The sequence below is a fragment of the Ranitomeya variabilis genome, chromosome 3 (genome assembly GCF_051348905.1).
Source record: "Ranitomeya variabilis isolate aRanVar5 chromosome 3, aRanVar5.hap1, whole genome shotgun sequence".
NCBI classification, from domain to species: Eukaryota; Metazoa; Chordata; class Amphibia; order Anura; family Dendrobatidae; genus Ranitomeya; species Ranitomeya variabilis.
In genome coordinates, this window is record NC_135234.1 from 83,687,731 (window position 1) to 83,759,819 (window position 72,089).

The window sequence follows — 72,089 nt, forward strand, 5'->3', positions numbered from 1 at the left end:
CTCCACATGGTCCATGATCTCTTCACTTCCCGCAACCCTTCCTTTCTGGCCCTCACTGAGACCTGGCTGACGCCCCCTGACACGGCCTCCCCTGCTGCACTGAGTTACGGTGGCCTCCAATTTACTCACACTCCTCGCTCTGGCAACAGACATGGTGGAGGAGTGGGTATCCTTCTTTCTAAAAACTGTACCTTCAACCCTACCCAACCCCCATCCTCCCTTATCCTCCCTTCTTTCGAGGTTCACTCTGTCCGTATCTACGCTCCCTCCAATCTCCAAATGGCTGTCATATACCGACCACCGGGCTCAGCCACTGCCTTCATCGACCAATTCTCCACCTGGCTCCTTCACTTTCTCTCTGATGACATCCCCACCATCATCATGGGTGACTTTAATATCCCTACTGACACCCGCCAGCCAGCAGCCTCCAAGCTCCTGGCCCTTACTTCATCCCTTGGACTCGCTCAGTGGTCCTCCACAGCCACCCACACAGACGGACATACACTAGACCTCATCTTCACCCGCCTCTGTTCCTTATCTAACCTCACAACCTCTCCCTTCCCCCTATCTGACCACCATCTACTCACCTTCTCAGCCTTGTCCTCCTCACCCGCCCCCCATGTCCAGCCATTACCACATCCTCGCAGAAACCTCGCACATCTAGACATTCACAGACTCTCAGACTCTCTTCTACCTCTGTCCTCCATATCTTCACTCCACGACACGGACAGCGCCACCGCTTTTTATATCTCCACCCTCACATCAGCCATAGACTCAGTCGCCCCTCTCATGCATGGCACAGTGCGACGAACCAATAGGCAACCTTGGCATAACAATCTCACAAAAAAACTTCGACAAGCATCCAGGGTTGCGGAGCGGCGTTGGAAGAAAACACGCCTACCAGACGACTTCACTGCTTTCAAACAAGCTACATTTGACTTCAAATTAGCCCTCACCTCCACTAAACAGACCTATTTCACTAACCTTGTATCTTCACTATCCTACAACCCAAAACAACTATTCAGCACATTTACCTCCCTCCTCCGCCCACCACTGCCACCTCCAACTCCCCTCATCCCTTCCGAGGACTTTGCCACCTACTTCAAAAACAAGATCGACCAAACAAGGCAAACCCTAACTGTTCCACCACCCCAACCACTCCATATACCAGACCTCTGCCCTTCCCTAATAACCTCCCTCTCCAACATCACTGAAGGAGAGCTTACTCGCCTCTTTTCCAAATCGCACCTCACCACCTGTGCACTTGACCCCATCCCCTCCCACCTGCTCCCCAACCTCACTAACATGCTCATTCCAGCCCTAACCCATCTCTTCAACCTATCGCTATCTTCTGGTACCTTCCCCTCTGCCTTCAAACATGCCACCATCACACCCATCCTCAAAAAAACTAACCTTGACCCAACTGCTATGCCCAGCTACCGCCCCATATCACTGCTCCCATTTGCTTCGAAACTCCTTGAGCAGCATGTCCATGCTCAAATTTCCTGCCACCTCTCATCTAACTCTCTCCTTGACAACCTCCAATCTGGCTTCAGCCCCCACCACTCCACCGAAACTGCTCTGACCAAAATTACTAATGACTTAGTCACAGCCAAAGATAACAGACAATTCTCCATTCTCCTCCTTCTTGACCTGTCCTCTGCTTTCGACACAGTCGATCACTGCCTACTGCTACAGATTCTTTCTTCCCTTGGCATCAAGGACCTTGCCCTGTCCTGGATTGCCTCATACCTTTCCGACCGCACATTTAGTGTTTCCCACTCCCACACTACCTCCTCATCCCACCCTCTCTCTGTTGGAGTCCCTCAAGGCTCTGTCCTAGGGCCCCTACTTTTTTCCATCTATACCCTTGGCCTAGGACAACTCATAAAGTCCCATGGCTTCCAGTACCACCTGTATGCGGACGACACTCAGATCTACCTCTCTGGCCCAGATGTCATCTCTCTGCTGTCCAGAATCCCGAAGTGTCTGTCAGCCATATCCTCCTTCTTCACCTCTCGCTTGCTAAAACTCAATGTAGACAAAACCGAACTCATCATCTTTCCCCCATCTCACGTATCCCCCCTACCTGACCTATCTATTATGGTAAACAGCATCACGCTGTCTCCCGCACCTGAAATCCGCTGCCTCGGGGTAACTCGACTCTGCCCTGTCCTTCAAACCGCACGTCCAAACTCTTGCCACCTCCTGTCACCTCCAACTCAAAAATATTGCCAGAGTCCGTCCCTTCCTCAGCCCACAATCTACCAAAACTCTTGTGCATGCCCTCATCATCTCCCGCCTCGACTACTGCAACACCCTCCTTTGTGGCCTCCCCGCTAACTCTCTTGAACCACTCCAGTCTGTCCTCAACTTTGCTGCCCGGCTAATCCACCTCTCTCCTCGCTACTCCCCTGCTTCTCCCCTCTGCAAATTTCTCCACTGGCTCCCAATTCCCCAACGAATCCAGTTCAAACTACTAACACTGATCTACAAAGCCATCCACAACCTGTCCCCTCCCTATATCTCTGAACTAATCTCCCAATACCTTCCCTCACGTAATCTCCGATCCTCCCAAGAACTCCTACTCTCCTCCACACTTATTCGTTCCTCACACAACCGCCTCCAAGATTTCTCCCAAATATCCCCCATCCTCTGGAATTCCACCACCCTCGGATCCTTCAGACAGAACCTGAAAACCCATCTCTTCAAGAAAGCCTACAGCCTGCAATAACCATTCTGCCGCCTCACCACCGCCAGAGCTGCTGCACCTCTGACCTTCTGTCTCTTCCCCACTATCCCATAGAATGTAAGTCCGCAAGGACAGGGTCCTCTCCCCTCTGTACCAGTCTGTCACTGTAAACGTGCTTACTGTAAATGATATCTGTAACTCTGTTTGTAACCCCTTTCTCATGTACAGCACCATGGAATTAATGGTGCTATATAAATAAATAATAATAATAAAATTGTACGTTATGTATTGTGTATGGCACTGTAATGACGTGTTGTGCACAGTATATGAGGACAGTATTGTGGTATATAATAGTGTTATATTGTACGTTATGTATTGTATATGGCACTGTAGTGACGTGTTGTGCACAGCATGTGAGGACAGTATTGTGGTATATAATAGTGTTATATTGTATGTTATGTATTGTATATTGAACTGTTGGGACGTGTGCACAGTATACGGTGACAGTACTGTGGCATATAATATTGTTATATTGTACGTTATGTATTGTATATGGCACTGTAATGACGTGTTGTGCACAGTATATGAGGACAGTATTGTGGTATATAATAGTGTTATATTATACGTTATGTATTGTATCTGGCACTGTGGTGACGTGTTGTGCACAGTATACGGTGACAGTATTGTGGTATATAATAGTGTTATATTGTACGTTATGTATTGTGTATGGCACTGTAATGACGTGTTGTGCACAGTATATGAGGACAGTATTGTGGTATATAATAGTGTTATATTATACGTTATGTATTGTATATGGCACTGTGGTGACGTGTTGTGCACAGTATACGGTGACAGTATTGTGGTATATAATAGTGTTATATTGTATGTTATGTACTGTATATTGAACTGTTGGGACGTGTGCACAGTATACGGTGACAGTATTGTGGTATATAATAGTGTTATATTGTACGTTATGTATTGTATATGGCACTGTAGTGACGTGTTGTGCACAGTATACGGTGACAGTATTGTGGTATATAATAGTGTTATATTGTACGTTATGTATTGTATATGGCACTGTGGTGACGTGTTGTGCACAGTATACGGTGACAGTATTGTGGTATATAATAGTGTTATATTGTACGTTATGTATTGTGTATGGCACTGTAATGAAGTGTTGTGCACAGTATATGAGGACAGTATTGTGGTATATAATAGTGTTATATTATACGTTATGTATTGTATATGGCACTGTGGTGACGTGTTGTGCACAGTATACGGTGACAGTATTGTGGTATATAATAGTGTTATATTGTACATTATGTATTGTATATGGCACTGTAGTGACGTGTTGTGCACAGTATATGGTGACAGTATTGTGGTATATAATAGTGTTATATTGTACGTTATGTATTGTATATGGCACTGTGGTGACGTGTTGTGCACAGTATATGGTGACAGTATTGTGGTATATAATAGTGTTATATTATTATTATTATTATTATTATTTATTTATATAGCACCATTAATTCCATGGTGCTGTACATGAGAAAGGGGTTACATACAGGGTTATAGCTATCATTTACAGTAAACAGGTTTACAGTGACACACTGGTACAGAGGGGAGAGAACCCTGTCCTTGCGGACTTATATTCTATGGGATAGTGGGGAAGAGACAGAAGGTAGGGGTGAGGCGGCGGCGGCTCTGGCGGTGGTGAGGCGGCGGCTCGGTTATTGTAGGCTGTAGGCTTTCCTGAAGAGATGGGTTTTCAGGTTCCGTCTGAAGGATCCGAGGGTGGTGGATAATCGGACGTGTTGAGTCATGGAATTCCAGAGGATGGGGGATATTCGGGAGAAATCTTGGAGGCGATTGTGTGAGGAACGAATAAGTGCGGAGGAGAGTAGGAGGTCTTGAGATGAACGAAGATTACGTGGAGGAAGATATTGTGAGATTAGTTCAGAGATATAGGGAGGGGATAGGTTGTGGATGGCTTTGTAAATCAGTGTTAGTAGTTTGAACTGGATTCGTTGGGGGATTGGGAGCCAGTGGAGGGATTTGCAGAGGGGAGAAGCAGGGGAGTAGCGAGGAGAGAGGTGGATTAGGCAGGCAGCAGAGTTGAGGACAGACTGGAGTGGTGCAAGAGAGTTAGCGGGGAGGCCACAGAGGAGGGTGTTGCAGTAATCGAGGCGGGAGATGATGAGAGCATGTACAAGAGTTTTGGTAGATTGTGGGCTGAGGAAGGGACGGATTCTGGCAATATTTTTGAGTTGGAGGCGACAGGAGGTGGCAAGAGCTTGGACGTGAGGTTTATATTATACGTTGTATTGTATATGGCACTGTAATGACGTGTTGTGCACAGTATATGAGGACAGTATTGTGGTATATAATAGTGTTATATTGTACGTTATGTATTGTATATAGCACTGTAATGACGTGTTGTGCACAGTATACGGTGACAGTATTGTGGTATATAATAGTGTTATATTGTACGTTATGTATTGTGTATGGCACTGTAATGAAGTGTTGTGCACAGTATATGAGGACAGTATTGTGGTATATAATAGTGTTATATTATACGTTATGTATTGTATATGGCACTGTAATGACGTGTTGTGCACAGTATACGGTGACAGTATTGTGGCATATAATAGTGTTATATTGTACGTTATGTATTGTATATGGCACTGTGGTGACGTGTTGTGCACAGTATACGGTGACAGTATTGTATATAATAGTGTTATATTGTACGTTATGTATTGTGTATGGCACTGTAATGACGTGTTGTGCACAGTATATGAGGACAGTATTGTGGTATGTAATAGTGTTATATTATACGTTATGTATTGTATATGGCACTGTGGTGACGTGTTGTGCACAGTATACGGTGACAGTATTGTGGCATATAATAGTGTTATATTGTACGTTATGTATTGTATATGGCACTGTAATGACGTGTTGTGCACAGTATACGGTGACAGTATTGTGGTATATAATAGTGTTATATTGTACGTTATGTATTGTATATGGCACTGTAATGATGTGTTGTGCACAGTATACGGTGACAGTATTGTGGTATATAATAGTGTTATAGTGTACGTTATGTATTGTATATGGCACTGTAGTGACGTGTTGTGCACAGTATACGGTGACAGTATTGTGGTATATAATAGTGTTATAGTGTACGTTATGTATTGTATATGGCACTGTAGTGACGTGTTGTGCACAGTATATGGTGACAGTATTGTGGTATATAATAGTGTTATATTGTACGTTATGTATTGTATATGGCACTGTAATGACGTGTTGTGCACAGTATACGGTGACAGTATTGTGGTATATAATAGTGTTATATTGTACGTTATGTATTGTGTATGGCACTGTAATGAAGTGTTGTGCACAGTATATGAGGACAGTATTGTGGTATATAATAGTGTTATATTATACGTTATGTATTGTATATGGCACTATAATGACGTGTTGTGCACAGTATACGGTGACAGTATTGTGGCATATAATAGTGTTATATTGTACGTTATGTATTGTATATGGCACTGTGGTGACGTGTTGTGCACAGTATACGGTGACAGTATTGTATATAATAGTGTTATATTGTACGTTATGTATTGTGTATGGCACTGTAATGACGTGTTGTGCACAGTATATGGTGACAGTATTGTGGTATATAATAGTGTTATATTGTACATTATGTATTGTGTATGGCACTGTAATGACGTGTTGTGCACAGTATACGGTGACAGTATTGTGGTATATAATAGTGTTATATTGTAAGTTATGTATTGTATATGGCACTGTGGTGACGTGTTGTGCACAGCATATGGTGACAGTATTGTGGTATATAATAGTGTTATATTGTACGTTATGTATTGTATATGGCACTGTAGTGACGTGTTGTGCACAGTATACGGTGACAGTATTGTGGTATAATAGTGTTATATTGTACGTTATGTATTGTGTATGGCACTGTAATGACGTGTTGTGCACAGTATACGGTGACAGTATTGTGGTATAATAGTGTTATGGTGTACGTTATGTATTGTATATGGCACTGTAGTGACATGTTGTGCACAGTATATGAGGACAGTATTGTGGTATATAATAGTGTTATAGTGTACGTTATGTATTGTATATGGCACTGTAATGACGTGTTGTGCACAGTATACGGTGACAGTATTGTGGCATATAATAGTGTTATATTGTACGTTATGTATTGTGTATGGCACTGTAGTGACGTGTTGTGCACAGTATACGGTGACAGTATTGTGGTATAATAGTGTTATGGTGTACGTTATGTATTGTATATGGCACTGTAGTGACATGTTGTGCACAGTATATGAGGACAGTATTGTGGTATATAATAGTGTTATATTATACGTTATGTATTGTATATGGCACTGTAGTGACGTGTTGTGCACAGTATACGGTGACAGTATTGTGGCATATAATAGTGTTATATTGTACGTTATGTATTGTATATGGCACTGTAATGACGTGTTGTGCACAGTATACGGTGACAGTATTGTGGTATAATAGTGTTATATTGTACGTTATGTATTGTGTATGGCACTGTAATGACGTGTTGTGCACAGTATACGGTGACAGTATTGTGGTATAATAGTGTTATGGTGTACGTTATGTATTGTATATGGCACTGTAGTGACATGTTGTGCACAGTATATGAGGACAGTATTGTGGTATATAATAGTGTTATAGTGTACGTTATGTATTGTGTATGGCACTGTAGTGACGTGTTGTGCACAGTATACGGTGACAGTATTGTGGTATAATAGTGTTATGGTGTACGTTATGTATTGTATATGGCACTGTAGTGACATGTTGTGCACAGTATATGAGGACAGTATTGTGGTATATAATAGTGTTATAGTGTACGTTATGTATTGTGTATGGCACTGTAATGACGTGTTGTGCACAGTATACGGTGACAGTATTGTGGTATATAATAGTGTTATGGTGTACGTTATGTATTGTATATGGCACTGTAGTGACATGTTGTGCACAGTATATGAGGACAGTATTGTGGTATATAATAGTGTTATAGTGTACGTTATGTATTGTGTATGGCACTGTAGTGACGTGTTGTGCACAGTATATCGTGACAGTATTGTGGTATATAATAGTGTTATATTGTACGTTATGTATTGTGTATGGCACTGTAATGACGTGTTGTGCACAGTATATGAGGACAGTATTGTGGTATATAATAGTGTTATAGTGTACGTTATGTATTGTATATGGCACTGTAGTGACGTGTTGTGCACAGTATATGGTGACAGTATTGTGGTATATAATAGTGTTATATTGTACGTTATGTATTGTGTATGGCACTGTAATGACGTGTTGTGCACAGTATATGGTGACAGTATTGTGGTATATAATAGTGTTATATTGTACGTTATGTATTGTGTATGGCACTGTAATGACGTGTTGTGCACAGTATACGGTGACAGTATTGTGGTATATAATAGTGTTATATTGTAAGTTATGTATTGTATATGGCACTGTGGTGACGTGTTGTGCACAGCATATGGTGACAGTATTGTGGTATATAATAGTGTTATAGTGTACGTTATGTATTGTATATGGCACTGTAATGACGTGTTGTGCACAGCATATGGTGACAGTATTGTGGTATATAATAGTGTTATAGTGTACGTTATGTATTGTATATGGCACTGTAGTGACGTGTTGTGCACAGTATATGGTGACAGTATTGTGGTATATAATAGTGTTATATTGTACGTTATGTATTGTGTATGGCACTGTAATGACGTGTTGTGCACAGTATATGGTGACAGTATTGTGGTATATAATAGTGTTATATTGTACGTTATGTATTGTGTATGGCACTGTAATGACGTGTTGTGCACAGTATACGGTGACAGTATTGTGGTATATAATAGTGTTATATTGTAAGTTATGTATTGTATATGGCACTGTGGTGACGTGTTGTGCACAGCATATGGTGACAGTATTGTGGTATATAATAGTGTTATAGTGTACGTTATGTATTGTATATGGCACTGTAGTGACGTGTTGTGCACAGTATATGGTGACAGTATTGTGGTATATAATAGTGTTATATTGTACGTTATGTATTGTGTATGGCACTGTAATGACGTGTTGTGCACAGTATATGGTGACAGTATTGTGGTATATAATAGTGTTATATTGTACGTTATGTATTGTGTATGGCACTGTAATGACGTGTTGTGCACAGTATATGGTGACAGTATTGTGGTATATAATAGTGTTATATTGTACGTTATGTATTGTGTATGGCACTGTAATGACGTGTTGTGCACAGTATACGGTGACAGTATTGTGGTATATAATAGTGTTATATTGTACGTTATGTATTGTGTATGGCACTGTAATGACGTGTTGTGCACAGTATACGGTGACAGTATTGTGGTATATAATAGTGTTATATTGTACGTTATGTATTGTGTATGGCACTGTAGTGACATGTTGTGCAGAGTATATGAAGACAGTATTGTGGTATATAATAGTGTTATATTGTACGTTATGTATTGTATATGGCACTGTAATGACGTGTTGTGCACAGTATATGGTGACAGTATTGTGGTATATAATAGTGTTATATTGTACGTTATGTATTGTGTATGACACTGTAATGACGTGTTGTGCACAGTATACGGTGACAGTATTGTGGTATATAATAGTGTTATATTGTACGTTATGTATTGTATATAGCACTGTAATGACGTGTTGTGCACAGTATACGGTGACAGTATTGTGGTATATAATAGTGTTATATTGTACGTTATGTATTGTATATAGCACTGTAATGACGTGTTGTGCACAGCATATGGTGACAGTATTGTGGTATATAATAGTGTTATAGTGTATGTTATGTATTGTATATGGCACTGTAATGACGTGTTGTGCACAGTATATGGTGACAGTATTGTGGTATATAATAGTGTTATATTGTACGTTATGTATTGTGTATGGCACTGTAATGACGTGTTGTGCACAGCATATGGTGACAGTATTGTGGTATATAATAGTGTTATAGTGTACGTTATGTATTGTGTATATGGAACTGTATTGTGCTATATAATAATATCATGTAGAGTGTAGGATTATATGCATAGTCTATTACATAAACACATTGTGTCTTTTTATGATAATCTAGCACAAATCAGCTGAGAAAGAAAAGCGAGTGTGGTGTTGGTCCAGTGAGGGGAGTAGTCCTCGGCCTCCTGCCCTGTGGCGGCGGCTGTGTGGAAAGTGCTGTTGCACATAGTGGCCGCCATAGTGCTGACGTTGAAGCCCAGCCCTGTGAGGTTGCAGAAGCAGAGTGCAGGGAGGGGAGACCTGGGGGAGGCCGCACGCAGGGCCGGGGGAGGAGAACACGGGCACTTGGAGATGTCTGATTGCTGGAGAGAGACAGTCAATCGTTTCTAGAAAGTCCTCGAACCAACCGGCTGGGCCTGAGTGGAGGAGGCACCTCTGCACCCACGTCCAGAGAGGGGCTCTGTGCTCCGCAGCCAGCACAGGGGGAGCAGACACTTTCAATGGAGGAGCAGCCTGGCCCGCAGCAGCAGCAGCAGCAGCAGCACAACCACCACCACCATCTGCACTCCTCGCCCAGCTACTACTACTACACGGCCAGCCTGCAGCATGGAGCAGAGGGCAGCGCCAAGTACCAGCCAAAGCCGATAAAACATGAGCAGAAACACGCCCTACAGCAGCAGGAAACACACCCGAAGAAAACAGGTCTGCTCCTGGGGGGCTCACTACAGGGTGGGAGATGGGTGGGGGGCTGGGCAGGGAAGCATCGAAGTCTGGGGGTGCTGGCAGCGGCCCTGGCTTATATGTGCCAATGACTCGGCGATGCCATGGGTTATCCGGGCACACACGGTATACTAGGCTGTTGGCATTGGTCATTTTCATTGGAAATTGGTTGTGCACATTGCCCTCCCCCCACTCATAAGACTCAGCCCCCTGACCAGGTCACCAACGTTGTGCCACATAACGCATGCAACTGAATGGAGAGGTTGCTTGTGGCGAAGTATTGGGGTCGACAGGGTGGTCTTGTGCCTGTTCGCTGTTGTGTGTGATTGAAATGACTTCTATGGAGTGTGACTGTTGTGCTATAAAACTTACAGCCGATGTCCCCAACTTAGTGATGAATTTTTTGGTAAATATAGTCACTAAATTGCCTGTGCCGATCTGTGCCATCGCCCAGAGCAAAGGCTGGTGCCACATGCTTAGTCTTCTATCGGGTACATGATACATTGTTTCAATTACAAAGTGATTGTTTTGGTAAATCTAGAAACAATTGAGCCGATAGATCACACCCTGGTGTATTTATATAAGGGCAGACACGGGTGTGAGCGGATGCCTGGGCCCCGGACCCCACATGGGCTTCAATGGGTGTTACACTAGTGTTTCATAGATATTTATACTCACTTTAGGGTGTAGTGCCTCGAATAGCCCTTATGGCGGATCCCTAGTGCCTCGAATACCCCTTATGGCGGATCTCTAGTGCCTCGAATACCCCTTATGGCGGATCCCTAGTGCCTCGAATACCCCTTATGGCGGATCCCTAGTGCCTCGAATACCCCTTATGGCGGATCCCTAGTGCCTCGAATACCCCTTATGGCGGATCCCTAGTGCACAGACTAGCCCTTATGGCGGATCCCTAGTGCACAGACTAGCCCTTATGGCGGATCCCTAGTGCACAGACTAGCCCTTATGGCGGATCCCTAGTGCACAGACTAGCCCTTATGGCGGATCCCTAGTGCACAGACTAGCCCTTATGGCGGATCCCTAGTGCACAGACTAGCCCTTATGGCGGATCCCTAGTGCACAGACTAGCCCTTATGGCGGATCCCTAGTGCACAGACTAGCCCTTATGGCGGATCCCTAGTGCACAGACTAGCCCTTATGGCGGATCCCTAGTGCACAGACTAGCCCTTATGGCGGATCCCTAGTGCACAGACTAGCCCTTATGGCGGATCCCTAGTGCACAGACTAGCCCTTATGGCGGATCCCTAGTGCACAGACTAGCCCTTATGGCGGATCCCTAGTGCACAGACTAGCCCTTATGGCGGATCCCTAGTGCACAGACTAGCCCTTATGGCGGATCCCTAGTGCACAGACTAGCCCTTATGGCGGGTCCCTAGTGCACAGACTAGCCCTTATGGTGGGTCACTAGGACCTCTCCTTGCTCCTCATTCTGTTTATCCTCGCCATGTTATATTGTGCAGTGTTGGGGGGTTTTCTTTTAGGGGTTGTGTGTAGTTATGTAAGGCCGCTTGGGCCGGCTGCTTGCTGCAGGGGGTTAATTGAATTCTGGAAGCCGGCTCTGTGCCTCCCCCTCCAGTCAGCTGCTTCATGTGGCCTACTGTCCGCAGCCAGAGCCCAGCACTCGCCTAAATGCCTCTGTCGGGTGTACACAGATCTGGGGCGACAGCGGCCGGGTCACCGAGTCCGTGTTGACGTAGACGATGATAAAGTCGTGTGTTATTGGCCTTGTCGCTGTCATTGTTTCCTCTATACGGGTGGAAACAAGTTGTATCGGATGAATATTCTAGAAGATGTGGCTCCTGGGCCCTGGCGTCTACGTTATATAATGGGATTGTGTCTGCGAGAGATGTTCTGGCAGGACGGAGAATGTGCCGTGTGCTCTTCTATAAGCTTGGGTACATTTTAATCAATGTGAGTTGATGAAAAGGACAATTTTTAGTCATTTACAATTTCACAAAGAAAATATCGCTTTATCATAAAAGGAAGAACGAGTGCCAATGTGATCATCTTTATCAGTCGTGCGGGGAGGGACAACTCTCATCTGCTTTTCCGTAATATATTTTTCTGGAAGTCTCTGATCCATCTATTGCTTCTATCTGGGTGCGTTGGGCTAGGTAGACACATTGGTGCTACTTCTCAGGCTGAATTCACATGTTTGTATTTCAAGGTTCATATATGATCCACAGTGTTGGAACCAACGACTGTTCTCATGATCTGAACTAACATTTTCATACATGCTATAAAGGTATATTTGTTTTAATTATTTTACTCGCTTATATAGCGCCATTAATTCCACAGCGCTTTACAGACCTCATCAACTCTGTCCCCATTGGGGCTCACAATCTAAATTCCCTATCAGTATGTCTTTGGAGTCTGGGAGGAAACTCAATAAATACGGGGAGAACATACAAACTCCTTGTAGATGTTGTCCTTGGTGGGATTTGAACCCAGGACCCCAGCGAGTGCAGGTCTACAGTGCTAACCACTGAGCCACTGAGGTGCACAACATCCTTTTTCATGTGGCTCAGCTCCAAAACCCGCCTGAAAAAGCGCCAACTAAACAAAAGAATTAACATTAATTCCTATGTGAAAACAACTTGCTGTCTATACATTCAGTTTTTTTGAGCATCTTTTATCCACTTGGGGTCTCCAACATTTCCAACCAGTTAAAAGAAGTTACCTGATGGTTCTTCAGGTATTTTCCACTTAAAAGTTGCTTTATCTTTTCTAATACAAGTCAGTGGGATGGCTTGATAGCCACCTGAGTGTTTTGACAACATTTTTGCTTAAAAATGCGCCAGTGGTTTCTTCATTGTTGAATGCCAGTAAAAAAGATGTTCATAATCGCTGCCAAAAAGTGTTGAAAAAGTGCTCAGGAAACAATTTAAAACAAACCAAAACGCTCAAAAACAAGCATCAGGAAAAAAAGCCAACGTTTCCTGAGATGTTGGATGCACATACCCTATTTGGATCACATGACTCGTAGTCGCTCCAGACATTGTGGCTGCATATGGACGTCTGAGTTCATTCTTATTCTGTGTGAACAGGTTATTGGCAATACGTGGCTCCCCTTCTTTGCCTGTTAACAGTACTCCCCTGCCTACTTTTGATCTGCCCTATAGAGAGTGTAAGGCAGCTTTCACACAACAGGTTTTCGCTGTCAGGCTCAATCCGGCTAAATTTCAAAATCTGGATCCGGAGAATGTTGCCATCGGATCCATTTTTTTTCCCCATAGACTTGTATTAGTGCCGGATTGCGCCAGATGACATTGCGTTTCGTCCAGTTTTCGCCGGATCCGGCAAATCTGCTATTTCTGGAAAAAACATCCATAGCAACGTTTTTTGTTTGAATGGGAGCCGGAAGGTGCCAGATCCGGAAAATGATGGATTCCGGCGCTGGATTCCGTGTTTTTTGTTTTTTGTTTTTTTTTTTAAACTGAGCATGCTCCAAAAAATTTTTTTTTTATCCAATTATCTGGATATGCTAGTTGGATTCGTCGATAAAAAAACGGATCGGTTGCATCAGTTTTTCACAATCTGCGCCAGATCTGTTTTTTTCCAACATTTGCCGGATTGTGCCTGATGCAAAAAACCTGATGTGTGAAAGTAGCCTTAAAAACTCATGTCCACCACTTAGTGTGTACAATAGGCATGTGAGCATGGAGCAGTAACAAAAGGTGACCAGGTCTGATGACTCGCCTTTTCTTTTATACTATGCGGATGGCCGTGTGCATGTGTCACTTGGGAAACGGATGGCGCCAGGAAGCACCATGATCACGGCACAAGTCTGTGCAATTTTCTGCTTCTGCTCTCCTGCAAGCTTGAGTAGGTATAGGCTTATAACCAATGAAGGGACACAGTGTGCAGCGTTGTGCTCCTTCTCCCTACTCAGCTGATTATTGGACTCCCACTGATCCAACATTGTCATTGCATATTTTAAAGCACCACTCCAGCTTTTTTTTTTTTTTTTATTGCAGCAGTGGAGTGGTGCAACTAGTGCAAGCTCCCTGCCCCTAGTATTATACTTACCAGACGTCACCTTCATCTTTTACCGGCGCCATTCCGGTTTTCTGGAGATTGCTCCAGTGTTTGCTCGATCCGGAAGTCACAACCCACTGTAAGATTGAGAGCCAGAACGGGGCGCTAATAGACTTACATTGACAGCTTGTGACCGTTAACTTTAACTTCCAATCAGTCACAAGATGGCGGATCGGGACCAGAGCGGCACTGATAACAGATCACGACGGCAGCTGGTGAGTATAATGCTAAGGTCAGGGAATTTCCTTTAGTTACACCACTCCAGTGCTGCAATAAATAAAACCATGCTGGAGTGGTGCTTTAAAGGGAACCAGTCACCTGAATTTGGCGGGACCGGTTTTCGGTCATATGGGTGGGGTTTTCGGGTGTTTGATTCACCCTTTCCTTACCCGCTGGCTGCATGCTGGGCGCAATATTGGATTGAAGTTCATGCTCTGTCCTCCGTAGTACACGCCTGCGCAAGGCAACCTTGCCTTGCGCACGCGCAGTATGCTTTGCCCAACTGCGGGCAAAGCCGAAAAGCTTTAGTGCGCATGCGCCGGCGTACTATGTCCCGGAAGTATTTAGCTGTGTTCCGGGACATAGTGCGCTGGCGCATGCGGTTCAAACACCCGAAAACCCCACCCATATGACCGAAAACCGGTCCCGACAAATTCAGGTGACCGGTTCCCTTTAAGTCCTGGAATATTTTGTCCAGGATTAGAAGAGCATGGCTGTGTTCTATCATAAATTGCGCCATTCCTGACCATGGGGTTGCATCTGGCATTACAACTCAGGCCCCATTGAAATGAATAAAGCTGAGCTGCAATATCATACACATCCAATGGGGGTCATAGTTTTCTAAAGAAACCGCCATGTTTTACTAATGTTAGGTATCCCCTTTAAGATGAAGATGTAGTAGTTCAGGTCTGTGACTCACTACTACCAACTTTCTAAATCACTGACAAACCATTTAGTTGATTTGAAAAGTCATGGCCGGAGGATCTGACTGACATTTCCGTCTTTACGATCCGGCGTAGGGGGGCGTCAATGTTGGCTAGTGACGGTTCTTTTGATCGATGCCTGTTGTAAATGTCACCATGAGCAGCACTTGCATTTCCTGATCGTGCAGCTTATGATCACTTTGGCAGCACAATTAATGAAAGTAATCCATAGTTTTATTTTCCCCATGTATTCACAACTATCAAGATTGCAGATTTGTTCACTGTTGTTTTCCATCACTCGTATAATGCCGACTTGTTCTGTAGCGCTGTACGGTTTATCATTCTCTTCTTATACAGCGTTACCAATGGGGCTTCAAATTAAATCCTGCTCTTTCATTTGTATTAATGAAAAGCCAGTTCTTATACAAAACAAATGTCGTTCTCAACCCTAAATAGCGATTCCTTTGCTGGTACTGTGAAACGCAGCTGAAAAAGCGCAACATGTGAACATAGCCTAAAAGGAATTAAAATACTGCCAGGTTTAGGCATAAGCATTTTTCTGTTGTAAATGTTACATATTGCTAAAGCAACCATTGCCTTTTATTTGTGAGGAAGAAAACTTTTTTGTTAAATAGAAACAGTTAAAAATTTCACCCACGGTGCATGGGGCACAGTACCCAACAGAATCTTATTTAAAAAAAAAAAAAATCACCCATAGAGTATGGGGTAGAGAACTCCCATAGAAGCAGCTTACAAATTTCACCCACAGAGCATTGGACAGAATGCCCCCCACAGAATATTAAGTTTCACCCACGGAGCATGTTTTCACATATCCCCCACAACTAAAAAAATGTTTAACTCCAGTTGTGTACATTACAAATGCCGCCTATGAAAGCTGGTAGTGTGATCTTGGATGGAGCTGAAGGTCCTCCGTGAGGCTTGCTAATGGCAGTCCAGTTAAAAATGTCACCCACAGAGCATGAGGCAGAGCACCTCTACAGAAGAAGCTTAAAAATTTCCCCCACAGAGCCAGACTTTATCTTCATACAGTAGCATTATGGAGAGGCTGCAGATAAGGTTTGTAGGTGGTTCTGTATATAGCTGGCAGTCCGACGCGAGTCTTGCTACCACCAGTCCCCCTGTCCTGGGACTCCTCCCCAATGTTGTTGCCTTAGGGCCCGGGGGGCCTGAAGTGTTTCCCTTGAAAAAAAATATTGTTCAAAGAAGGCATCCATATCTGTATACTTCAGCTTGGGATAATGGAATTGTACTCCGTTTCTATTTTCTTGTTTGATCGATCCGGGGCCATGATTAAGAGGGGAACCACTTCACCAGAAAGTGAAGGAACTGGAGGCACTCTCAGCCGTCCAATATCAAACCACCCACAGGCGGAGTTGCAGAGTACACACGGGTAACGGAGAATCGAGGTGCTATTCTGGAGAGGCAACCTGATAAAACAATAAAACAGGTACCACATCTAAGGAAGGCAGCAGTCAAGCAAATTAGCCACGTCTCAACTGAGTCGGCAGTTGATTTAGGGAGACAGAATAGCCCTCCATAACAATTTAGAGGCTCTGTAATTTGAATGAGTAGATAAGTCCTTTAATGAGCATTAGGGCGCAAAGAAGAGTAAAATTTTTTTAGGCACGCTACTCGTATAGACACGGCTGCAGAATGCACAGAGGCTTTTGGGCACCGTACCCCCATAGAAGGTACTAACAAATTTCACCCATAGAGCGTGTTTCCACATATCCCCTGCAAAAGCTGAAAAAAATTCATACCCAGACAATAGGAGGCATAGTACCCCGCAGGTAGGGTTGCAGACAACACACAGCATCTAAGGCCATGTTCACACTTTGCAGTTTTTACTGCGGATCCGCGGCGATTTTGATGCTGCGGGTCCGCAGCAGTTTCCATAGCGTTTACATTAACATGTAAACCCTATGGAAACCGCAAACCGCAGTGCACATGCTGCGGGAAAAACCGCGCAGAAACGCAGCGGTTTAAAACCCGCAGCATGTCACTTCTTTGTGCAGAATCGCAGCGATTCTGCACCCATAGAAATGCATTGAACCGCTTACTTCCCGCATGGGGCTGTGCCCACGTTGCGGGAAGTAAGTGGTTAATGTGCGGGTGGTACCCGGGGTGGAGAGGAGACTCTCCTCCAGGCCCTGGGAACCATAAATAGTGTAAAAAAAAAAAAAAGAATTAAAATAAAAAATGTTATACTCACCTCTCAGCGCTGCCCGCGGCCGTCCGGTCTTCGGTTTGCTGTGCGAGCAGGACCTGTGGTGACGTCGCGGTCACATGACCGTGATGACGCCGCGGTCACATGACCGTGACGTCACGAAGGTCCTTCTCGGCACAGCATCTTTGGAACCGGACCGCCGGGTGCAGCGCTGAGGAGATCGGGACGTCAGAGGGTGAGTATATAACCAATTTTTATTATTTTTATCATTACTATTGATGCTGCATATGCAGCATCAATAGTACAGGAGTAATCCTGCAGCGGAAACCGCGGAACAAACCGCGATAAATCTGCAGGGTTATAACCGCAGCGGTTTTGCCCTGCAGATATATCAATTCCGCTGCGGGATAAACCTGCAGAGCACACCGCAAAGTGTGAACATGGCCTTAAAGGCAAAGATATGGGTTAAACAATACACACTTTTGGTTACACACAGTACTCTCACAGACAAGGGTGCAGAGTACACAGTGTTTTTGTAAAACCTAAGGGTAAGTTCACACAGGACTTTTTTGCGTATTTTTGCTGCTTTTTTTATGCTAATTTTCAGCTGCTTATAGGTGCGTTTTTTGGTGCGTTTTTTTTTTCTCTTTTTCCAGGCTAATGTCCTTGGATTTTCAGCAGCAAAAACGCAGCAAATAATGATACCTGCGTTTTTGCTGTGTTTTTTTTCAACACCCATTCAAGACAATGGGTGAAAAAACGCAGCAAAAACGCTGAAAGTGACATGCTCTGTCAAAAAAACGCAGCAAAGCACAAAATACTGATCAAACAAAAAACCAATGTGTGTGCATGAGATTTCTGAAATCTCATAGGCTTTGCCGGTACTGTAAAAAGCAGCTGAAAATTAGCATAAAAAAAGCAGCAAAAAAGTCCTGTGTGAACTTACCCTAAGGCCATGTGCACACGTTGCGGATTTCTTGCAGAAATTTCCTGAAGAAAACCGGAAATTTTCTGCAAGAAATCCGCATTTTTTTTTTGCGTTTTTTTTCCGTTTTTTTCGCGTTTTTTTAGCATTCTGCAAGCGTAATTAGCTTGCAGAATGCTAAAGTTTTCCAAGCGATCTGTAGCATCGCTTGGAAAACTGACTGACAAGTTGGTCACACTTGTCAAACATACTGTTTGACAAGTGTGACCAACTTTTTACTATAGATGCAGCTTATGCAGCATCTATAGTAAAAGAGAGAATGTTTAAAAATAATAAAAAAAATAAAAAAAATGCTTATACTCACCCAGACATCTCCTCACCGGCGTCCGTTCGTCTTCCTATAGCTGGTCTGTGCGCACAGGGCCTTCCGTGACGTCACGTGAGCGGTCACATGACCGCTCACGACCAATCACAGGACAGTGACGTCATCGGCAAGGTCCTTCGCCGCACACCAGCTACAGGAACCGAACGGCAGCGTGCAGCGGTGAGGCGGGAACACTGCGCGGGACATCGAGGGTGAGTATAGGACTATTTTTTATTTTATTTCTTATTTTTTGACCACTTATATGGTGCCCAGTGCGTGGAGGAGAGTCTCCTCTCCTCCACCCTGGGTACCAACCGCACATAATCTGCTTACTTCCCGCATGGTGTGCACAGCCCCGTGCGGGAAGTAAGCAGATCAATGGACTCCTAGGTGTGCGGAATCCCTGCAATTCCGCATTTTTAATGAACATGTTGCTTTTTTTTCCGCTATGCGATTTTTTTCGCGGAAAAAATCGCAACATTTGCACAAAAAATGCGGAATACCTTGTAAATAATAGGAGGCATATGTTAGCGTTTTTTTCGCGTTTTTATCACGTTTTTATAGCGGAAAAAACGCGAAAAAACGCTAAAAATCCTGAACGTGTGCACATGGCCTTATACTGTCCCTCATTACAGCTATGTCCTGTCTCTATGCTAAGCAGAGCAGAAATAAAAAAAAAAAAAAAGAATCTTGAACCAGGTGGAACAGGAGCAAGTGGAGGAGGAGGTGGGAGAAAGGACAGCATGGTGGCTTAGTGGTTAGCACTGCAATGTTACAGTGCTGGGGTCCTGGTTTCAAATCCAACCAAGGACAATATCTGCAAGGAGTTTGTAGCTTCTCCCAGTGATTGCGTGGGTTTCCTCCCACACGCCAAAGATATACTGATAGGTAAATTAGATTGTGAGCCCCAATGGGGATAGTGATGATAATGTCTATAAAGCGCTGTGGAATTAATGGCGCTATGTAACTGAGTAAAGTAAATAGAGAGTCAAGGGAGGAGTAATCCGGCACTTTTTTTTTTTATTATTTTTTATTAATGGAAATGACTTAAAACAACCTAGAATTTACAAAACTAAAACTAGCAAGCTATAACCAGGAGGCGTAGGTACGAGTGGATGAAGACGTGGACGTCGTGCTATAGGTGTAAGCAGAGGAGGTGGCCAACACCGTTGTTTGGGTTATTTTTTTCTGGAGGAGGCGCCCAAATGAAACGAATGGCAAATAGTTATGCTATTTGGCTAATTTGTAAGAGGGTGAGGTGGAAGCTGGATGACCACGGTTCTCAGGTGCCAACTGTGCACTTTCTGCAGTGACCCAGCCAGTCTAACAGCTTTTCAACATCTTGTGGAGTCGGAGTCTGTGTCAACTTTGGTGGAGTCGGTATAAAATGGAACGACTCCAACTCCTAAAATATCTAATAAATTGGGTATAGTAGTTCAATGCAGGATGTACTGTAATTTTTTTCTAAGAATTTGGGAAAGTTATGAGATGTCTGTTCTATTCCTGATCTCAGGTTTTAGTTGAGATGAATCTTTGCTGCACCTTATGTGTACATGCTCAGTAGTGACCAGTGCTGGGGAGTCAGGGAAGTTGTGGTTTGGCTTACCAACTCCATCCACAGCCTGCTTGTGACCTCACCATTCATGCAGCAGTATTCGGGCCTGCGAAAGGACACATAACGTCCTGTCATCTACATGCACCAGAAGAAGGTGTTGTATTTGGGAATGTAGCAGGTACAGAATGACCAAGTCCTCTCCCTGCATCAGCTACACTACCATCAGCAGCTACAACAGCACCATCATTGCCACGTCCCCGATTTGGAAGTGGTTTTTCTAAACACTACTCACAAACAGATGGCTGAAGACTAGATTTATTTATTTGCAATACTACTGGAAAACACACAGCGGTCCTGAAAAATTATTTTTTGGGGCCTATAAATGGCAACAAGATTGCTGATGTCAATTGTTTATCTCCCAGACTATTAAAAACCACACAGCGACTTAAAGACACAGTACTCCCACAGGCAGGGGGTGCAGAGTACAAACCACAGCTTAAAGGAACAGTAGTCCCACAGATTTGGACTGAAGAATACACATAGCGGGTTTTTGCACAGTACTCCCACAGATTTAGATGCAGAGTACACCCCCACGGCTTTTAGCACAGTACTCCTGCAGATATGGGTTGCAGAGTACACAACACAGCTTTTAGCACAGTACTCCCACAGATATGGATGCAGAGTACACACAATGCCTTTTAGCACAGTACTCCCACAGATATGGGTGCAGAGTTCACACCACGGCTTATAGCACAGTACCCCTGCAGATATGGATGCAGAGTACACACAATGGCTGTTAGCACAGTACTCCCACAGATACGGGTGCAGCGTACACACTACGGCTTTCAGCACAGTACTCCCACAGACATGGATTGCAAAGTGCGCAATCCGAGTCTGTGCCTCACTCCAACTGTGTCCTATCCCTACACTGAGAGCATTTTAGCGGCAACATTTGTGATCCGGCCTTTATACAGGCTGGGTCATTCTCTGCGCTTACCTTACCAATCACATTCATGCCAATATTTTGCATGTCTGTGATGGCTTCTGAAGTGCCCATGGTCTAAACGTTTGTTGATTAGCTGCGCTGCAGTCTTTCAACAAGTCTTATTAGACTGGCGAAACCGAACGTACAGTAAAAAAACAGTGTTCGGTGACTGACATTAGGTGTCCGGTACGAACCTTGAACTTTAACGTCCGGATTCGCTCATTCTTAATTACCAGTATTTTTGGCGTGAATACCTCTGTGGCTTTTTGAATTGCAACCTATTCATCAGATGCTTTGCACCCTTTTAAGTTGTATTTTGGGGTGTGAAATCCTGCTAACAGATTCCCTTTAATAACAGAAGATGGGGATATAATGTATATGCATGTCTCCATTTATTTGAGATGGGAAAGTGACATGTTGAAAAACTTTTGAGATGTTAGGCTGCATCAATGCACTCTTAAGAGAGCCAGGCTAAGAAAGAGTGAAAAAACCTCTGCAACAAGAGCCTGGCGTCGGCACGTAACCCCTAGACCTGAGTCATGTCCTCCATAGATATATGCCCCCACCTGTCAACGGAATAGGAGTCTGATGCTCGCTCCAGCAGATCGGCCATATTCGTATAGACAGAGAAATGGCAGCACATGGCAGGATTTTGCACACTCAAGTCTTTTTATAGTTAGTGACAGCTGCCAACTTGTTTGGCTGTTCTTGTAAATGCCAAAATGCCATATACTTGAATGGTGAGATCCAACTCTCCATTCATTCTTTTTCCCAGATGTATTTGTCTTAATGACAGAGACCAGGGCAACACATTATTCAAAATTGGGGGGTCTTCAGGGTGGAGCGATGGATAACACAAATAGATGTGCTTAAATGCTTTGCCAAGAAAAAGGTGCAATGAGCGCCTGTACTTGGTATGAACAATCATTCTGTGCTGACAAATGTGCAGAATATTCAGATGATTGAAATCTCCTAAACAATTATTAGTAAATCCTCAGTATAAGGTTAGAGGCACACAAGTAGAGTAGGGCTCTCCAATTTATCTGGTTCTCCATAACAATGGCTTATACACAGAATTATGCATATACCTTTTTAGGAAATGCCTGAGTGGTTCATCAGTGTTAATCTTTTGATTCACAGTAGAATCCCATTAATCTGAAACGCTAGAAACAGGAGTCATAGTAAATTTATGGGACTTGCAGAAATATTGTTTTACCAGTTTATGGAAATATTCCCTTTCAAAGTATGTAGTCCAGGCACCTGGAATGATTGTTAATATTCGATGGCACAATATGTCTGTATTAATGTATAGGACTTCTATTTACCAAGCATACACTTACAGCCGGTGAATTAAGTATTGTACACGTCACCAATTTTCTAAGTAAATGTATTTCTAAAGGTGCTATTGACATGAAATCCTCACCTGATGTCGGTAACAACCCATCCCATCCACACAGGCAAATCATAAATCCAAAAATTAAGTTGTGTAATAATGAGAAATAGCATACGGAAAATGTATTGAACATGAAGAAAAAGGTGTAAAAAGCCAGGGAAAGTCAGGACACTAGCTAAATCCATCAGTAATTAGAAAGCAATCCTGCCACTTAATGAAAAATATCAGCTGGTTCACCTGATGGCCTATAAAAAGGTGTCTCATTACCAAGGTGCCACAGAAGAAAGAAACCTCTTATGATGAGTAAAATCAGTGACGTCTCAAGACCTCCACAACCTTATTGAAGCAAAACATACCGTATTTATGGCATTATTAGACAGCCAAAAAACATGCGGGGACTGCCTGTGAGCAACCGATGCACACCTGTGAGCAACCGATGCAAGCTTGAGTAGTGAGCACTTAAGCTCAACACTAGTGGATAGAGATATATATATATATATATATTTTTTTTAAACTTTTGACAAAACCCCAACCCTAACCTCGAAGAAAGAGGGGAAGAAAATAAGACTCATGAAATAAAATAAAAAATCTGTGTAAGGGGATGATTTACTAACTAACGGCTTTAATCACTTAGGGTCTATCACAGTGATCAAAAGGAACCAATAGGAAAAATCCGTACTATTCATTTAATAATGGTGATCGGGAACCAAAAAATCTTGCCCTGATCGTGTTATCCAGGGTCTCTGCTATCCCTGGTAGCCGAGACTCTGGAGATTTCTGGGCTCTGGGGGTGCAATACCCTTGTTCCTGAAGCTGTTTTAAAACGGCGATGAGGAAATAGAAGCCCCTTAGTGGCCTCCGCTTTTAATGCGTATCCGCGGTTGTTAAGGGGTGAACGTTTGCTCAACAACATTTAGTAATAATAATACTGGGAGAATATAGTCTGGTCGGATGAGAGCAAAACTGAACTCTTTGGATGCCATAATACCATGTTTTTAGGCCAAAAGACACTGCATATCAACCCCAAAAACCCCCACACAAACTGAAGTTTTGAGGTGGAGCACTGTGGTGTGGAGGTGGAGCACTGTGGTGTGGAGGTGATTTTCAGCATACGGCACTGACAATCTTCATATAAATGAAGGAAGTATGAATGGAGAAATGTTCAGATATTGATGACTTATCAATAGGATTGGTGGGAGTCTGTCACCTGACAATTACTGATCATCGAGCTTGGTTGGACAAGGTGTCATCTGAGCATGCTCGAGTGCTTATCGAGCATTTTGGCGTGCTAGCGAAATATGCTTGAGTCTCCGCGGCTGCATGTCTCGTGGCTCCTCGGCAGCATTAATACATGCAGCCATTGCCTAACAAACAGGACATCCCTGCATGTGTTGCATCTGTCAAAGCCCCGAGACATACAGCCGCGGGAACTCGAGCATGTTTTTAGGCTGGTTTCACATTTGCATTGGTCAGAGCTGTGGAGGGCTACGTACTTCTTCCGTGTAGCCTCGCCCACTGCCACAGCTCTTCCATTCAGCTCCGCCTACGTCTGCATGCGTCCTGCGTGCCTATCTTTAACATTGCCATGCGGATGCGTTTGCATGCATCGTTTTGACGCTGCGCCAAACTGCGTCGAATGCAACATGTTGCATTTTGTTGCGGTCGGCGCAACGTCAAATCGACGCAGATGCATCCGCATGGCCTGTGTACCCAATGTTAACCCCTTCCCGACCTTTGACTATGTGGCGTCATGGAATGATCGCGTCCCTGCAGATCGGGTGAAAGGGTTAACTCCAATTTCACCCGATCTGCAGGGACAGGGGGAGTGGTACTTCAGCCCAGGAGGGGTGGCTTCAACCCCTCCCCCCCCCCCCCCCCCCCCCCCCCGTGGCTACGATCGCTCTGATTGGCAGTTTCACTTTCAACAGCCAATCAGAGCGATTTGTAATATTTCACCTAAAAAACTGGTGAAATATTACAATCCAGCCATGGCCGATGCTGCAATATCATCGGCCATGGCTGGAAAACCTAATCTGTCCCCCCCCACACCCACCGATCTCCTCCCCAGTCCTCCGTTATGTGGTCCGCCCCCCTAAGTCGTCCTGTCCGCTCCCCCGTCCTCCTGCCCGCTCCCCCCGTGCTCCGATGCCACCCCCCGTCCTCCGATCCACCCCCCATGCTCAGATCCCCCCCTCATACTTACCGAGCCTCCGGGCGTCCGTCCGTCTTCTCCATGGGCGCCGCCATCTTCCAAAATGGCGGGCGCAGTGCGCCCGCCGAATCTGCCGCGGATTGGCCGCGGATCCGCAGCGGATGGGCCGCGGATCGGCCAATGCGGATCCGCAGCAGTTTTCCATCAGGTTTACAGTACCATGTACACCTATGGAAAACCAAATCCGCTGTGCCCATGGTGCGGAAAATACTGTGCGGAAACGCTGTGTTGTATTTTCCACAGCATGTCAATTTTGTGCGGATTCTGCAGCGTTTTACACCTGTTCCTCAATAGGAATCCGCAGGTGAAATCCACACAAAAAAACACTGGAAATCCGCTGTAAATCCGCAGGTAAAACGCAGTGCCTTTTACCTGCAGATTTTTCAAAAATGGTGTGGAAAAATCTCACACGAATCCGCAACGTGGGCACATAGCCTTAGGGTTAGGGTTGGAATTAGATTTAGGGTTGGAATTAGGGCTAGGGTTGGAAATAGGGTTAAGATTAGGCTTGTGGTTAGGGTTACGGATAGGGTTAGGGGTGTGTTGGGGTTACAGTTGTGGTTAGGGTTGGGATTAGGGTAAGGGTTGGGATTAGGATTAGGGTTACGGGTGTGTTGGGGTTAGGGTTGTGGTTAGGGGTGTGTTGGGGTTAGGGTTGTGATTAAGTTTATGGCTACAGTTGGGATTAGGGATAGGGGTGTGTTGGGGTTAGTGTTGAAGTTAGAATTGAGGGGTTTCCACTGTTTAGGCACATCAGGGGTCTCCAAACGCAACATGGCGCCACCATTGATTCCAGCTAATCTTGCGTTCAAAAAGTCAAATGGTGCTCCCTCCCTTCCAAGCCCCGACGTGCGCCCAAACAGTGGTTTACCCCCACATATGGGGTACAAGCGTACTCAGGACAAACTGGGCAACAACTATTGGGGTCCAATTTCTCCTGTTACCCTTGCGAAAATAAAAAATGACTTGCTAAAACATAATTTTTGAGGAAAGAACAATTATTTTTTATTTTCACGGCTCTGCGTTATAAACTTCTGTGAAGCACTTGGGGTTTGAAAGTGCTCACCACACGTCTAGATAAGTTCCTTGGGGGGTCTAGTTTCCAAAATGGGGTCACTTGTGGGGTGTTTCTACTGTTTAGGCACATCAGGGGCTCTGCAAATGCAACGTGACGCCCGCAGACCTTTCCATCAAAGTCTGCATTTCAAATGTCACTACTTCCCTTCCGAGCCCTGACGTGCGCCCAAACAGTGGTTTACCCAAACATATGGGGTATCAGCGTACTCACAACAAACTGGGCAACAAATTTTGGGGTCCAATTTCTCCTGTTACCCTTGGGAAAATTAAAAAATTGTGGGCTAAAAAAATCATTTTTGAGAAAAGAAAAATTATTTTTTATTTTCATGGCTCTGCGTTATAAACTTCTGTGAAGCACTTGGGGGTTCAAAGTGCTCACCGCACATCTAGATTAGTTCCATGGGAGGTCTAGTTTCCAAAATGGGGTCAATTGTGCGGGAGCTCCAATGTTTAGGCACACAGGGGCTCTCCAAACGCTACATGGTGTCCCCTAATGATTGAAGCTAATTTTCCATTCAAAAAGCCAAATGGCGTGCCTTCCCTTCCGAGCCCTGCCGTGCGCCCAAACAGTGATTTACCCCCACATATGGGGTATCATCGTACTCCGGACAAACTGGACAACAACATTTGGGGTCCAATTTCTCCTATTACCCTTGGGAAAATAAAAAATTCCGGGCTAAAAATCATTTTTGAGGAAAGAAAAATAATTTTTTATTTTCATGGCTCTGCGTTATAAACTTCTGTGAAGCACCTGGGGGTTTTAAGTGCTCACTATGCATCTAGATAAGTTCCTTGGGGGGTCTAGTTTCCAAAATGGGGTCACTTGTAGGGGAGCTCCAATGTTTAGGCACACAGGGGCTCTCCAAACGCGACATGGTGTCCGCTAACGATTGGAGCTAATTTTCCATTCAAAAAGTCAAATGGCGCGCCTTCCCTTCCGAGCCTTGCCGTGCACCCAAACAGTGGTTTACCCCCACATATGAGGTATCGGTGTACTCAGGAGAAATTGCACAACAAATTTTAGGATCCATTTTATCCTGTTGCCCATGTGAAAATGAAAAAATTGAGGCTAAAAGAAATTTTGTGTGAAAAAAAAGTACTTTTTAATTTTTACGGATCAATTTGTGAAGCACATGGGGGTTTTAAGTGCTCACTATTCTTCTAGATAAGTTCCTTGGGGAGTCTAGTTTCCAAAATGGGGTCACTTGTGGGGGAGCTCCAATGTTTAGGCACACGGGGCTCTCCAAATGCGACATGGTGTCCGCTAAAGATTGGAGCCAATTTTTCATTCAAAAAGTCAAATGGCGTTCCTTCCCTTCCGAGCCCTGCCGTGCGCCCAAACAGTGGTTTACCCACACATATGAGGTATCAGCATACTCAGGACAAATTGCACAACAACGTTCGTGGTCCAGTTTCTCCTTTTACCCTTGGGAAAATAACAAAATTGTTGCTAAAAGATAATTTTTTCGACTAAAAAGTTAAATGTTAATTTTTTCCTTCCATGTTGCATCTGCTGCTGTGAAACACCTGAAGGGTTAATAAACTTCTTGAATGTGGTTTTGAGCACCTTGAGGGGTTCAGTTTTTAGAATGGTGTCACTTTTGGGTATTTTCTGCCATAGAACCCTCGAACTGACTTCAAATGTGAGGTGGTCCCTAAAAAAAATGGTTTTGTAAATTTTGTTGTAAAAATGAGAAATCACTGGTCAAATTTTAACCCTTATAACTTCCTAGCAAAAAAAAAATTTGTTTCCAAAATTGTGCTGATGTAAAGTAGACATGTGGGAAATGTTATTTATTAACTATTTTGTGTCACATAACTCTCGGGTTTAACAGAATAAAAATTCAAAATGTGAAAATTGAGAAATTTTCAAAATTTTCGCCAAATTTCCGTTTTTTTCACAAATAAACTCAGAAATTATCGACCTAAATTTACCACTAACATGAAGCCCAATATGTCACGAAAAAACAATCTCAGAATCGCTATGATCCGTTGAAGCGTTCCTGAGTTATTACCTCATAAAGGGACACTGGTCAGAATTGCAAAAAACGGCCAGGTCATTAAGGTCAAAATAGGCTGGGTCATGAAGGGGTTAAAGATAAGTACGCAGGACGCATGCAGACATAGGCGGGGCTGTATGGAAGAGGTGCGCAGTGTCTTATGATTTATTCATACTACGGGGCTGGGATTCCGTAGTATGAATAAATCATAAGACACTGCGGGGCTGGGATTCACAGGCAGGGCGTACGTATGCACAGAGGACAGACGGCCAGCGCTCACTGCGCCTGCCCAAGGCAGGAGAAAAGAGCGCAGGCGCCGCATCATTTCAAAACAGCGCTGAGGAGGCGGCGCCAAGAAGATGTGAGTGACAGCTGTGTGGCGTCTAAAGCAGGGGGGAAAGGCCTGCCTCCTTGTCTGAAGTCAAGGTATTTTGGACAAATTATAAAACTGATTATTTCGGCAGTTACAGCACCAATAACTAAAAGAGCCACCTTGTCAGACTGCAGCATTACTGCTGCACAAGGTGGCTCTTTTAGTTAAAAACGCCTGGGGAAGTGGGGGTGACAGGTTCCCTTTAAGACACGAGCGAACCTTATCCAATCACGCTCGATCATCACTACTGACAATCCCAGTGACCAGCTTTCATATAGCAGTGTGTATCCGGACCTAAGCAGAGTGCAGACCTTAAACCTCACAGCTCCATACACTGTGATGGTCATTCTCTGGTACTGCAGCTCTGCTCCTATTGAAGTCAATAGGAGGTGAGCCTTAGTATTTGACAATGGCCACTGCAGGGTACAGAGCTGTGCTGTTCTGGCTTCATACACTGTTGACATCCAACCACTTCCACTGCAGTTGATCGGTGATAGACCCCAAAGGACCTCATATTGATGACCTATTTTAAGGATTGGTCATCGATATCTAAGTATTGGATAAACTCTGTAAATGTAGGTTCCCATTTTCGTATAAAAAATCATAAGAGCTTCAGCCAGAAAACTACCAATATTTTTCTCATTTGTCATCTGTGTGCAATTCGTTTTTATAGCAGTAGCTATTAAAGGGGATGTCCACTACTCTGACAACCCCCTCTAAATCACAATGTTTCCCCTTGTAAAATAACAGCTATTCTCCCCTCCAGTGCTGGCATTGGGCGAGCTGTGTCGGCACTGGCTCTTATTGTGTAACCTAATCAGCAGCCACGTCAGGACAAATAACCTACATCCAGGGGAAATCACTGCCCAGTGGAGTAACTTTGTGGTCCATTTTTTTTTCCAGACAGTACTCAGACTGAAAATACAGTCTTGTAGATGAGCCCTGAGGATTGGCATTTACTGAAAGGCACATTGCCTTTGGCCATGAGGCTGCAGAAACCTTTCTATATTGTTTTGTCTGCAATGGAGAACAGTCAAGCTAAGCCACTGCCCTTTTATCTAAACGTGCCCTTTTTCAGTTTGTCATTTTATTCCGATCCTTATTTATTTTACAATGTTCTGTCTGTTTACCATACAAACTCCATTCTCCACTCCTAGGCTGGAACTGATTTTCTTGACTTTCAAATGCAAAACATTCTTATTGTTTTTGCAAGTGGGAAACCGCTTATTCTCCACCTGTCAGACTGCTCCATTCCTGCAGCTATCTCATAGGGGCTGTTCAATGATAACTGATCTTTAAAGATATTTAAAAGGAACCTGACCTCACCAAAAACGGCTATTAACCTGCAGATATAAGGTTAATCTGCAGGTAAATGGTGATAATATCCTGTGTACCCGGCTGACTTTGAAGTGCGACTACACAGAGAAAATAAAGTTTCAATCACTGTGCAATCTGTGAGTAACGGCTCCATACGAGTCCCGCGGTTTATGCAGGTGACTGATTTTAGTGTCCTAGGAGTGTGGCTCGCTCTGCAAACATGCTCAAGAGTTTGGTCCAAATCCCCCCCCCCCCCCAGAAATAATATCCGCTAAAAAAGAACCGTACTTGAAAAAAAAAAAAAAAAGACAAATGATGAACCTGCGCCTGTCTATTGCAACGGCACATTCAGACAGGCAGATCCAGGCTGTGAAAGGGAACCTGTCACCCTCCTCAGGCGTTTGTAGCTAAAAGAGCCACCTTGTACAGCAGTAACGCTGCATTCTGACAAGGCGGCTCTTTTAGTTATGACGCCTGCACACGCTGAAATAAACGTTTATAAAATGCGCCCCTTATACCCTGAAATTGCCAGGGAGGCGGGTCTTTCCTTCCTTATCAGATCCAGCACAGCCGTCATTCCGGGCCTGTGTGCGCCAGGCGCCGCCTCCTCTACTGCATTATCCCCGGCGCCTGCACTGTAAGTACAAAGGGCAGCGCAACTGCGCACGCCCGAAAAAAAAAAAAAACTTAATGTGCAGGCGCCGGGGACAATAATGCTGCAAGAGGAGGCGGCGCGTAGAGGCCCGGAGTGACGGCTGTGCTGCGTCTGATTAGGAAGGAAAGACCCGCCCCGGGACGATTTCACGGTATGAGGGGCACATTTTATAAACTTTTATTTCAGCGTGTGCAGGGAGCATAACTAAAAGAGCCACCTTGTCAGAATGCAGCATTTGTGCTGCCCAAGGTGGCTCTTTTAGTTACAAACGCCTGAGGGGGGTGACAGGTTCCCTTTAAATGACCAATAAATGCCATGTACAAGTCAATTGGAGCTGGTTTACTGACCACAGGCTGACAAAGTGATGGGGTCAGAATGATCACTAGTCCGATCGTCCTGTTTGAAAATGACTGGCTCATCTAAAGGGGCCATACATTTACACACTTTTTTCCACCAGATTCTCTTAGTCTATGCTTCCCAGTATAGAGAGCGAGCGGTTCCCTAGTTGGAAGTCGCCCGAACTTCTTTTAAGGGTTTCTGAATCCTGAAGTGGATAAAAGTGACATGAGCCGGCTCATGTGCAGAATCCGAACGTTGATTTGACATTATTTATGTTCACTGTATGGGGCACCCACGTATCTTCAGCACTGGGGTCCCCAGTGCTGTCACTGCATTAAGGCAGTAAATGTAGAGGTGGCGGCTGCCTCCAGGTCTATAGGTGTGACGTGTCCAAGCTTGGAGACGTCGGAGCTTGGTGATCTTTGCTTCGAGTGACATGTCTGGCTTGATTTGTTCTTCTTGCCATCCATGGTAATGATAACATCCTTCTCCAGATCCACATTTCGAAGGCGATGATTCTCCTTCTCCCGTAACTAGAGCATCTAGGCATGTTAAAGTCCAACGGGCCAGAGCCTTTCCCCCCCCCCCCGAGTCTACCACAGGTTTTACATTCTCCAGGTTATAAAACCTCAGCAGAAATGTCCACGTTATGTGTGACTAGGGGCTGTAAAACCTGATTGTTGAACACTGGAGCTGGCGTGGAGCGACTCGGACCGGTCACCATCCGTGGCTCTTAATTAGTCGGCATTAATGACACAGTGCCGGGCCACCTAATGCATAGTCGCCTCAGATTCTTGTGGCTTTCGGTCATTCTGGTAGAATCAGCATCAATGGGAACCTGTGGTCATTTTACATATGCGGCTGGGCTTGTCCCTTAATAAAACTGATGTAGTGGTAGGGATCTGAGCATAAGTTATGAGAAATCAGCTGTAGAAGCCATATGGAAATCAGGCAGCGGTGCATTCAGGGCGTGGCCGTACACATGGGCTGCTTCTAGACACGCCTCTAATGCACCTCAGCCTGATTTGCATAATACTGCCACACTAGAGTTTCCATCACTTGACACCCCGGATCCCTATAAATAAGGCCCCATAGTTATTAGGGGAGGAGCCGTGCTTCTGCTCACAGACGTGTACCAGGCTTCTCTAATGTCGCTTTGTGGCGCTCGGCAGGCTCAGTGTCGTGTGCACCATGCCCGGGCTCCGGCGCCATTGCTGGCAGCGCTCGGCTAATGCTGACTACTCGTTTTTTTCGCTCACAGTTCAGACTAGAACCAACGTCACACGTATGGCGCCGGGCGGTGTCACGTCTCCGCCTCTGATTGGTGGACTGGGAGTGAGAAAGGGCGGGGCTGCGCATGTGTTCTTCTCTGCGATGTGACGCAGACACTCGGCGGACTCCTCTCGCGTTGATTACTATAATGTAGGCATGCGCAGTACTTATTCGGAAGTCTCGCGTGAACTGTAAGTTCTTACGAAGCGAGACTTTCCGGCACGGTGCTGAATGGTGAGTGGGAGCAGAAGCCGGGACAGTGCATCCGCCGGCCGGTTCTGGAGCTGCGGGAAGGAAGAATGGGGGCGCTGCTGCTTCTGGCGGCCACAAGTCGGGAGCGCCCGGTTCTGTAGTGAGAACGAGTCCGGATACAGGTCTGACGCTACGAGAGCCACTGCCCTCCTCCTGCCGCCCGCCCTGCTGCATCTCGGACTCGGGACCCTGCAGTCAAGGTGACCGACGGCAACTGCCCCCCGGACAAGGTAGTGACGGCGGGGGGCGCACAGGCAGAGCACGGGGTCTCCTCAGTCACTGCGAGAGCTCGGGAGCGGGCACTAATGTGTGTGTACACTGCAGGGGGTGTGCGGGCTGTAATATGTGTGTGTACACTGCAGGGGGTGTGCGGGCTGTAATATGTGTGTGTACACTGCAGGGGGTGTGCGGGCTGTAATATGTGTGTGTACACTGCAGGGGGTGTGCGGGCTGTAATATGTGTGTGTACACTGCAGGGGGTGTGCGGGCTGTAATATGTGTGTGTACACTGCAGGGGGTGTGCGGGCTGTAATATGTGTGTGTACACTGCAGGGGGTGTGCGGGCTGTAATATGTGTGTACACTGCAGGGGGTGTGCGGGCTGTAATATGTGTGTGTACACTGCAGGGGGTATGCGGGCTGTAATATGTGTGTACACACTGCAGGGGGTGTGCGGGCTGTAATATGTGTGTGTACACTGCAGGGGGTGTGCGGGCTGTAATATGTGTGTGTACACTGCAGGGGGTGTGCGGGCTGTAATATGTGTGTGTACACTGCAGGGGGTGTGCGGGCTGTAATATGTGTGTGTACACTGCAGGGGGTGTGCGGGCTGTAATATGTGTGTACACTGCAGGGGGTGTGCGGGCTGTAATATGTGTGTACACTGCAGGGGGTGTGCGGGCTGTAATATGTGTGTGTACACTGCAGGGGGTGTGCGGGCTGTAATATGTGTGTGTACACTGCAGGGGGTGTGCGGGCTGTAATATGTGTGTGTACACTGCAGGGGGTGTGCGGGCTGTAATATGTGTGTGTACACTGCAGGGGGTGTGCAGGCTGTAATGTGTGTGTGTGTGTGTGTGTGTGTGTGTATGTGTGTGTACACTGCAGGGGGTGTGCGGGCTGTAATGTGTGTGTGTGTGTACACACTGCAGGGGGTGTGCGGGCTGTAATGTGTGTGTGTGTATGTGTACACTGCAGGGGGTGTGCGGGCTGTAATGTATGTGTGTGTACACTGCAGAGGGTGTGCGGGCTGTAATTGTGTGTGTGCGTGTGTTTATACACTACAAGGGGTGTGTGTGTACACTGCAGGGGTGTGCGGGCTGTAGTGTGTGTGTGTGTACACTGCAGAGGGTGTGCGGGCTGTAGTGTGTGTACACTGCAGAGGGTGTGCGGGCTGTAGTGTGTGTACACTGCAGGGGGTGTGCGGGCTGTAATTGTGTGTGTGTGTACACTGCAGAGGGTGTGCGGGCTGTAGTGTGTGTGTGTGTGTACACTGCAGTGGGTGTGCGGGCTGTAATGTGTGTGTACACTGCAGGGGGTGTGCGGGCTGTAATGTGTGTGTACACTGCAGGGGGTGTGCGGGCTGTAATGTGTGTGTACACTGCAGGGGGTGTGCGGGCTGTAATTGTGTGTGTGTGTACACTGCAGAGGGTGTGCGGGCTGTAGTGTGTGTGTGTGTGTGTACACTGCAGTGGGTGTGCGGGCTGTAATGTGTGTGTACACTGCAGGGGGTGTGTGGGCTGTAATATGTGTGTGTACACTGCAGGGGGTGTGCGGGCTGTAGTGTGTGTGTGTGTGTGTGTGTACACTGCAGGGGGTGTGCGGGCTGTAATATGTGTGTGTACACTGCAGGGGGTGTGCGGGCTGTAATATGTGTGTGTACACTGCAGGGGGTGTGCGGGCTGTAATATGTGTGTGTACACTGCAGGGGGTGTGCGGGCTGTAATATGTGTGTGTACACTGCAGGGGGTGTGCGGGCTGTAATATGTGTGTACACTGCAGGGGGTGTGCGGGCTGTAATATGTGTGTGTACACTGCAGGGGGTATGCGGGCTGTAATATGTGTGTACACACTGCAGGGGGTGTGCGGGCTGTAATATGTGTGTGTACACTGCAGGGGGTGTGCGGGCTGTAATATGTGTGTGTACACTGCAGGGGGTGTGCGGGCTGTAATATGTGTGTGTACACTGCAGGGGGTGTGCGGGCTGTAATATGTGTGTGTACACTGCAGGGGGTGTGCGGGCTGTAATATGTGTGTACACTGCAGGGGGTGTGCGGGCTGTAATATGTGTGTGTACACTGCAGGGGGTGTGCGGGCTGTAATATGTGTGTGTACACTGCAGGGGGTATGCGGGCTGTAATGTGTGTGTATGTGTTTATACACTACAGGGGGTGTGCGGGCTGTAACGTGTGTGTGTGTGTGTGTGTATATACACTGCAGGGGGGTGTGCGGACTGTAATGTGTTTGTGTGTATACACTGCAGGGGGTGTGCGGGCTGTAATGTGTGTGTATACACTGCAGAGGGTGTGCGGGCTGTAATGTATGTGTGTGTACACTGCAGAGGGTGTGCGGGCTGTAATTGTGTGTGTGTGCGTGTGTTTATACACTACAAGGGGTGTGCGGACTGTAATGTGTTTGTGTGTATACACTGCAGGGGGTGTGCGGGCTATAATATGTGTGTGGGCTGTAATATGTGTGTGTACACTGCAGGGGGTGTGCGGGCTGTAGTGTGTGTGTGTGTGTGTGTGTGTGTTTATACACTACAGGGGGTGTGCGGGCTGTAATGTGTTTGTGTGTATACACTGCAGGGGGTGTGCGGGCTGTAATGTATGTGTGTGTACACTGCAGAGGGTGTGCGGGCTGTAATGTATGTGTGTGTACACTGCAGAGGGTGTGCGGGCTGTAATTGTGTGTGCGGGCTGTAATTGTGTGTGTGGGCTGTAATTGTGTGTGTGTGTGCGCGCGTGTGTTTATACACTACAAGGGGTGTGCGGACTGTAATGTGTTTGTGTGTATACACTGCAGGGGGTGTGCGGGCTGTAGTGTGTGTGTGTGTGTACACTGCAGAGGGTGTGCGGGCTGTAATGTATGTGTGTGTACACTGCAGAGGGTGTGCGGGCTGTAGTGTGTGTACACTGCAGAGGGTGTGTGGGCTGTGAGTCTGTAATATGTCTATTAGTGTACACAGCAAAGGTATGTGTAAATATATAATGTCTTAACCCCTTGGTGACAGAGACAAATTTTTGAAATGTGACCAGTGTCACTTTTTATATGGTATTAACTCTTGAATGCTGCAACAAATCCCAGTGATTTAGCGTTTTTTTTTGTTTTTTTGTGGCACATTATAATTTATGATAATGGTAAATTTAGGTTGATATGTTTTGTGTTTATTAAAAAATAAAAAAATTGACATGTCAAAAAATTCGCAATTTTCAAACTTTGAATGATTATCCCTTTAAGGCTGGGGTCATACTTGCGAGTGTGATGCATGAAAGGCTACTTTCACACTAGCGTCGGTACGGGTCCGTCGCAGTGCGTCGGGCCGACGTACCGACGCATACTGTGAAATAAAGCACAACGGAGGCAGCAGATGCAGTTTTTCAACGCATCCGCTGCCCCATTGTAATGTCCGGGGAGGAGGGGGCGGAGTTCCGGCCGCGCATGCGCGGTCGGAAATGGCGGACACGACGCACTAAAAAACGTTACAAGTAACTTTTTTGTGGTGACGGTCCGCCAAAACACGACGGATCCGTAGCACGACGGATGCGACGTGTGGCGATCCGTTGCTAATACAAGTGTATGGGAAAAAACGCATCCTGCAAGCACATTTGCAGGATCCGTTTTTTTTTCACAAAACGACGGATTGCGACGTGCGTCACATGACGCTAGTGTGAAAGTAGCCAAACTTGCACATCAATACCCGGCACTGCCGCCGACCGACACTTGGGACCGGGTCGTGCGGCTGCATGTATTTCTATGCAGCCAAACCGAGTGCCATCCGCAGTAGCGGGTATTAATGCGAGAGACTCGCGCATTGCACTTGCAAGTGTGACCCCGGCCTAACCCGGATAGTCACATCACAGAAAAACATTAAGGGTTAATAAACTACCTGAAAGCAATTTTTGAATAGATTGAGGGGTGCTGTTTTGAAAATAGTATCACTTTTGGGGGTTTCCAGTATATAGGACCCTCAACGTCGCTTAAAAACTGGACAGGTCCCTAAAAAAAAATTGTGAATTATTTTGAAAAAATGAAAAATTACCGCTCCATTTTTAAGCCTCTTAAAATGCTAACAAAATAAAACATTTTACAGCTGGTGCTGATAGTAACGTAGACATGAGGGAAATGTCATTTATTAATGCTTTTGTGTGGTGTGACCATCTGGATTAAAGGGATAATCCTATTCAAAGCTGCAAAAAAAAAAAATTTTTGTCAATTTTCTGATATTTTTTTTATTAAAAAACACAAAACATTTCAACCTAAATGTACCATTATCATAAAGTATAACGTGTCACGAAAAAACCATCTCAAACGCAATAGGATATGTTGAAGCGTTCCAGAGTTAACTATGTAGAGTGACACATGTCAGATTTAAAAAAGCAAAACAAAAAAAATTAGGTCCGGTCACTAAGTGGTTAAAGAGTTGCGCCATTATAAAGAATACGTTTAATTAAGCCGAACATGTGGAAGTTAATGGTTTTGTAATTTAACTTAATTTAACTTTCATCTATTATATTCATTATTGTGATTAATGCTGGAAATCAAACCAGTTCTAAGTCTGAGGGGGGGGCTTAAAGGAAAAGAAAGGTGGGGGGCTAAAATCTTGATTGACTCCTCTTTATGCATCCAAAATTAAATAAAAATATGTATTTGTAGTGCTTCCAAAGTACAACTGGTCCCGCAAAAATCAATCCCTCATATTTGTATGATCTTGGAAAAATAGAGGTGTGGCTTTTCAAAACAGCGAAAACGAACGCACAAAGAAAAAAATAACTGCATCCTTAAAGGGTTTGTCCAGTACTCAGTCCCTTTGCAATCACTGTTTCCTCCATGTAAAATAATTACAGCTGTATCATGCTGCCATGGACTTGTGGGCTTGCTCTTCTGGGCTTTAGAAATTACTGATTGACCACCCTTATTTGGGACCGTAATGACACTATCTTTTGTGACTCTGCTTTCTTAAATATGACTAAGAAAGAACTTAACCTGACAATCGGGAACTCTGAGATCTTATTATTTACTGTGATCTTTGTCATGGTTCAGGTTCTTTTTTTTAATGGGGTTTTGTGATAACAGTACTTTATAACATTTGGTCTGATAAGCCATGCCTTATAGGGAACTTGTCATCTGATTGATGACATGGCCAGCATGAATCACACTGGCTGTGTTATTAGTCATTAGATGGTAGCCCGATTCGAACGCATCGGGTATTCTAGAATATGTATAGTAGTATATAACACAGGCCACGCAGCATGTAGCACAGGCCACGCAGCATGTAGGAATATAGGCACCATATCCCTGTTAAAAAAAAAATAATAATAATTAAAATAAAACATAGTTATATACTCACCTTCCGGCGGCCCCCGGATCCAGCCCAGGCGTTTAGCGATGCTCCTCGCGAAGCTCTGGTCCCAAGAATGCATTGCGGCAATAACACGTGATGTAGCGGTCTCGCGAGACCGCTACGTCATCATCTCACGAGACCGCTGCGTCCTGTCTGGTCATTGCCGCAATGCATTCTTGGGACCGGAACGTCGCGAGGAGCGGGAAAGGCGCAGGAAGGTGAGAATGTAATGATTATTTTATTTTTTAATTTTTTTTTTTAACATTAGATCTTTTTACTATTGATGCTGCATAGGCAGCATCAATAGTAAAAAGTTGGTCACACAGGGTTAATAGCAGCGTTAACAGACTGCGTTATGCCGCGGTGTAACGCAGTCCGTTGAACGGACTGCTAAACCGCTATGGGGGCACTGACTGGGGAGTAGGGAAGGGGCCCTGACTGGAGGGGAGTAGGGAAGGGCGAATTCGCGGCCGGACTGTGCTCGTCGCTGATTGGTCGCGGCCGGCCGCGACCAGCGACGCAGGATTTCCGTTACAGACAGACGACAGACGGAAGTGACCCTTAGAATGAATATATATATATATATATACACACACACACATATACATACTAGATGGTGGCCCGATTCTAACGTATCGGGTATTCTAGAATATGTAGGTAGTATATAGCACAGGCTACGTACTATATAGCACAGGCTACATACTATATTGCACAGTGACGTAGTATATAACATAGCTACATAGTATATGACAGCTACGTAGTATGTAACACAGCGTACGTAGTATATAGCACAGCCACGTAGTATATTGGACAGTCACGTTGTATATTGCCCAGCTACATAGTATATAGCACAGAGATGTTGTATATAACAGAGCCCACGCAGTATGTAACACAGCCCACGTAGTATATAGCAATGTGGGCACTATATGCGTGGTTAAAAAAGACTTAAAATAAAAAATAAACATATACTCACCTTCTGAAGGCCCCTTGAAGTCCTGGCGCCTGTGTGCAGTGCACGCGGCAGTTTCCGGTCCCAGGGTTGGTATGAGCGCAGGACCTGTGATGACGTCGCGGTCACATGACCGTGACGTCATGGCAGGTCCTTCTCGCATACCATCCTTGGCACCGGAACCTGCCGTTTGCACTGCCAGGACAGCGCGCGACGTCGGAAGGTGAGAATAGCCTTTTTTTTATTATTATTTGTAACAGATCTTTTTACTATTGATGCTGCATACGCAGCATCAATAGTAAAAAGTTGGTCACACAGGGTTAATAGCTGCGCTAACGGAGTGCATTACACCGCGGTCCGTCAACGCTGGCATTAACCCTGTGTGAGCGCTCAGCGCTGACTGCAGGGCAGTAAAGCAGCGGCCATTTCGCTGCCAGACTATGGCGATCGCTGATTGGTCGTGGGCGTTTTGCCATGACCAATCAGCTACTTGGATTTCCATGACACAGAGGCCGCAACCAATGAATATCCGTGACAGACAGACAGAAGGACAGACAGAAAGACGGAAGTGACCCTTAGACAATTATATAGTAGATATAGATGTGGGCTTTAGAGCTCATTCTGACATCAGTTGTTTTTATCATATGCAATGAAAAAAATCTTGAGTTTCATCTGAGTTTGGTCAATCTCAGTTTTTACCATAGACTTGAATTGGCGACTTTGATCCAACAATTGAATCAATATTGGGCGAGTCAGAAAAATTCTGCCATGTGAACTACCCTAAAGATATCCTAAGTTTGAGTGCCATCCATAAAACACAGATGGCATTTGTATGTGGAAAAATGGATTTGAATGAGCTTTTCCTTTGAAACGATGCTGCCGTCCTTCAGAGGAAGCCTGCTGAGGACCATGAAGCTGTACAAGTTGTCCCCAGCATGTGCCCTGAGGCTGTCTGATAAGACTTTGCCATTAAAGTCTATACAGATTTGAAAGAAACGGATGAGGCTACTTTCACGTTAGCGTTTTTGGCTGCACGTCGCAATGCGTCGTTTAGGAGAAAAAACGCATCCTGCAAACAACTTTTTTCCCCATAGACTAACATTACCGACGCATTGTGACGTATTGCCACACGTCGCAACCGTCGTGCGTCGAGACTGCCATTTTCGAAACTCTGCCCCCTCCTCCCCGGACTTTGCAATGGGGCAGCGGAAGCGTCGTAAGACTGCTTCCGCTGCCCACGTCGGGCATTTTTTTCACAGTATGCGTCGGTACGTCGGGCCGATGCTAGTGTGAAAGCAGCCTGATACAAGAGACAGGCTTTGTCTACCTTTTGAATTTTTCCTAGTTGGATCTGTTTTTTTAACTGGTAGATCAAGAGTCAATGAATTAAAAAAGTAAATTTTCTGTTCCAAAAGAAGAAAAAAGAGAAATCAACTGATGCAACTAAAAAACATCTAGGATTACACCTAAGAAAAAGGGCAGTTTCTCTTGGCTAGTAAGGGCTTGTGCACACGCTGTGGATTCCACTGCGGAATTTTCCGCAGCGGATTTCATAAATTCGCAGTGCAAAACCGCTGCGGTTTTTACTGCGGATTTATCGCAGTTTCTATTGCGGTTTCCTCTGCGGGTTTATTTCTATTGGAGCAGGTGTAAACCCGCAGCGGAATCCGCACAAAGAATTGACATGCTGCGGAAAATAAACCGCTGCGTTTACGCGCATTTTTTTCCGCAGCATGTGCACTGCGAATTTCATTTCCCATAGCTTTACATGGTACTGTAAATGCATGGGAAACCACTGCGGATCCGCAGCGTATGCACATACCCTAACACCTGGATGTGTAAATGTAGCTTATAACATGCATGGTAGTTTCTGATTTGTGCAGTGCATGGTACCAGTCAAGAAGTCCTAACTAGTGATGAGTGAACGTGCTCTGATAAGGTTATCTGAGCATTCTCGGGTGCTAACAATGTCTTCTGTGTGCTCCAATAATGTGCTCCAGTTGCAGAGATGTCCTGTTTGTTAGGCAATTCATGCATGTGTTGCCACAGTCAAACAGCCGGGATACACGCAGGCATGAGGACTCAAACATATTTTTCAAGCACGCCGAAGACACTCGGTTAGCATACGAGCATGCTCAGGTAACACCTTATCCGAGCACGTTCGCTCATCACTAGTCCTAACCATGCACACCCGGCCAAGAACTCATATTTTCTTTCTAATGGATTGAGGAGAATGAGCAACTACCAGACCTTTCACCCAAAGGATTAAGCATGTTCTCTGGCATATGCCCTCAGGACTTTTGAGAGACTCCTATGCACATTAGTCAGGCAATCCTCATGAAATTGGCAGGTCTGCTTGACTTTTATCCAATGTGTGCAGAAGGAGGGTCACCAGAATTGAGGCCCAGCTGCAGAGTTTTTCTTCTATTCACTTCTAGTCAGGAGAGGTGCTTTCATCATGTAGATGCTTGGTGGCGGTCTTATCCTTCTGATTCTCACCAGTTGTTAGGTAGGCATGTGCTAGTGGTATGCTAGTGTTAACATTGTGGCGGTGCTCGTTCTGTTTACCTTTGTTATGAGAGAGTGACAATCTCTGGATGTTGCAATTTGTTTCATAATGTATTTTTTTTTCTTCCCTTAGTACATGGAGAGCTAAATGGTACTACAGGAGACCGCAAGACCCTGGGTGCCTCCAGAATTCCCAACGGTAGCCAGCAAGGCCCTGCAGAAATCAGCACCAACTCCAAGCACCTAGCCAAGACTATTAACTTTGGAAAGGCAAACAACAAGCCTAAAACTTTGCTTCATAAAAACAGTATGGACAAAAAGAATGAGAAATCTTATGAAAGCAAACCTAGGGATATCAAATGCACAGACAAAGGGGAGATTCACAATGGTTTGCTGTCTAACAGCTCTGGTTTTATTACTAACGGCTATGTAGGCAAAGGTGCTGAGAACGATGGCAGCGGTTCCGAGAGTGGATATGCCACATCTAATAAAAGGAAAGCCAAGTTCACGATCACCAAGCCTGCCGAGAACTCCAGCTTTTTGAGTGGCAAAATGTCAGACGTTGAAACAAAACTGGATTCTGAAAATTTAAAGCCAGATTTGTTTGCAGATCAGAAAACAACATCTCGGGCAGATAACGGGAAAGCCATTTGGAAAAGTGAACCTTCAGCCTCGGGCATCGGTCGGAGTAAATTAAGCCATGGAGATATTCCTAGGAAAAACTCTGACGGCAAACCCGTTGTAGGGAAGAAGTTTGATGACCGGCCCAAGGGGAAGGCATCTCCAATTAGCTCCACTAAGGAGGACTCTTGGACATTGTTTAAACCTCCTCCTGTTTTCCCTGTTGATAACAGTAGTGCTAAAATAGTTCCCAAAATTAGTTATGCAAGTAAAGTTAAAGAGAACCTTAAAGAGAACCTCAATAAAGCAGCCCAGAACAACACAACTTCTCCCTCACCTCTCTCCTTCTCCTCTCAAAGTGGGGAAATGACCTCATCAAACTGTGTGTCCCAGGTTCCCATGTCCGCCATGAAGTCTGTATCTACAATTAATTTTGCCAATGGACCCCTTTTAGTAGGAGCTGATGGGGTTTTTATGGCTACTGCTGCTAGTACTGTTTCACACACACTGCCTGGGGGTGTAGAGCCTTTGCCCACCGATTCCTCTTCTGCCTCGACAAACCCCTCTGAACAAAAGAAACCTGGCCTTTTTACTTATCCTTCAAATATGCAACATGCCCTGCCGGATGCTTTGCAGGCAGACCAATCTGGACAGTCCAATCAGCAAAGCTTGGGTGACATTTTCCAGAACCAGTGGGGTTTGTCTTTTATAAATGAACCAAGTGCCGGCCCTGAGGCTGGAGCCGATAAGCCAGACACTGGGCAGATGGTTTGGGAACACCCAACCCCTCCTGTTTCACAGGGTGCTGAAACTGTTCCCTCAGGAAATGAGCGCCCTGTTTTTCCTAAGGCCTACGAGCTGGAGAAACGGACTAGCCCTCAAAATCCAGATGGTACCACACTGAAAGCAGCTCATGCTTCTGGGGTAGATGGGGGTCCATTATCCTTAGAAACCCTGCATATAGGGGAACTGCTAAAGCCGGAAGCTGCTAGCCAGGGTTTAATAGTGTTTCAAGCCAGGGTCTGTGAAAGCGAAGAAATTCCTCAGACCTTTCTGAAAAACACTTTACAGGCCTCCGCCAAAGATAAGAGGTACCACGGAGATCTTGATTGCAAAGATACCTGGGGTTCTTTTGACCTGAGGGCTGCTATAATCTATCACACTAAAGGTAAAGGTCCTATGTAATTTATGAGGAAAAATGAAGTTTAGTATTCGGCATCAGGCACACTCAGTGATGGCAATAAATGCCTAAATTGTGGCTGATTCTGCCATTTTGGGGGGGGATTTATAATTTCTATGGACTGTTCTTCAGACCTGTGCATGAAGATGTGGGTGTTGGTTATATTTTGTGATCCAATTCTTGATTGCTAGTATATGAAGTGCTGAAAATGTGTATATTTTCCTGAAGGCATAGGCAGAATGCTCCTTACATAATATTCCTATAATCCTCAGTAGAAAAGTCAGCTGGCGCTCCCATCTATGTACGCAAGATATCTTTTGATAATGGAGCCAAGAGAGTCCTCCTGATTAACTTTTTGCTAATGTGCATGTGTTTTACGTTATTGGTTTAGCCCCTTGCAGTTACCTCTTGTTGTGGTTTATCTGCAGGAGAAATCGGGGATTTGGTATTTGTAAATCTACTAAACCCAGCCTTCATTTTGACGCTTGCTATGAGATGAGTGGACATCACCATATGCATTAGAAGATCTTTATGAGCGTTTTCAGGCTGAAATCACATGTCCAGTTCTTGTGGACACCTTTGAGATAAGGCAATATTTCCCAAACTGCAGTCCTCACAGCCCCCATCAGATCATGTTTCCAGGATTTCCTTAGTATTGCACAGTTTCTTATATCTTGATTTATAATTCCGTCACCTTTGCAATACTGAGGAAATCCTGAAAACATGATCTGTTGGGGGCCGTGAGGCCTGGAGTTTGGGAAACGCTGATCTAAGGAAGAGTCTATCCAAAAAGAAGTATAAAGAAAAGACAAGTTTTTATTTTCTAAAATGGTCATAGAAACTGCATGTTATTCCAGGGGTAAAGTGTAACCAGACTTTTGAGGGTTTTTATTTTGTGGACTAGTAAATGTCCTTCAGTCTCACGAGCTGGAATCCCACTGATTACCCTTAAGGGCTTGTTCACACGATCCTTTTTTCGCTGCGGATTTTTCAGGTCCTGATTTGTGAAAACCGCAGTGCAAAACCTGCAGTGGTTTTCTCTGCGGTTTTCAGTCCTTTTTCTACTGCGGATTCCACTGCGGGTTTCCAGCTGCATTTTCCTATTGGTGCAGGTGGAAACCCGCTGCGGAATCCGCAGAAAGAAGTGACATGCTACTTCTTTTTTTCCGCTGAAAATCCGCGCTGATTTTCAAGCCGAAAAAAGGATAGTGGGCACAGCGGATTTCGTTTTCCATAGGGTAACATTGTACTGTACCCTGCATATGGAAAACGTCTGCGGATCCGCAGCTGCAAATCCGCTGCGGATCCGCAGCGAAAACCGCATCGTGTGAACATAGCCTAACACTGAACATAAGTGCTCAGCTCCTGCCTGATAATGTGCAGGGCAGTGTAAGGGTATGTGCACACGTATTTCTGAGGTCTGCGGATTTTTCTGCAGCAGATTTGAGAAAACCGCAAGTAAAAGGCACTGCTTTTTATCTGCGGATTTCGTGCGGAATTATCACGGATTTACTGTGTTTTTTGTGCGGATTCCACTGCAGTTTTCCACCTGTGGTTTTCTATTATGGAGCAGGTGTAAAACCGCTGCGGATTCCGCACAAAGAATTGACATGCTGTGGAATGTAAACTGCTGCGTTAACGTGCGTTTTTTTTCCGCAGCATGTGCACTGCGGATTGCGTTTCCCATAGGTTTACATTGTACTGTAAACGCATGGGAAACCGCTGTGGACCCGCAGCTGCAGAAACGCTGCGGATCTGCAGCAAAATCCTCAGCGTGTGAACATATCCTTATGGTACCGTCACACTCAGCGACGCTGCGGCGATATAGACAACGAGCCGACCTAAACTAGATCGCTGGTGCGTCGCTGTTTAGGTCGCTGTAGAGACGTCAAACACAGCAACTCCAGAACGATGCAGGAGCGATCCTGTGACGTAACGGCGACTCACTTATCGTTCTCGCTGGTTGTTAGCTCCATGTCAAACAGCCGGAGTGTACCGACTGGCTAGAAGGAGAAGCTGCGACGCCCCCTATGCTCGTTGCTGGCGTCGTTGCTTTTGATGTCAAACATGACGATACACACCGACCTGGCGACGAAATAAAGTTCTGGACTTCTAGCTCCAACCAGCGATGGCACAGCGGGATCCAGATCGCTGCTGCGTGTCAAACACGACGAGATCGCTATCCAGGACGCTGCAACGTCACGGATTGTTGTCGTTCTCTTTGCAAAGTTGCTGAGTGTGACGGTACCTTAAGAACCCATAGACTTTCTGTTGCATCCACACACAGCTCTTTATGCACTCTCTGTAGCTGAACACTTCTTCCTCTTGAGCGTTAGGCTTCTGATCAATCTGTTGGTGATGGGTGGAATTCTCAAAGGCCCCAAAACCCTGCAATAATGGCTTATCCAGGACTTTTAAATTGATGGTCCATCCTGAGGATAGGCCATAAATATCTGATCAGTTGGGGTGCGACACCCGTTACACCCACCAATCTCCTGTTCCCGGCGGTGGCTAGATGGGCTCCGTTGCACAGCTGAACAGCTTGGTCATCTGGATATTGACAGAGTGGGTACTGCACGTGTGCCCATGTATCAAATCCGTAGCACTGACTGTGCTGTGCAGCTCCACAACTGAGCACATCTGCTCAGCACTGAGATGTTTGGTGGGGTGCCAGATTTCACTCCACGATCAGATATTGATGACCTATCCTAAGGATAATTTTATTTCTATATCTCCAACATATTCCGCGACACTTAATATTTTAGATAATGCCTTTAAAGGACCTACAAAATATATAAAAAAGGGCGTATGGACATCATATTCCCTTGTACTACGTGGTTGGCCATTCATCTGGATTCAGTGCACATTTTTTTTTTTCTCTACAACGCGCACCTGTATGACATAGATTTCGCCATGAAAGTCTGTTTGGCGGGATGCGCTTTCAAGAGACTATCCCTTACAGTGGTTTTTGGGCTTTCACCTGACACGAATAGCTTATTTTAGGAAGACAAAATGTTTTAATTAATGTACACGGATGTATAACTTAAAACATCCCCAAAAAGACCCCTTGAACAAGCTCAGCTCTTCGTAGAAGACCTTGGGATTTTCAGGTTTTCCGTGTTCGTTTTTCACTCCCCTCCTTCCCAGAGCCATAACTTTTATTTTTCTGTCAATTTGGCCATGTGAGGGCTTATTTTTTGCGGGACGAGTTGTACTTTTGAGCGACATCATTGGTTTTACCATGATGTGCTAGAAAATGGGAAAAAAAATTCCAAGTGCGGTGAAATTGCAAAAAAAGTGCAATCCCATGCGTGTTTTTTGTTTGGCTTTTTTGCTCGGTTCGCTAAGTGCTAAAACTGACCTACCATTATGATTCTCCAGGTTAGTACGAGTTCATAGACACCAAACATGTCTAGGTTATTTTTTATCTAAGTGGTGAAAAAAAAATTCCAAACTTGGCTAAAAAAAAAAAAAAAAAAAAAGCGCCATTTTCCGATACCTGTAGCGTCTCCATTTTTTGTGATCTGGGGTCGGGTGAGGGCTTATTTTTTGTGTGCCGAGCTGACGTTTTTAGTGATACTATTTTGGTGCAGATATATTCTTTTGATCACCCGTTATTGCATTTTAATGCAATGTCGCAGCGACCAAAAAAACTTAAATTTTGGCGTTTAGAATTTGCTTCTCCCTATGCCGGTTAGCGATCAGGTTAATCCTTTTTTTTATTGATAGATCGGGCGTTTCTGAAAGTGGCGATACCAAATATGTGTAGGTTTGTTTTTATTTTATTTTGAATGGGGTGAAAAGGGGGTGATTTAAACTTTTTTTTATATTTTTTTTATTTCATATTTTTTTTTTTTACATTTTTTTGTTTTTACTTTTGCCATGTTTCAATAGCCGCCATGGGAGGCAAGAAGCTGGCACAACTGGATTGGCTCTGCTACATAGGAACGATCATCAGATCGCCCCTATGTAGCTGAATTGCAGGCTTGCTATGAGCGCCGACCACAGGGTGGCGCTCACAGCAAACAGGCATCAGTAACAATAGAGGTCTCAAGGACCTCTATGGTTACTATCCTGACGCATCGCTGACCCCCGATCATGTGACGGGGGTCGGCTATGCGCGCATTTCCGGCCACGCGGCTGGAAGCGGTAGTTAAATGCCGCTGTCAGCGTTTGACAGCGGCATTTAACTAGTTAATAGCGGCGCACATGTTAGCTGTTCAAAACACCCATTTGAAGTGAGCGTGCTGCTCTTTATATATTTTTTTTACCCAAAGTGTCCTTAGGGTATGTGCACATGTAGGTGGGAAGTCTGCGGATTTTTCCGCATCTGTTTTTGTAAATCCACAGGTAAACCGCACTGCAGAATTACCGCGGAATTACCGCGGTTTTACACCTGCGGATTCCTATTATGGAGCAGGTGTAAACGGATTCCGCACAAAGAATTGACATGTTGCGGAATGTAAACCGCTGCGTTTCCGCTCGTTTTTTACCGCAGCATGTGCACTGCCGATTTTGTTTTCCATAGGTTTACAGGGTACTGTAAACTCATGGAAAACCGCTGCAGATCCGCAGCGTCAAAACCGCTGCGGATCTGCAGCAAAATCCGCAGCGTGTGCACATACACTAATATACCATGAACCTGTTATCAGAATGCTGCTTCTCTGAAACAGATCAGCCCAAGTTGTATATGAGAATATTGTGCTTTCAGAGGACCAGATTATTGTGCATTTCCAATGTGGTTTCTATCCAGAATTCTTCATGATCTTAAGTCTTCTCTTTCTCCTCTGTTAACAGAAATGGAATCTATTTTGAACTTGCAAAAACAAGGTAAGCTGAAACCTAAAGGTATTGGGCTTGCATTTACTTACCTTGACTAAACAAGTGCCTTATCTGTTTCTTTTATGTTCTTGTAATCATTAATATGGCCCAGGCCTACTCCCAGCACAGGGCTGTTTATGAAAGCCATTGTTGCGTTGGCACAGTGACCCCTGCTGTTCATAGCATCTTGTAATGGTTAAAGGGGATCTGTCCTAAAGATCAACTCCCATTCACCTAAAACCACATACATATGGGCATGCATATCTTTGAAATCTAAATCCATTGACGCCTTCGTATCTTCTATTTGTTGCTTCACTGTCATGTAATTAGTGCTTTCTTTCATATGTGAATATAGTGGTAAGTTCTCTGGGCGTGACATAGCACTTAACAAGCCACGGTCTCCCCACTCACCACCAGCATTTTGCTTGATTGATCGCTTACTGTCTGATGTTATCACCTGGCATCACACAGACAGTGAGCTCTCAAGCTAATGAGTCTGGTGCTGGGTGCGGAGCAGAGCTTGAAGTGCTTTATTATGCCCAGAACAGTTGATGCGTCACCATTTCTGTATAGAAACACTATTTACTTGATAATGCAAGAAAATATAAAGTTGGCAATGGATTTACATTTAATATATATCTTTTAATTATGAGTTGTTTTCTAATAATATTAGTAATCTTTCAATTTTCACACTGGTTTCTGGTGCTGTTATAGACTCCTCCTTCCTGTAGTCTGAGGAAGTTTTCAGAAGTCTCATCCTGGTCAGAGGCAGGATTACACTGCCTGGTAACGCCTCTACATACAGCTGATAACACAGGATCCACCAATCACAGTAGGCCATGTCACAGCCCCTCTTTGTTCACTCACATTAGATGCTTCATCATGAAAGATAGGGTCTGAGTCTGACCAGTGTGGCTAATGGTACATGTGGAAATCCGGAAACGGGAAATTAGTCTATAAAAACCTCAATGGCCGGTCTTAAAATTGCAAGATTTCTATTTTATTTTTAATACCGATTTTATGATATAAGAACATTAAATGTAACTAACTTTATTTTAAGTGATAATTTGATCTCCAAGACAGACATGTTTTCATTCATTCATTCATTCATTTATTTTACTCCCTTATATAGCGCCACTAATTCCACAGCACTTTACAGACCTTATCGGTCACTCTGTCTGCAAAAAAGTATGTGAACAGACCCATTGTCTTTAATGGTTCACTTGTTCTAGCCATGAAAATATTGGATCAAACATGTGATTCATGGCGTCCAAATGAGGCTGAAGGGAGACCCCAATGTCTGGCTGGCTAATGCCTCATGCACACGCTCTTTTAGAGTTTGTGCTGAGGATGTCTGTTTTTCATCTGTGTTTTGTGCGAATCGATTGGCAGGACTTGGTCTATTGGACACATCTGTAATCTCTCGCTGCTGGACGGGAGCCCTGAGAAGCACCTTCTACCTCCCGGCATGTGTGGCTCTTCATCAGTGTAGCCGGCCCGGTGGGACGTCACATGTTCCTCATGCCACATTGATAACATTGCGCCAGGCTGGCTGATCAAAAGAAGAGCTGCTAATGCCGGGAGGTTGAAGATGGTTTATTAGGTCTCTTGACCAGCGGGCCACAGATTTTCCACATGGCTGACGGACCGTGTCCTGGACAGTGATCCAGGGAATTAGTCTCAATGGTGTATGTTGAGTCAGAAAGGAATTTTTACCCTATATATGGGGCACTTGGCATCTGCCTCATAAGGCTTTTGACTTCCTCAAGAATAACATATCAGGCTATAGGTTCAATTCGATGAACTTAGTCCACCTTCAGTCTCAAAAGGGAACCTGTCAGGTCTGCCATGCCCTTCATCCCAGCAGCATTCTCCTTTGTATGAGTAAACATCCTGCCTAACCAGCCCTGTATAACGTAGTTCAGTTAAATAAATGCTTTAAAAAATAAAAAAAAAGTCCCTGTATTCTATGATGATTAGGGTTTTGAATAGTTGATGGGGCGTTGGTTGCCCAGACTAGTCAGCCCTCTTTCCATGTTATCATGCCCCTGTGGGCGTGATAAATTTCCACAAGCCGGCCTCATGGCCAGCTCATGCAACTCTAGCGCATGCACACCTCTCATTTCGGTATCACCAATGCATCTCTGAAGCCGGGTGTACTCTTCCCGGCTTCAGATGCGCACTGTGCATAACCGGAAGCCATCTTCTGAGCTCCAGGCCTTGCGCAGTGCGCCTCTGAAGGCGGTAAGCGTACACCTGTCTTCATAGAAGCATTGACGCTGCCGTAATGAGCAACGCGCATGGGCTAAAATTTGCATGGGCTGGCGATGAGGCTTGCACCACAGGGGCGTGATAGAACGGAAAGTCGGCCAACTAGTCTGCAGAAACGTATGCCCCATTTACATGAAAATTATTATAAAAACAGTCACCGCACAATTAACTTTTTTTCACATTTTTTTTATTTTTCAGATTCCAGTAGGATAATCACTTATAATGAAGCCATGGACCGCCCCGATCTCTGAGATTACTGCCAGGGGACTACTGGCTTTTCATTTCCGAAGTCATTTCATCAGTGCATGAGACACATTATCTGGCTGCCATGCTCCTTTAAGAAAAAAGAAGAAAAAAAAAATCATGCAAGAAACAGAGGGGGAAAACGAGAACATAACAGAATCAAATCTTTGGATATATAATTATATAAATATATATACGTATATATATTTTGTTTAGATAACTATGTATAGAAAATTCTGTCTATATAAATATCTATAAATATATAGTTATTTAAACAAATTTAAAATGAGAATATTATTAAAACTGTTTTGATTCCGTCAGGACCTGTAGCCTCCTTTCCCAGGAAGAAAAAAAAAATAATTTTTGGTACATTTTATTTTTTACCTTGTTTTTGTTTTCTCCCTTTTGTCATCACAAAAGACTAAAGTGCTGAAACGAGTACATAAGCTTTGTAGACACTCACATTAAGTGGCGGTCACGTTGAAGAAGAGGGAAAAAAATAACCCCCTTGCTTGTGTACTTATTTGCCAATGACAAGAGAGCACATGGTATCATTTTCGGGGTTGTCCTGACAGTCCCAGTCTTATTCCTCTACCTTGTATTTTGTTTTTTGTTTTTTTTTTCAAATAGCTTCTGCATACGACACTTATCCCGGCTAAAACTATGAACACATTTTTATGTTTGAGAATAACACTTTATATATATCAGTTTGTTGTTTTTCTTCTTTCTATTGCTTTTATTTTTATTTTTTTGTTTTCTTCTGTGACTTACAAATGAAAAACTCAGACAAAAAGGAAAAAAAAACTCGCAAGCTGTCTTAAATTCATTTGACTTTATTTTTTTTTTCTTTGGAACTGGAGACAGATGCACTTTTTCAATTCTGGATAAAAAAAAAATCGGACAAGCAGGTTTCTTAATTTTGTCCATTGCCGTTTGTGTCCCATCTATTGAAGACTAGAGAAGTTGCTTTAAAATTTAAAGATCAAAAGACAAAAAAAAAATATAAAAAAAAAAAAAAAATGAGAAAAATAGTAAAACGCAAAAGAAAATTAATCTATTTAGGCATTTAATATATTGAAAAGATATATATAAAGAGTCGAATCTGTTCCCTGTTTGATGTCACTGTATGAAAGGGGGGAGCAAGCTGCGTGAGGCTGTTCTGGACTCCGGCTGCGTCATCTCCTTGTGTGTTGCGAGTTCCTGTCCTTTTTGGTTATCCACTTTTCCCTTGTGTCGGATGGAATATCGGCTGATTGCACATGAACATCATGTTGAAAACCTCCATGGCTCTGACAGGGGTCTGATTACATATATATTTTTTAACTGTATGCTTCTAAAATGTTTATGAATTTTTTTTTTTTTTTTTTAAATAATTGAGTGCCCTTTCTGTATGAAGGACATTACTGGAAGCAGGACTTTAGCAATAAAGGTATTGACCCTTTCCATTAAGTGGGTGGCTTGCAATGCGTTGGACGCTACCGGGAGGTTTGACGCAGTATGTGAACTCGTTGGGAGCGCCACTCCTCAGTTGCTCACTGTCGCTTTGTCTTCAAGCAATGTCCTCCATGCTTGTACGCTTCGTTATATATCACTCATGCAGAGCACACCGTGTTGGGCTTCTATGCAGGCAATAGTTGAGAGTGCCTCTGCAACAAAAAAAATGTTATATAGAATCGAATGGTGCTATAAATATATAATTAGAATTCACGTTGTTTTTTTTTTGTTTAATGTTTTTTTTTTTTTTAATCCTGTTGCAGCCCCCTCCATCGTTTATAGGGGTTAATCTTAGTTCCAAAAGTCCACCTGACATCACCCCAGGTCGAGAGGTAATTTAACCATTTCTTGCTGCCGTGGTTAATATGCAGTACGTGGGCTCTGATTAAAAAAAATTTTATTCGAAAGGCTGCTTGGTTAATATATTGCCGGCATTTTTTTTTTTTTTTTTTTTTGTAGGAAAATTGAAAATCGTACATATTGGTTGATTCATGCTTGGAATTATTTATTTTACTGCTGGAAATGGGGACAAAATGCTACACAGTTGATAACCATTCAGTTTGTTAAATTGCTCTCCTTCACAATATTGTGAGGTTGTTTTATGGTTATTGCATATGTGGATAACATTACCAGGTGTAAAAAAAAAAAAAAAAACCCTCAAGAACCAACAGTTTAGGTTACCTAATAATTTAGAGGATAGGGACACTTATTTTTGTTTTTGTTAAATGCATGTATTTTGGGGTAAAAAAAAAAATATTTGCAAATCTTTCACTCTTTGGCTTTGTTTCCTTGCATATTATTATGTGCAGAACAAGTTAACTGAGAATCTGTCAGTGAGCTGCTTCTGATCAGGAGTTTGTTTATAACGCTAATACTGCTGTTGGAGCTTCTGATTTATGACCACATCAAAGTTCAGCTAAACTTTTGTCGTCATCATAAATCAACTTAAAGGAGCTCCAAGAGCGACATAACTATGGGGCATTCACTACGACACTTTGGTTTTCAGATGACCTATTAAACAATTATTAATTTTTGCAGCAGGATCAGCTTTTTTTTCCCCATTCATAAAACTACTTGACCAATTGTTGGAGCCGCTCAGCTTTGCCGGTGAAAGAACAGTTTTCATTTTGAACTTCAAACTGCTTAATGGGCCATTTTGAGAACTGCAACAGCTCCTGTCCGCTGCAATTCTTGGTCATGTCTATATGCCTGGCCATGATGTGACTGCATTGTCTCTCCTTACCTTGACAAACTTGCTGCAGACTCGCTGACTGATTCTTGTTTAACTCAGTCTGCAGCCAGCAATATGCTGGCATATTGCATTTTTGTTTTTTAATGAAACCTACTTGTAAGAATGTTAGGTTCCAAAATACATGTTAAGCAAAAAAAAAATATATGTAGTAATAAAATATATATAATTTTTTTTTTTCCTTTTTTTTTTTTTTTGTTTCTTTTTTAAAATATATTCCTGAAAGTGTCTTTATCCTTAGCTAGTTAGATTTTATTTGAAGTGAGCCTTTTTGTGGCAAGATACATACTCTGTAAATGGCCACATATAATTAGTAATGATGACTATATTGGGCACCATACAGAAAATAGTCCTGTCGTATGTTTTTTCTATCTGCCAAGTTTTTTTTGTATATTTATTGTCTCAAACTGTGATATATTAAATATTACATGAAAACTGGGTTCACACATTGCATATATTATATTTTTTTTATATATATATATTAAAGTGAGGGGAGTTTTCTTTTTAGGGATCGGACTTCTCTTTGGGATCATCCATTTTGCTCTGCTGAAACAAAGATTACCGAAAAAACAAACGAGAAATGCAATGTGTAAACCTGCCTGATAGTTCTGTCTTGATGTGCAGCTTGTTGATGCTGGGTATTTAGGCCTTCTGTCTTCAGAATAGGGGTGCGTTCACATGGAAACCCAACTAACACCATAACTGCAGAACAATATGTTCAAAATTGCGCACTGCCACATGTATGCATTCTTCTATACGTGTGACTTTTTTTGAAGTTTTTTTTTCTTATTTCGGGAATTGCCTATATGAATTGCACTGTTGCATGAGAAAATATTATACAAGTTTGTATAAAGTGCAGAATCTCCTACTGAAGACGATGAAGAACAAAAAAAACATAAATTGTCCTGAAAATCTGTTTAGTGTTTGGTTATGTAAGATGAGTGCTGCAGTGGGAACAATGCTTCATGTGAACTTACCCTGATGGTTCTGTAGAAATTTGTAACAAGGAATGACCTATTATTGTACTGTGAAGCACTGCATCAACAGTATGCCCATGAAGGCAGCCAAAGATCTTAAAGGGAATGTCATTGGAAAATGACCTATTGTTTAAATATGATTTTTATATTAAAAAAATGTTTAAAAATAGTTTATATTAAAAAAAAAAAAAATCTTGCAATTCTCACACTGGCTACTAGGCCACATATTTGACTCCCTTTCTGTTCTATTCAGCAGTCACGTGAATACAAGCATCAGTAAACTAGCCCTGACCCTAATGATTTGTATAGATGTATTTACTGATCATACTCTGTTCCGTGCAAAGGTGATTGTGTTTGGAGGGTAAGGAGGTGCTAGAACATCACCTATTTTGAATGGTGGATTTTGTGAGATCTGTATATAGAGATGTCACCTTCCACTTTAATTCGGTCTGTGATAATAATGAGGCTGCTGAAAAGCCTTTTGAGAAGTACAGGAAAGATGAATCTAATGGACATGGTGGCCAGTGTGTAAGGTTCCCTTTTTTGTGTGTAATTTACATTGTAATGTGGAAAATTAAAACAAAGTGTATATAAAAACATGATTTAAAAAATAGTTCATTTTCTGATGACGCGTACCCTTTAAAGGGATTGTGCAGGCATATTCTCCCATCGTGTCATTGGTCATGAAGAGGCAACTGCATACTGGTGCTGTACATTGAGCAAGATAACAGTCCCAATGCCCAGTGGATTCCGTGCAGGGACCCTATTCACATTAAAGGGAGCCTGTCAGCAGGATTGTGCTCAGTAACCTACACACAGTGTCAGGTCGGCACTGTTATACTGATTACAGTGATACCTTGGTTGATGTAATCCGTCTTGTGGCTATTTAATCTTTGTTCAGTTTTGAGTTGGGCTACTTTCACACTAGCGTCGCTTGCGGTACGTCGTTTTGGAGAAAAAACGTATCCTGCAAAGGATGTAACTTTTTTTGTGCGTCGTGTCCGCCATTTCCGACCGCGCATGCTCGGCCGGAACTCCGCACCCTCCTCCCCGGACATTACAATGGGGCAGCGGATGCGTTGAAAAACTGCATCCGCTGCCCCCGTTGTGCTACTTAACACACTGTCCGTCGGGCCGACAGACTAGTGTGAAAGTAGCCTTACTGATATGCTCGTGCCTGGGGGCGGCCTGCGGGGGGTCTTCACGTGGTGCTCTGGTTAGGTATTCATACTGATGGCTTCTGACAGGTCACTGATTCCTGACTGACCTGCGCCCTAGTTTGCATAATGAATAATATATAATAATTTTTTTTTTAACTACCTTCTGCAGGTGCCACCTGCTCTGCAGCATGATCACATCTATAATGTGTATTTAATTGTTTTTGATGGTATACATAAAATAAAAAGATCTGATAGCTGCTACTGCGCAAGTGTTATCTTGCCAGAGGGAAAAAAATGCCTCCTCGAAGATGGCGCTGCCTGCGCAGTAGCATCTGTCGGATCGCCAATAGATGCGACTCCACAGGATCTAAAAATGTCAACTAGGGGGCAGGTCACTGAGGGATCGGTGACCTGTCAGAAGCCATACAGATGAATACCTAATCAGAGCACCACATGAAGACCGCCCCGAAACACGAGCATAACATTAACTCAAAACTGAAAATCATGATTAAATATTTATATGGGTCTCTCCATAACCAGTCTTTAATCCGGCAGGAACGTATGCCTTCACAATCCCGGTCACGTAGCCCCAAAGGGTGAATTCTACCCAGATCTAAAAGTTGAATCTCATCAGGTTTTACTTGGATGAGAAACCAAAAAGAAAACTGTTTCTCTTCTTATCCCGAAGTCGGTGAAACCTGGCCAGCATGTGATGTCTTTGGATCATTAGCACCAATTTAATCAATAGCTGACGTCTCGCGAACATGTGAGCAGCCCTATTCACTAGAAGTATGAGCGCTGTCCGTGAGAATGAACCCGAACACTGTAGACGCCTAGGTGTAGGCTGAGCTATCGTCTGTCCGACGTTACAACCAGACAACTCCTGCCTACACAGAAGAGCTCTCGTTATCAGAGCGAGTGTTTTTTCTATTTTTTTTTTTTTTTTTTCATTTCTGTTTCTCCCCTTAGTCTACAGCATGAGGCTCTCCAGCTGCTATTACTCCCCAGAATTGTAATTTTTGCCCCCTGCTGAAGAGCTGACTTCACGGGTTTAGGAGTCCATTCTGATTTTGACTTGAAAAGTTTTTAGTTTAAAAATAAATGCGATTTCTTTTAAAAGAACTGTATTTCTGCCGTATGACATAACACGTTGGAAACTATGTAACCATAACTGAACAGATCTGTATTTTGTACAAAATCAGAAATGTGTTGTAGTTTTGTAATGGAAAACTCCTTTCACCAAATTTTTCATGGTGAACTGGACACATATACTGGCTGCAGAGTGGAGTTAAATTGTTGTTTTGTTTTTCTATAAGTTCGCATTGTGGAGATATTTGTAATCAAACTATTTGGCACATAAGGAGTTAACTTTTGTTCATTCAAGTGGGTATTCTCAGAAAGCAGCTAATACAAGGGGAAGAAGTACAGACCCCCCAGTGAGAACTATCTGAGAATACCCACTTGAAGTAACAAAAGTTAACTTCTTATGTGCCAAATACTTTGATTACAAATAACTCCACTAAGGAGAAGCAAATTTATAGAAAAAAAGTAAACCGGACATGACTTAAAGGGGCATTCCAATCTCCAAAATACTATCCCAATATCTAGCAGGTATAATATTGGCAAATGCCTCCAATTTCGAAACATAGTATAGTTCTTCTGATTCGCTATGTCTCTTTCCTCATGTGCAGACATTGCAGGACCTTAGCTAGCCATGGTTACGACCACTAGCAACTAGCTGTCAGTATATCAGTGGACGTAACCATGGATGCCGAACATCCTTCAATGCCTGCACATGAGGAAAGGGACATGGCGAATCAGAAAAACTATACTACACTTTGAAATTGGAGGTATATGCTAATATTATTACACCTACTACATATTGGACATGGCAATACCCCTTTAAGCTAACTCATTAGGTGCCAATACTTTGATTCCTAACATCTCCTAAATGGAGAACCGAAATAAGAAAAACCTTTTATTCTGCCTTGGAGTCAGTATTACATGGTAAGTCCCGATCAACTTGAATAATTTGGTGAAAGGTCTTCTGGCTCATCCTATACAAGAACTCGTTGGAAAAATTTTCCAGATTTTGGCAACTATGGTATATATGAGTAAAAACAAATTCCTATTTTTATCCAATCTATTCTGCTTCTTGCAAGATTCCCACAATCTGTTTTTCTGTTTGCAACTTTGTGTATGCTTAATTTTCATGAAGCGGTTTTGCACGGCATAGTGTTTTTTGCCCTCTACCTTCCCTATAGGTACATTTATCCCGAGAGCTGTACATAACAGAATATTGAACTCTAAAAAAATGCTCCTTTTTATCATTTTTGCTGATTAGGGCAGCATTATGTATAGTATAATATAAAGCAATTCTAGGGAGTGGTCCTAGATTGATCTCTGTAAGAGGACCCCCATCTCTTACCTTGTACTGAGTTACTACGGTATGTTACGGCCAGAGCTGTCTCTGTGCACACCTAGTTATGGCGAGTTGCTTTCCCAGAGAAGCTCATCTATGTGGTTAGGTCTAGCTGACACCCGGCAAGTTTGCATATTGCAAATCAAGTATATTTTACTACAAGATACTACAGCAGAAACCTTCTGCACGAGGTCTAGCTCAATTCAATTGGACTAATCAGCCTCCCGAACGTTGGCAATTTTTTTTTGTGTGTGCAGGATCCAGTAAAATCATGTTCGTTTTTTTTTTTTTTTTTTTTTACATGGATTGCGAACCATGTGAAATCTTCCACGTGTGAACATAACCTTATCTGTATGTAATTTCTCAAATTTGTTGACTGCAGAAAAAAAAAATTGTATATCCAAACTCGTATGTCTGTGTACACAGATTGACCCCGATCCGAGCTCAAAGGCCTCGTGAGTGTAAGGTTTGGCTTGGGAGACCTGCAGCCAGTCCGGCCATCATGGTCTACACATGGACGCCTCGACAAAATATGGACTTCACTTTTCTTTTATGGTCCATGAACAGACCATGATTTTCAGACTGGAGGGGTCTCCTGAGCCGAACTCAAGTCATATATACCTATAATTTAATATTACTGTAAATAAAATAGCAGCCATGTTGCTTAACTGTGTTTCTAGTAGAGATGAGCTGGGTCATAGACCAGGTTTTATTTCCTAATAAAGAGTACATAAATGTTTAACATATCTTTCAGCCACTGTTTATATGCGCATGTAGCAAGTTCATCCATACCTTTTACATAGAACGTCTGTCTCCATTACTGAGAAATCTGTATTTGAAGCAGTATGCAAATTAGGATGAAGTGCTTTGGGCGTGTGGAAGCTCTTCCCAAACTCCTGCTCTCCTGCCAGCTCAGGTTCCTGTTCAGCTCTGCCTTCTGCTTGACTGACATCCTCTATATTGTGAGACTTCAGGCAAAGGAGCTGGCGAGATGGGAGGTTTGGGAAGAGCTTCCACACGCCCAAAGCACTTCATCCTCAGTTGAATATCAATTCAAATCACAATTTTTCCAGTTACAGAGGAACCAATTTGCTAGTTAAAGGTATGACTGGACTTGTCTTTACAAGAGCTGCATTTGCATATTTAGGGAGTGAAATCCTGCCGAGTTCCCCTTTAAGACACCACTGGGGGAGCAGCATACAAACTTACTGTAAAGTGATTGTGCGTTCTGCTGACTCATGAGTCAGTTGGCAGAAAGCCCCTTGGTGCCCCCTGTAGAAAGCTGCAGGCACACATAATTTTTATCCATTAACTGTCTATGCTGTTATCATTTTACTCTGCATTTATGGCCTAAAGATTTGGATCTGTATAAGAACAACAATGCTCGACCAATAAGATATTAATCTATTTGCATGACTTTGTAAAATACCAGTAATTACCGTCAAATTTTTACGTATACCCATATAGAAGTCCTGAAGGGGTGTTCAATTTCAGACATTGTGTCCATCAATGGGAGCAAAAAGTGCTCTATTTCAGCTACAAGTGGGGTTTAACACTTTTATAAGGCAGCATGTGATTTGGGGTTAGTGGTCTTTTTCTTTTTTTTGTTTTTGTTAAAGGCCAGTAACACAGTTGTAGGCATCTGAAACCAGTCCATGTCGGTAAAATAATGTAGTGTAGTTTTTTTCACACTTTTATTAGGTTTATCCAATCAGGGAGACATATTTGGGTAGACAATTGCTTCTGTCTAGAATGGTCTTAATTTGCCAAAAAAAAAAAACACAAAAAAAAAACTCATGACCATGTTTTGTTTTTTTTTGATGTCCAGGAACATAATGTTACCCTGTTACTCGGCCTTTTACTGCAGGAAATGTTTTATTGTTTGTGCGGTTCCACAGCCCTGATAACAGATCACCTTTCTTTCGGTTTGTTAACATGAGGTATATCCATCACACTGTTTGTACATCTTGTCCAGTATTATGTTCCAATTCAATAACTTGTTAATAAAACATTTCTCTGCAGTTACATGAACGTCATTTCTATGTTGTCGCTGCATGAAATGATTGTGGGTGAAAGCGAATTCCTGTATCTGAAAAACTGCTCAATTAGAGAACAGGTCACTTGGTCACTTGAACAACCCGAATTCCCAATACTGAAGACTAGGGTTGAGCGAAACGGATCGGTCATTTTCATAAGTTGCTGACTTTTGGCAAAGTCGGCGTCTCATGAAACCCGACCCGATCCCTGTGTGGGGTCGGCCATGCGGTATGAGATCTTGGCGCCAAAGTCGCGTTTCGTATGACGCCTTCCCCGCCATTTTTTCAGCCAATTAAGGAGTGTGGGCAGCGTGATGACATAGGTTCCGGTTTGGTTTCTGCGGCGTCATAGAGCCATATTACCGTTTGGGCTGCAGTGATTTCCGCAGTCAAACACAACATACGCTTTGCACGGAGGAGAGAGAGAAGAGAAAAATCCACATTGACTTGCATTGGGTTTCGTATTCCGATCCGGAACCCGACTTCACAGTAGAATCGGCCGATTTCACGCGATCCGACTTTCGAGAAGGTCGGGTTTCGCAAAACCCAACTCGATCCTAAAAAAACAAAAGTCGCTCAACCCTACTGAAGAGGTCTAAATACTGCACAGAACACCTACGTTCCTAAAAGCGTAACACAGCGTTTGTTGTAGTATCTGCTTAATAGTTTGAGTGTGGGGTCCAGATCTGGAGACCCCCATACCAGGGGCACATTTAGAAGATCATTTCAGCACAGGAACATTTTACTTAATAAGTTTCACAATTTGATGTTTTATTTTTCCAAGATCTATTGATTTAAAATTAAATTTTGTTCTTGGGAAAACCCCTGTAATTGTAATCAATTTATTTTGGTTGTTGTATTACAGCCTTATTCTGTAATTGGTGATTTTTTTTTTCATCAGTGTTTTTGAATCCAATTTTAAGCATGTGAAAGTTTCCACCATCCCTTAAAGAAAAAAATGCAACCCCCCCACATTACCTTTTACCATGCTAAAAACAGACAGTTTTGCACTTGGATGGCATTGTAATCCGTTACATTTTTTTTTTTTTTCCCTCCCATAGACTTCTACGGGTATTTTTCATCGGTAACTGGGATTAAAAAAAGGACACAGTCCGCAAAAAAAACCTCACACCTGACATGAATAGCTCCATATATTAAAATGGATTCATGTTCTTTTGATGAAAACTAAAGAATGTTACAAATAAACTTATGAATGATGCTCAAGTTAGCGAAACGGTCTTCTATAGTCACAAAGGTGCCGGCGTAGCCATGAGCCAGCATGCTCGTGTCCTAATAGCGTATTTTCAGCGTGCTTGAAAAATATGCTCGAGTCCCCCGTGGCTGCATGTCTCGAGGCTGTTCTGATAATTGCAACACATGCGGGGATTGTCGAACAGTCAATCCCTGCATGTGTTGCGGCTGTTGAACAGAAGGCATATCAAGATTACTACAATGCAATGACACCACGGACACATGGAAATGCATTGCACCAGGTATTTAAAGAATTCAATTGAAATTGAGTTTTGGTAGGTTTTCCCATTAAAAAGGACTTTCACCAAATTGCCAAACAAGAGTTTTGTTGTGGGGGAAATAACACTTTCCTTTTTCCAGAAGTGGGCTATGCCACTGCTCTATTCCTCAATCTGTTCTGGTCATATGGAATGATTAGGTTACAGCTGGAGAAGCAAAGAAGGGGTATCCGTCTGGGAGGTGATTACAAGTGACACGTTTTGCGGCGGTGTTTGGACGCAAGCCCCGACGGGTCTTGTGAACATGTAGCTAAACGCAATGTGAAAACAACCTTTGGAGGGATGATACTCCTAACATTTCCCTTAAGCGTTGACCAAAAATCAATATGTATTGTACTTTTTGTTAAAAGGGGTTTTTCCAACACCATCCAATTACAGCAGTGTTCAAAATAACAGCAGTGTGTTCAAAAACAAGAGTACATTTCAAAATCTTTATCCTAGTTTTTATTTCCATGCATTGGGAACATTGCACACTGTTTTCTAATTCAAAACATGAAGAGAAATGTGTAGAATTTAACTACTTTACAGAAAATAACAAAAAATGAACATTGGACTGGTCAGCATTTGTCGTTACAAACTCACAATATACTATTTTTGTGGATTTAGCATTCCTGTGAATCACCTAATATTTTGTTGTTACCCACAGATTTTTAGACCCGCTTCACCTCTATGTTGCAGAGAGTCACCAACTTCTGGCTCCTGTCACCTGTTATTCCAGCCCCGGATACTTGGACTACATCCCACAATTTTTTACATTTGTTGGCTTTGCCTCAGAAACAGCATTTTATATGTCACCCCACAAGTGTGCTATCAGATTAAAGTCCGGGGATTGGGCCGGCGACTCCGTTACCTCAATTTTGTTGCACTGGAACAAAGATTTTGCTCATTTACTGGTGTGTTTACAGTCGTCTTGTTGAAACACCCATTTCCAGGGCATATCCTCTTCAGCATAAGGCAACATGACCTCTTCAAGTATTTTAATATATGCAAACTGGTCCATGATCCCAGGTCTGCAGTAAATGGATCTCACACCATAATAAGAGAAACATGCCCATATCATGATGCTGGCACCACCATGCTTCACTGGCTTCAGAGTGTACTGTTGCTTGAATGCAGAGTTTGAGTTGTCTGACGAACTGTCATCGGCCCCTGGACCCAAAATGAATTTTACTTTCATCAGTCCACAAAATGTTTCTCCATTTCTCTTTAGGCCAGTTGATGTGTTCTTTGGCAAATTGTATTCACTTTAGTACGTCTTTTTTTTTTCTTTTAACGGTAGGTCTTTGCGGGGACTTCTTGCTAAGAGATTAGGGTCACAGGCGTCTTCTGTCACAGTCCTCACAGGTAACTTGAGACTGTCTGTGATCATCCTGGAACTGATCATTGGCTGAGCCTTTGCCATTCTGGCTATTCTTCCATCCATTCGAATGGTAGTCTTCCATTTTCTTCCACGTCTCTCTGGTTTGGTTTTCCATTTTAAAGCATTGGCGATCATTTTAGCTGAACAGCTGGTCATTATCTGCACTTCTTTATACGTTTTACCCTCTCCAATCAACTTTTTAATCAAAGTACGCTGTTCTTCTGAACAATGTATCAAACGACCCATATTTCTCAGGCTTTCAAGGAGAAATGCATGTACAACCTGTCCTGGCTTCACCCTTAAATAATGGCCACCTGATTCACACATGTTTCTTAACAGAATGATTGACCTCACTAATTGAACTCGACACTGCTATTATTTTGAACACACCCTCTTTCAATTATTCTAATACACAGACTGAAAAACATGCAGATCGTGAATACAAAGTCTGATGGGTTTCTTAGAATCTACTGCACCAACTGGTAAATTGTTTGACATGTGGTACTATAATTTATACCAAAAACAGTGATTAATCTTGTTAGGCATACTGGACTGCTAATATTTTGAACACTACTGTATAAGCTACTCCCAGTCAGTCAACGGTTGTTTAATAGCCTGTTTTTCCTACAGCAGAACCTGCTTCCGATGCACACACCACGATCAGTAATAGATCGTTCATTGAGGATAGGCTCCCGTTGTTCTTGACAGCTCTGGTTCTGTTTACATGGCTGAGAACAATGATTTTTTTTTTTTTGTGTGTGTGTGTGTGCAAACCATAAGAGTGTTTCCAGGTCATCCACCTGACAGCACCATGGAGGTTGTCTTCTTATCCACAGTGGGACAGGAAACCACGAGTATAAAAGGACCCTCCCCTTACCAATCATCAGTGTTTTTCCTGTCCCACTTTGGATAGGAACTACGAGGATTCCGGCAGCTCCGTTTGGGGAGTGTGGATCGGGGGGTTTCGGCCCTTATTGCCCTTCCCACTACAAGCCCCGTAAGCCGAAACCCGACACAGGGTCCCTCAGCTCACCCGGTGCAGCGCTGCTCCTGGGATTGCTGGTCGTTTCCTCCTGGAGAGGCTCTCGACCGAGCACGCCGCCGAGCGTTTTCCGGGTCTGCCTTTGGAACAGAGCAGACAGCCTGGAGCCTCACCGCAGCTCTGTCTCACTAGAACGCCGCACGCTGTAGCCCGGCATAGCTCTTCCGGGTCGCGGTCGACAGGGGGCGGGGTCGGCGTCTCCATCTCTCTATGGGGAAGATGCAGCACTTCCGGGGCATGCCGGCGAGCGCGAACGCTCCAACGCCAGGAGGACAAGCATATAAGGTAAAGGGAGTAGGTAGACCTCTATCCTGCAATATCCGAGATGGAGGATTCCGCCAGGATAGAGGGTGATAACCAGGCTCACGTAAGTCCCCTTGCAGAGGGCAACTGTTAAATGCCTACCTCCCGGGTGTTTCTACCTCCTTCTAAAACAGGGCCACTTCTATTATTATAGGTAGCCTCCACCGCCGCAGCTAAGAAAGGGAGATGTAAGAAGTGCCCTTTATGCTCCGCTAAACTAAAGGACACATGGCAGAAACCCCTGTGTGAGCCCTGCACTAACCGCATACTGGGCGAAGAGCAGGCCTCTCTCATGTCTAACATGCGGGCTATTATCAGGGAGGAGGTACAGGCATCAGTCTCCGGCCTAATGACCCCTCAACCCTCACAACCAGATAAGAAGAGAATGAGGGATTCGGACTCTACGTCTGAAGGAGCCTTGTCCGATTCAGAGCTGGAGAATGAGGAGTTTAAAGACCCCCCCGGGAGGGGGAAAAAATACTTGTTTTCCTCTGCAGACACGGACGAGCTCCTGGGTGCAGTAAGGCACACCATGCAAATTGAAGAGCCGCCATCCTCTTGTTCAATCCAAGATGAAATGTTCGGCGGGTTACGAGCCCAGACCTCAAAAGTCTTTCCTGTCAACGCTCATATTCGTGGAATGATCCTGGAGGAATGGGAGGAGGCGGAAAAACGCCTGATCATTCCAAAAGACTTTAAACTACGCCTCCCTTTTGATCCAGCGGAGGTCAAAGACTGGGAGGATGTCCCTAAAATAGACATTCCCTTAGCCAGAGTCTCCAAAAGAACTGCAATACCCTTTGAGGACTCATCTAACTTAAAGGAGGCTATGGATAAGAAGGCAGACAGTCTCTTAAAACGAGCCTGGGAGAGCTCAGCAGCTGTAATGCGTGCGAACATAGCAGCAACCTCAGTAGCACGGTCTATGCACCTATGGGTGGATGACCTAGCGGGACCAGCTTTCCTCTAAAACCCCTAGAGAAACAATATTAAAATCCCTTCCCCTCCTTAAAATGGGTACAGATTTTTTAGCAGACGCATCGGCAGAAACAGTAAGATTTACGGCCAGGAATCAATCCCTATCAAATGCGGCCAGAAGAGCCATCTGGCTCAAGAACTGGTCCGGGGACGTACATTCCAAAAATAAGCTTTGCGCCATACCATTTTCAGGGGGAAGAGTATTCGGTCCGGTACTAGATGACATCTTAGAGAAAGCGTCAGATGATAAAAAGGGGTTCCCAGAGGACAAACGCAGAAAGTTTCAGCCCTTTCGGAGATCACGTTTTAATCAAAAAACTGACTATAGAGGGAAAGGGAAACAAGGAAGGTGGAGTTACCCGAAGGGTGGAGAATCTAGAACCAAAAATAAAGAATCCACCTTTTCAGGTTCAACATCGGGTTACCACAGAAAATGACGCCACCAGAGTGGGGGGGCGTTTAACCAGGTTTTCGGGAGGCTGGCAAAAGATCACTACAAGCCCATGGGTGTTACAACTAGTTGCTCAGGGTTACAGGAACGAATTCTCTTCTCCTCCTCCACAAAAATTCCTGATCTCCAGCCCCCATCTCACCGCGACATCTCCCATGTGGGTAGATATTCAGGATCTGCTAAAAACAGCTGCGATTGTCCCGGTGCCTCCCCAAGAGATAGGACAAGGATTTTATTCAAGCCTATTCTCTATAATAAAACCTTCGGGGGAGTCAAGAACTATCATAAATCTCAAACACTTAAATTCTTGGGTAGTGTACAAACGATTCAAAATGGAATCAATAAAATCCACGATTCCCCTCCTGGACAGGGGAGTGGTTATGTGCACTCTAGATTTAAAGAGTGCGTATTACCACGTTCCTATCTGCCTAAACCACCAAAAATATCTGAGGTTTGCAGTAGAAAAAGGAGGAAAAGTCCTTCATTACCAGTTTCGCTGTCTTCCGTTCGGTCTAGCTTCAGCGCCAAGAGTTTTTACGAAGATTATGATAGAGGTAGTAGCCTACCTAAGAAATCGAGATATCTTAGTCATTCCGTATCTGGACGACTTCCTAGTGGTTGCAGACACGGTAAATCAACTCAGGACCGACTGTCAGTTTGTAATCTCCACACTGCAGAATTTGGGGTGGATCATAAACTGGAAAAAATCCGATCTAGTACCCAAACGGAGGATAAAATTCCTCGGAGTCATGTTAGACTCAAACGTCAGAATGTCCTTTCTGCCGGAGGAAAAACTGCAAGGTATAATAAGCAAGATTCATCTTTTCACGAAGAGCAGGGTTTCCATCAGAGACGCCATGAAGATCCTAGGACTGATGACGGCCTGCATACCTTGCGTAAATTGGAGTCAGTTTCACTCCCGACAGCTTCAACAGGTGATTCTCTCATCCTGGGACAGAAGACAGGGATCCTTAGACAAGGTGATACAGCTGCCAAACCAGGTGAAGACCTCGTTGCGTTGGTGGACAGATCCCAAAAACCTCAGGCGGGGAGTGCCCTGGAATCATACTCCCGAAGTGATAATTACCACGGACGCAAGTCAACAAGGCTGGGGAGGCCACGTCCAGGGAAGGTATTACCAGGGTCAGTGGACCCGGGAAAACAGCACGCGATCCTCAAACTTCAGAGAGCTGCTCGCAGTCTGGAAAGTCCTGTCTTCAGCACAGGCCTTGATGAAGAACAGACACGTAAAGGTGCTCTCGGACAACACAACAGCAGTTGCGTTCCTTCGACATCAGGGTGGTCCGAGACACAGGGCTCTACAGCAGTTGGCAGAACGAATCTTCAGGTGGGCAGAAGTGACGGTACTCTCAATCTCTGCAGTTCACTTGGAAGGTTCCAGCAACCAAGTGGCGGACTTCCTGAGCAGGAGGACGGTTCTATCAACAGAATGGGAGTTGAACAACGTGGTTTTCAAAGACCTGTGTCGTTATTGGGGGTACCCGGAGATAGACCTCTTTGCAACCAGACGGAACGCAAAGGCCAGCACCTTCTATTCACTAAACCCTCAGGAGAACCCGGACGGAGTCGATGCCTTCTCCCAATCATGGGAGAGAGGCCTGTTGTACGCGTTCCCACCGCTTGCTCTAATACCAAGAACTCTCAGGAAGATCGCAGAAGACGGAGCCAAAGTCCTGCTCGTAGTGCCGTACTGGCCGAAGAGGAGTTGGTTTGCCTTACTGAAAAAGATGTCAAAGGAGAAACCAGTTATTCTTCCACAAAGATCGGATCTCCTCTTTCAAGGTCCCATTCTCCACCAAAATCCGGAATCCCTCCGTCTATCAGCCTGGATCCTGAGCGGCAAGTCCTAAGAGCAAAGGGTTTATCGGACGAGGTGATCTCTACATTAAAAGCGAGCAGGAAACCAGTAACCTCTTCAATCTATTCCAAAATCTGGAAAAAATTCTGCAGCTACTGTGGAGAAACTACAGTCGATACTGACTGTCCTAATGTTCCCAAAATCCTTGACTTTCTACAGGCAGGGTTTAATGCAGGTCTCAGACCCAGTACCTTACGGGTGCAAATTGCGGCCCTTAGTGTTTTCTATGACTGTACTTTATCAGCTCACCCATGGATAAGTCGATTTTCCAGGGCAGTTACAAGACTAAAACCTCTAATAAGGAAAACTATCCCACCATGGGACTTAAATCTGGTTCTTAACGAATTATGTAAAATTCAATTTGATATAGAGGATAACCCAGACATAGGTAAATTGTCCCTAAAAACGGCCTTCCTTGTAGCCATTACTTCCGCAAAGAGACTGGGAGAGCTTCAGGCCCTCTCTATTCAAGATCCATACTTACAGATTTTTCATGACAGGCTGGTTCTGAGACTGGACCCAGCTTTCCTTCCGAAGGTAGTCTCCGATTCAAATATTAATCAGGAGGTCATACTTCCTTCTTTCTTTCAGTCACCCAAAAATCAAAAGGAGTCCCTTTACCATAGTCTGGACGTTAGAGAATCGGTTCTTAAATACCTAGAAATTACAGCACCCTGGAGGGTAGATAATAACCTTTTTGTTCAGTTTAGAGGCCCGAATAAGGGTAGGAAGGTGTCTAAATCCACAATCGCGAGATGGATTAGATCCACAATAATCTCGGCCTATAAAGCCCGGGGGAGGGATCCGCCGGGATATATCAAAGCACATTTGTCTAGGTCAATGGCAGCCTCATGGGCAGAAAAAGGGGGGGCTTCAGCAGATCAAATTTGTAACGCCGCTTCCTGGTCTAACCTTAGTACATTCTCCAAACATTACAAACTAGACGTGATGTCAACACAATTAAGTTTTGGCAGGAGGGTACTCCAGGCAGTATTCCCACCCTAGGAAGTAGTCTGCTTTGGTACTTCTCCATGGTGCTGTCAGGTGGATGACCTGGAAAACGGTAATTAGTCTTACCGGTAATAGTATTTCCAGGAATCCATCCTGACAGCACTGCTAGTTTCCCTTCCCATGCTAATTTACTAAGATCTGATGTGACGTAAACATTTGTATCTTGTTTGTGTTTAAATAAAATATTCTTTTTTGGCATCCATCCAGATGTGGTACTTTGAAAATCACTGATGATTGGTAAGGGGAGGGTCCTTTTATACTCGTGGTTTCCTGTCCCACTGTGGATAAGAAGACAACCTCCATGGTGCTGTCAGGATGGATTCCTGGAAATACTATTACCGGTAAGACTAATTACCGTTTTTGCTCACTCATTCGTCAAAACACCAGTTTAGCCTTCACCACTATTGTGAAACAGGCATTTCCGTGAATTTTCACTCATGAAAATTGTGTAGTGGAAATGCACATTAAAAAGAACCTGTAATGTAAAAACGCGCTAGTAATCTGCAGATGTGGGGTTAATCTTCAGGTGAATAGTGTCCTGAGACTGCCCAGTGCTCGCACTGAGAACCCAACTTCCGGGAGGAAAATAACTTCATTCCTCTTGGCAGCCTCAGGCTTTGGGCTCATACTGACCTGCGAGAAACTCGAATGAGTCTCACATGTTAATACCCGGCACTGCACCCGGAGCTCAGGTCGGACTTCAGTTGATTCCAAAAAAGGGTCTCTAAATCTCCTAACGAGCTTATACTTGTACACGGCATAGATTGTAAATGTCTAGTAGGAGGACCACATTAACACTTAAAGGGAACCGCTCACCAGCAAAAATGCTATTAGGCCTGCAGATATGGGGTTAATCTGCAGGTTAATAGCGTTACTAACCTGCCCATAGCTGAACACTGCAGGGAGAAAATGAACTTTATCCCCCTCCCCCCACACTGCAGCAATCTGGTTTCAGTCACGGGGCGGCGCCGGCACGGGTTCAGTCATTGCTCTGAGAATACCGACCGGTTGCTGTAACCATGCCCCCGGCTCTGCCTCACACTCAAAAAATTGCTACAGTTTACAAAAAAAAAATCACAATTGATAAATCATCCAAAACCATCTGGAAATCCTTAACCATGCAACGACTTACAAATTCGGTTTAGAAACGCAAAGTTTTTTGCTACTATCCCCAGGATGTCCTGTCTTATAATGTTTCTGTGAATTTAATTTTGCTTTTTTAATAATTTTTTTTTTTTTTATTCACACTTGAAATTAAGTCCTCGATTTTCCCTAACTTTCCAAGTGACCTAAGAAGAATTTCACAAATCTGGCTATACCTTCTAATAACAATTGTCACTTTAGCACATTCATTGCATGAAGATGTGATCACCCGACACACAGGCATTTGCTCGTATCTTAGATGATCACTGGTTTGTTTGCCAAGACTTGGGGGGACAAGTGTTCCAATCATCACATGTTAAAGGACCACCAGGTTTGGTATCTTTTCACTATTATTTTCCAGTACAGTCATGTTAACACCACCGAGGTCACTACTCTTATCGATGTAGTCATAACACTGTGATGAAGTCTGCTCCTCACTTCTGACCCTCTTTCCTTATCCTAGGCTCCACTGTTTATTGCCCTTCACCTTACAAGTACTTGTAATGTTTGGGTGGGTTTTGATTTCTGCCATGTGCACTGAATTAATAATTTACTTATGGACAAATAAATTATTTTGTGCAGTAGTTTTAGAGCTAAATTGTATTTTCTGTGCCTAAATTATTGCACATTTTAATTAATGCTAAATTCTCAATAATTTATAAAGGCGCTACCAACTAAGCGTCTTCAGCCAATACTGACATTACCAATTATTGGAAAGATAGCAGGGACTTTAGGCCACATTCACATCTTCAGTATTTGGTCAATATTTTCTATCAGTAATTGTAAGCCAAAACCAGGAGTGGGTGATAAATACAGAAGTGGTGACGTGTTTCTATTATACTTTTCCTTTGACTGTTCCACTCCTGGTTTGGGCTTACAAATACTGAGGTAAAATACTGAATGGGTTCACGTGGCCAAGAAAAATCACCAATTTAGTACTTTCCTATAATTCCACACTCGAGAAGTCTTTATAAATGTGAATCCAGGGGGTTTAAACCACAATTAATGCTCAAGGTTAGAAGAAATTAGACTTTGATTAAAAAAAGCCCTTTAGATAAAACACCCTGTCCTGGAACACGATTACCTTATACTAGGACACAGGACCAGTTTAAGGGTAAGTTCACATCGGGCGTTTTTGTTGCTTTTTTTTGCTGCAACAAAACCTGATTTCTTGGCAGGAAAGAAACTGGCAAAAACACAGGTTTAGGTGCGTTTTTTGTTGCGGTTTTGGTGCGTTTTACTTTTTGTAATTTTTAAAATGTAAAATATTAAAAAATATTTTTATTTTTTTCTGCCTAAACTGCAAAGGAAATGTGTCCTCTTTAACGTTTATACGTTTTATAATTCATTTCAACTTGCTTAACTGTTGACAATAACAGAAATTTTGACCAGGGGTTCCTAAACTTTTACATACCACTGTAGATACAAGGTTCTGAGTGCTGTATCACACCAAATGAGCATTAGATACTCAGACACTGTGCATGCTATGTCACTCGCTGGGATTGGGTACGCATCTCTTCAGACTGTGACACCTGAATAAGACTTACACTGATAGGGAATGTGCACACGTTGAGGATTCCATTGCGGAATTCTGCAGAATCCACAGGTAAAACGCAGGATTTTGTGCAGTTTTTTGTGCGTTTTTTTCATGCCTTTTTACACCTGCGGATCACTATTATGGAATAGGTGAAAAACGCGACAGAATCCGCACAAAGAATTGACATGCTGCGGAAAATAAACTGCAGCATTTCACTCGGAATTTTCCGCAGCATGTGCACTGCTGATTTGGTTTTCCATAGGTTTACATGGTACTGTACAACGCATGGAAAACTGCTGCGGATCCGCAGGGCCAAATCCGCAGCGTGTGCCCATATAGCAGAACTCGGTCAGTGTTCAAAGCACAGTATGATGTGTGAGGGGTTGATTCAGCTGCCTCATTAGGTTGACACAGGAACAGTTCTGGTAGCTGCTGGATTATTATAGACAGCATTAACCAAAGAAGGGTTCAGCAAAACAAACAGCCTTTCTGACATAAAGGTAAAAGAAAGATAAAGTCCATCCAAGTCCTTTCCCTGCAGGCGTCACTGTATATAACGCACACAGTGTCCTTAGCTCCTACAGCCCTACATGGTAGTTCCACCTCTTCCCCAATACACCACCCAGACTGATGCTCATATCCAGGTATTTAACAACCTATGTGATGATCACATAACATTGACCTCACATAACATTGACCTCACACAGGTCCGGTCAGGACTCTGCAAGTGGAGATATGGTGGACACCCTCCCAACAGCTCTATGAAGATCCACTAAAACCAGACCATAACATAACTTAACCCTCTCAGTACATAGCGTGCTGGGGGAAAATGATTCTGGTTTTACATCACTGAAGCGAACATGCGCAGTGACACATATCTCCCTTCATACACTGTGCCAGTGACCCGGTCACAGATGATTACACTACCGTGCTCCGAATATTGCAGTGATGGTGAGCGATGATCAGCAGCCTGGTATTGTACTAC

The 72,089-nt window shown here is 43.9% G+C and overlaps 1 protein-coding gene across 3 annotated transcripts; it reads left to right on the plus strand.

The window, feature by feature from the left end:
* The first annotated feature begins 10,009 nt into the window (after positions 1–10,009).
* On the plus strand, positions 10,010–50,681 carry NUFIP2 (nuclear FMR1 interacting protein 2). Of its 3 annotated transcripts, none has more exons than XM_077294304.1 (4): positions 10,010–10,474; positions 41,531–43,186; positions 47,996–48,028; positions 50,489–50,681. In XM_077294304.1, the coding sequence occupies exons 1-4, from the start codon at positions 10,273–10,275 to the stop codon at positions 50,539–50,541; spliced, it is 1,944 nt and encodes a 647-aa protein (XP_077150419.1). In that variant the 5' UTR covers positions 10,010–10,272; the 3' UTR covers positions 50,542–50,681. The 3 variants fall into 3 exon arrangements, with proteins under 3 accessions (XP_077150419.1, XP_077150420.1, XP_077150421.1); XM_077294305.1 differs by lacking the exon at positions 10,010–10,474 and adding an exon at positions 32,112–32,608; XM_077294306.1 differs by lacking the exon at positions 10,010–10,474 and adding an exon at positions 32,326–32,578.
* Positions 50,682–72,089: the final 21,408 nt, after the last annotated feature.

What these genes read in the sequence shown, in the direction of transcription:
- NUFIP2 (XM_077294304.1), top strand. Translation starts at nt 10,273, where the DNA reads ATGGAGGAGCAGCCTGGCCCGCAGCAGCAGCAGCAGCAGCAGCACAAC. An exon ending in AACACACCCGAAGAAAACAG is followed by an intron (nt 10,475 to 41,530) that starts GTCTGCTCCTGG and finishes TTCTTCCCTTAG; the next exon opens with TACATGGAGAGCTAAATGGT. An exon ending in TATAATCTATCACACTAAAG is followed by an intron (nt 43,187 to 47,995) that starts GTAAAGGTCCTA and finishes CTCTGTTAACAG; the next exon opens with AAATGGAATCTATTTTGAAC.